General features: G+C 43.4%; 1 protein-coding gene across 1 annotated transcript; it reads right to left on the reverse strand.

Moving 5' to 3' along the window:
• Positions 1-31,480: 31,480 nt before the first annotated feature.
• Positions 31,481-57,127, reverse strand: CCNA1 (cyclin A1). Its single transcript, XM_060273999.1, has 9 exons — positions 57,052-57,127; positions 44,601-44,779; positions 39,716-39,950; positions 39,276-39,400; positions 38,761-38,984; positions 36,609-36,813; positions 35,167-35,280; positions 33,092-33,225; positions 31,481-31,532 (listed from the first exon to the last, which is right to left on the reverse strand). The coding sequence occupies exons 1-9, from the start codon at positions 57,125-57,127 to the stop codon at positions 31,481-31,483; spliced, it is 1,344 nt and encodes a 447-aa protein (XP_060129982.1).
• Positions 57,128-72,089: the final 14,962 nt, after the last annotated feature.

Below are 72,089 nucleotides of genomic sequence, written 5' to 3' on the forward strand. Positions count from 1 at the left end.
TATTTTGGAAATGTACATCCAGTTTTCCCCCTTTAAATTATTTTGGGGCCCCCAAGAGAGTGGGGGCCCTAAACCAAAGCTTGTTTAGCTTATACGTAAATCCGGCACTGGCTCGGATCCTGCCTTCAGGTTTCCCACAAGCGTCTGGTTGGCCACTGGGAGAACGGGATGGCCTGGTCAGATGCTTGCTTTATGTTCTTATTTTTGGTTGACATCCTTGAGCTTACCCGCTGGTGGGAGGCATCATCAGAGCACAGAGTGGGAGCTGCTATTTTAATTCCTCACAATGCTCTGGAACAATGTTACACTGGGGACCCTGAGGGAAAGTTAAATAGCGGCTGGCAGGCCCTGGGGACCCAGGGCAGACACCAGACATCAGCCTGCTCCAGGCTTCCAGGTTCTCCTTTGTTTTTATATGTGTATATATAAAATCCTGAGATCCATCAACAGGAGCCAGGCGCAAAAGCATGCTGAGCCCAGGTGTTTCCAAGTGGTGTTGCTGGCAGCCACTAAAGAATCAGGCAGTGTTTCTGTGTAAACCGAAGTCTTTTACTTAACATGCCAGCTTCAAACTCTATACACGCCGTGTCCCTCCTGCTTGGTCCCTCCACTGTTTGCCAAGTCACTTCCTACTTTCCCTTTGTGCCACTGGGTTACTCATCCTGTGCGCAGGCTCAGTTCCTTCACTTGGGCACAGAGCCATAATGGGGGGGGGGGGGCTAGCCAGGTTTTTTGCCCCGGATGAAGCCTCCAGAGGCTCCCAGCCTCTCTCTCTCTCTCTCTCTCTCTCTCTCTCTCTCTCTCTCTCTCTCTCTCTCTCTCTCTCTCTCTGTGTGTGTGTGTGTGTGTCTGTGTGTGTGTGTGTGTGTGTACGCAAATGTGGAAATTATTATTATTATTATTATTATTATTATTATTATTATTATTATTACTGGCAGCTCCCAACAAAATATCAAAAATGCAATAAAACATCAAGCGTGAAAAACTTCCCTAAACAGGGTTCCCTTCAGATGTCTATTAAATGTCAGGTAGTTGTTTATTTCCTTGACATCTGATGGGAGGGCATTCCACAGGGCGGGCACCACTACCGAGAAGGCCCTTTGCCTGGGTGTGTGCCAAACTGGGTCTTTGACCCAGGTGAAATAAAGCCTCATTTCACCCCTGCCAAGTGTCCCTATTTTCCAGAGACAGTCCCAGAATTACAGAAGCAATCATTTTTTTCTGATTTGATCCCAGAACAATTCTATGTTTTAAAGGTGAACAACAACAACAGAGAGAGGGAGGGAGGGAGGGAGGGAGGGAGGGAGGGAGGGAGGGAGAGAAATACAGAAGCTGGCCCAAGGAAAGGACAATTTCCTCAAGCACTGAGCTTTTGAATCATGCTCAGATCCTGAGGTGACAATACGTGAATAAAACCTTAAGTCACCAGACAGAATAGATTCACTTTTTAAATAATAGCTTTCTCTGCAGAACCTTCTGATAACCATTGGATAAAAAGTCCATGTCTCGAAATCTAAATGCCTAACCTGTTGAATATTTATTATGTGAGTTTTCACCACATTGTTGCACTCATAGAACTCCAAGCAGTAAGAATTTCCAAAGGCAATTATAATTGTTTAGGGAAGCTTTTAATGCTTAATAGATTATTGTATTTTAATATTCTGCTGGAAGCCGCCCAAAGTGGCAGGGGAAACCCAGCCAGATGGGCGGGGTATAAATAATAAATTATTATTATTATATTAGTATTATATTTGCATATATGTTATTTGCAAAAAATAGGTTGAGCAGAGGCACTATTTAAGCACTCCAACAGGCAGTCAAGGCCCATTGTTCCTATATCTGATCTCTAGGAGACAGCTTGCACCCTAAGGTGCTTAGAGAGCCCAAAACACAGAACTCTTTTTCCGCCTCCATTTCTCTTGACATTCAGACACCTAGATCACTTCACACTAAGCCATGGAGGCAGAGCATAGCCATTGCAGCTAGTAGCCGTTCCATGAATTTGTCCAATGCTTAAATAAATAAAAACGCCACCCAAGTTTGTGGCCATCTATGTCTCTGGTGGGAGTGAGTTCCACAGTCAACTCAAGTCTATTATTTCATTTATTTTTATTCATTAGCTTTATATACCACCCTTCATCAAAAGATCTCAGAGTGGTTCACAAGATAAAAAACGCAAGTGTCCACAGAGTTCACACCATTCATTTCCTTATTTGTGATCTTGGTCAAATCATGATGGTGTAACCCAGTTCTTCCTCCTTTGGAAGGAATCTGAATTTCGCTCTTTGATGACTGCCGAATGCCCCCTACTCAATCACACTTTGCAATGAGCAAGGAGGGCAACGAAGGACTCATTAAAATTATCAGTCTGCAGAGACAATGGCAAGCTGGAACCCCCCCCCCCAATCTATCTCAACAATCAGTCTGTGTAATGAATCATGACACCTTGTGCCTATTGTAATCCTTACTCAGCCCACTGAACCCCACTGTGAATTTGCATTGCAGCTGTTAGAGAGACCAACATCGCTTGAAGACAGCAGGTTGTTTGGAAACCGTGGGATACTGACAGAATAAACAGTCATTAATTAAACAGTTTAGGATTCTTTTGTCAGCATAGGATTCTCGGGCTCCTTTCTAAACAGATCCAAGCGGATGCACCATGATTCTTTCCCTGTGGATATTGATGTTTTTGTGAAATTGTAATTTTGAAATGGTTTGAAAGCTGCATCCCTGGGTGGTGCTTTTGCTCCAGAAGGGCAGAATATGAATGTTTGCATAGATAACATTTATTCAAATCCTTCCATACTGCTTTTCAGCCCCAAAAGGGCCTCCAGGGTAGTTCACAAGAATTCAAATCTCAACGCAACTGGGGAGCATTAAAAAGGCAGAATAAAAAAAATTTTTTTAAAGAAAAAGGTCCAAACAGGCAAGATTAAACCATCTGCCTAAAAATACATCAGAGTCTACCCTTTCACAGCCAGTCTATCTGCTCTTAAGAGGGAGTTCCAAAACTGGGGCACCCCCCAAAAAAAGTCTTGTCTCATGTACCTGCCAGCTATAGTCCTCCACTAATGCTATAGACACACTATGCCTTTAAAACACATTCATTTAAAAAATAATAATCATATAATTTATATGCAAAAGCTGGAACAAAGCAATCCATTGAGTAAGTGTTCATACAAGTAAAAAAACAAAACACTAAAAGATAACCCCTCCTCCCCATGGCTACAAAATCTTGTGATGCAGCAAAGCCTGTCAAGAATTTATTTATTTTTTATAATAATTTTTATTAGTTTTCAATTACAATAATCCAATAATAGCTTCATTATAACAATGCTAAATTATAACACAATTACTAATACCTACAATTCAGATACCAAATTATATAATTTAGGTGCCCCCCCGTGTGCTAGAATTGACACTTTGATGATTTACTTTATTTCTGCATTCCAAAACTTTATTTATTTCAATTACACTTCAGTCAAAATAACAATCCCTTATACAACAACTGCAATATTAACAACCTCCATTCGTATCGACACATTTAATGATCTATAAAACTACAGGTGAGGCACTCAGACTATATCCTTGTTTGTCCTGTGTGTGGCAATAATTCTGTCTGTGATGTTTCTTTCCTTTCCTTGTAAAATATTATGTCTATCTTTTCCCGGTTGTTGCTGTTCTCCGTCATGCCTTGGACAGAGCTAATATCCCAATTGTTGTTTCAGAAATTCAGCCCGTCGTGAATTTAAGTCCATGCATTGGCTTCACCAAGGAAACAATCAGATCGGGGGATGTTTTGCCACTTGAGGCAAAATGCACCTCTAACTCTGTGCACCATGTGTGCCCCCACTCCTGCTGGCACACCCCACCTCTTCGGCTGCTCCCCCCAACCACTGCAAAGTGGGGCATGCTCACCCACAGTAGCTGCGGCAAAGGAAGTTTGGGCAGGAGTGTGGGAGGAGTGGCAAGGCAGAGGGAGGTTGATGGTGTTGTGGCAGGGCATGGAAGAGGAGGCAGGGGCAGTGGAGGCATTCCTCAGGCCTGGATCTGCTGCCTGAGGTCACTGCAGAGGAGTGGTTCGAGGCACCAGCTGGTGAACCCCCAGGGGAAGAACGCTCAGAGCCAGGGGATTGGTTGGGGGGGGCAGTGAGTGGCCAGAGGGAGGAGAAGTAGCAGGAGGGGAGAAGGAGGTGTCAGAAGCTGGAGAGGTAACAGGGTTTAGCGAGCAGGAAGAGGCTGTGGCAGAGGGCAGCCCAGAGGCAGTGGGGGGTGGGCAGGAGACAGAGAGGAGACAGGTTGGTGAAGAAAGCCAGGGGGGTAACCCTCTCTTGCTGCGACCAGCTCCCCTCCTCCCTGGTCTTCCAGAACAAGCAGAGAAATAAAAAGGGGGGATCAATGAGAGGAAAGATGACCAAGTCTTAAGCTGCTGGGGAAGGAACCAGGGGAAGGTGCAGACAGTGGCGTAGCAAGGGGGGCAATGGGGGCAGGTCGCCCCAGGTGCCACCCTGGAGGGGCTGACACTCGGCACCCCCCACTGGGGAACATTTTTTTTTAATTTTCTGTTGCATGAGATTTTTCAACTGTTCTTATATGTTCTTTCAATGCTGATTTCATATCTGAAGTCGGTTTTGTTCTGTAAGCTCTAGGTTTTTTTTTTTGCTATTCATGTTTTTCACTTTTCACCAGAGCCAGAGCCGCGTGGGGGGGGGGGTGACAAAAAAAATTCTGCACCAGGTACCACCTGGGCTTGCTACGCCTCTGGGTGCAGGGCTTTAGTTCTCACAACTGCCTCATTGGCACAAGACCTATTGGGAAGAGTTTCTGTGCTCACATGGCCTGTGCTGTTTTAGTTTGCTTGCATAAAGTGTTAATTGGACTGCTACCAGTATTTTTTTTTATGACTGACCTACCCCTGACTCTGGCTCCTAACACTGCCTCACCTCACTTTATGGGCAGGCTGGCCCTGGAGACAATATACGAAGTATTTCTCTACCACTTGTCCAGCCTATTTGAAGCAATTTTGTTCCCTCAAAGAATTCTGGCCACTGTAGTTTGCTGAGGGTTGCTGGGAACTGTAATTTTGTGAGGGGTAAACTGCAGAGCCTGGAATTCTTTAGGGAAAAGAGTGTGCTTCAAATGTACTTGAAGGGTATTGTGTGTGTGTATACGCAGCAGTCACTTCCCTGAAGCTGCTATTAGCACTACAGAGGAAAAATAAGGATTTTTCTTGTTGCTTAAAACCTCCTCCCCATAGAGACCGTTTCCTGTATATTTAGAAGCTGAAAAGAAAACAAGGAAAGACTTCTGAGAACAGGTTATGAAGCTATGCTCATTCTGAAGTACCAAGAGGTCAGCCAGTCAGTCAATGATGAAATATGAGATAAATGGACCGAGATCGTTATTGCACCCAAACCTCTCCAGTCTCCTCAAAGTAAAGCAAATAAATGATTTCATCAGTGTGACCTTCTCCTATCCATTCATTAAGAAGTAATAGCTGCGTCTGAACAGCACACTTAAGCTGGGGAGCTTTCACTATTCCACAGAGAAGGCGTCCAATAAAGCAGTCATTCCTTGACACTTCAGAGAGTTAACGATCAGATTTATGATCATCACCGACTGCTGTGTGCCCATGCAGTGATAAAGTGAGTGAGTGCTTGGTATATGCAGGCAAGTGAGATGAAGGAGGCCACCAGGAGGTCCACAAGGGGTGAAGACCCTGCAATCAAAGGACCAGAGATAAGACAAAAGGATGACAACTAATCTCCTTGTTATACATTGGCCTGAACAAATATCCCACCACTTTCTAAATCCTTCCAATATACAAACAGACACACATGCAATGATAGGGCCAAACTGGGCCAGCCCTACCATTCGACAAATTGAGGCAGCTGTCTCGGGCAGCAGACACTGTGGTGGCAGTTGGGGCAGAGGTGGCAGCTCCCCATGCCATTCTTCCTGAGTACAAAACAGTGTGTGCAGCTCAGCCTGCCCTGGATTCCTGCAGCTAGTCTGCTGCCCTCAAGTGTGGTGAAAAGGACGCAGTCCAATCCCTTTTATGTGGGCTACTGGGGCTTCTGTGAATCCTTTTCATAGGGCCTACACACCACTGACAAAATATCATTCAAACAAAACAAAAATGAGAACGGACAGTCCATTATAGCATTGCCAGATCATTTATAGGATCAGCCATTCACTCACAGCGGGAAGCTGAAGATTTAATTAGATATATCTATTCATGACAGAAGTATAACCTTGTTTTTCCTGGACATGATGCTTTGACCCAGCAAAAATGATTGCAGGCTAGCTATGACACATTTCTCTGGGTCAGCAGAAACGTTTAGTGGGCCTTTAGCTTTATTGGTACAACTGCTGCAGCTATTACTACTCTCTCTCTCTCTCTCTCTCTCTCTCTGTGTGTGTGTGTGTGTGTGTGTGTGTGTGTGTGTGTGTGTGTGTGTGTGTGTGTTTGAAAGAGCAAGAGAGGGGTGCCCATAATATCTTCATTTTTATGGGTGCTACTTGTAATCCACCAAAGATTCACAGAAAGCAATCCTTTGTTGAATACAACCCCATCAAACTGAGCTATGACTTCATAGTGAGAGAACATGGCTTCTGTCTGACACTGCAGGTAGCCTTGAGGAAGGCCTTCATAAGTTATAAGCTACCAAAAGATGCTCAATTTGCATTGCAGTGGCCCAGTTTCCTTGGCCAAACATTTTCGGATTGCTTGATCCATTTGCTTTGGGTTAAAAAGTTATAAAATCACCAACTGGGTCAATGTGTTGTCTAGGGCCGTACCACATCATCATATATTCTATATGTTGTTTAGTCGTTTAGTCGTGTCCGACTCTTCGTGACCCCATGGACCATAGCACGCCAGGCACTCCTGTCTTCCACTGCCTCCCGCAGTTTGGTCAAACTCATGTTCGTAGCTTCGAGAACACTGTCCATCCATCTCGTCCTCTGTCGTCCCCTTCTCCTAGTGCCCTCAATCTTTCCCAACACCAGGGTCTTTTCCAAGGATTCTTCTCTTCTCATGAGGTGGCCAAAGTACTGGAGCCTCAGCTTCAGGATCTGTCCTTCCAGTGAGCACTCAGGGCTGATTTCCTTAAGAATGGATAGGTTTGATCTTCTTGCAGTCCATGGGACTCTCAAGAGTCTCCTCCAGCACCATAATTCAAAAGCATCAATTCTTCGGCGATCAGCCTTCTTTATGGTCCAGCTCTCACTTCCATACATCACTACTGGAAAAACCATAGCTTTAACTATACGGACCTTTGTAGGCAAGGTGATGTCTCTGCTTTTTAAGATGCTATCTAGGTTTGTCATTGCTTTTCTCCCAAGAAGCAGGCTTCTTTTAATTTCGTGACTGCTGTCACCATCTGCAGTGATCAAGGATCCTATATACTAATGGTAAACTCATACCATCAATGCACATGAGTGCATCAGTAGGCTTACTGGAGCCCCATGATTTCCGTAAGTCAAAGAAAGTACACAACTCCAAAAAACATACAAAGGAAGAAAGAAATATAAAGGGGACAGAACAGCCCAATGAGGACAGAGTCAGAATACCGCCTGCCTGTTGTGAGGTGGAAAATTGGAGGGAGAAGGAAAGAAATGGAGTATTTTGTGAAGGGCAAGGCTGGCAGCTTGGAATCTTGAACAGTATCTCACAATGCAACAGTGTGTTGCAGATACCCATTGCATTCTCCAGTTTTGATATTAGTTTCAGAGCAGCACACACAATTCAGCTAAAAAAAAAAACCTGAAAGAAGCTTCTTACCAAGTGGCATACATATTCATGCAACTGAGATCTAAAAGTCTGCCCTCAAAAGTCAGGAATCAGGCAGATGCACCAAAGCATTAACAGAAGAGTAACCTTCAATCAAATTCCAGCACAGTCTAGATTACAGTGGGTAACCTAAGGCCAGACTCTTGCATTATTCATCCTCATGTGTTTCATTTTAAATGTGTGCTCCAACTGGCCACTTTATTTTGAAGGAAAAGCCACTGCAGAGCCTCAGTCTGGGATTTTGCTCTGCTGGATTGGGGCCCAGCACCAGTTCCCTGGAGAAGATTACTCTTCCCTCCTGGCCAAAGAGCTGCTAAGGAGGGTGTGGCTTTCAGCAGGAAACTGGGACAGGGGTCCTGGTCTGGATTTGGAGCACAAGCTGGACTAAGGCTGCACTGCTGCCAACCCCCCACCCCCAATGAAAAGCAGCCAGTTTAAACAGGCTTCTTTAAAAACCTCAAGTCATGCAACACATTGTTTGATCCTGAAAGAGTGAAACAGAGCAGGAGAGATTTACACCCAGTGAGACGGAGGATACATAGGGAGTTGGCTTCATGCACACATATATCATCACACTCTTGACGCAAAGTTCATATTTAATATGGGGTGAGCTGAGGTGTTTGTGAGCCAGAAGCTAGACACAGGCAGCTAGGGTTGCCAGACTCAATAGAGGACAGGACTTCTGTGCCTTTAATTGCCCTGCACCCTTTTGAGTCTGGAAACCTTAAAGAGAAACCAGCAGACCCTTTGCTTGGAAATTTAAACAAAGGGTCTGCTGGTTTCTTTTTAAGGTTTCCAGACTCAAAAGAGAGCAGGGCAATTAAAGGCACAGAAGTCCTGGCCCCCATTGAGTCTGGCAACCCTACAGGCAGCAGACTGAAGCCTCTGAGGGAGAGACATGCCTGATTTCTTCTTGAATCCAAGGCTGTGGCTATGGGAGAAGCAAAAGGTGTTATTGCTGTGAGCCCTTCCACCCATAGCTGCCAAGTTTTCCCTTTTCTCGCGAGGAAGCCTATTCAGCATGAGGGAAAATCCCTTTAAAAAAGGGATAACTTGGCAGCTATGCTTCCACCATACTCTCAGGTTGTATACAGATATCACAGTCTCTGCTGTCACTCATTCTCAGGAAGGCAAACCTGGATAAGCACCTGGGACCCTTGGGATCTTGCTTGGGATGGTGTGCAACTCAGAAATTAAAAACACAGGGCCTCAATCCATTAAAAAAGGGGGAGGAAGCCTGGTGAGTAGTTATGAAGCATATGCATGCCCATCTTGTTTTAAGTAATATTATAACACATTCGCACAGGTCATAGTTAAGCTATGGCGCTCGCTCCCACAGGAGGCAGTGATGACCCCAACCTAGATGACCATAAACTGGACAAATTCATGGCAGATAAGGCTATCAATGGCTTCTAGACTTTATGACTATGCTCTACCTTCATGGCCAGAAGCAGTGATGCTTCTGAATCCCAGTTGCTGTAAGCCAGGTGGGGTGGAGAGTGCTCTTGTGCTTGGACTCTGCTTGTAGGTATCCTACAGCATCCAGTTGGCCACTATGTGAATAGGATGCTGAGCTCAATGGGCCATTAGCCTGGTGCAGCAGACTCTTCTAACATTCTTATTCAGATGATTTCTAAATTGTAAACTGTTATCCACAATAAATCTCCAAAGGGGGGGGGACCCTCATGCATTTATTCTAATCAAATAACAAATCCAATTAGATAGCTAAGCAGAAGACAGTTAATCAACTAAAGCCCTACAGTCAGACAGGCCCATGATCCAGCTATCAAAATGTAACTTAGCAATGGATGATAAAACGTAATATTGTGGTTACAAATATTGCTGAGATGGGAGAGGAACGAGGGGATAAAAACCATTTCTAATGAGAAAACTTAACACCTCCGTTCCCACTCTCAAGAGAGAGCAATATTGTTCAACTGTAAAGCATACCACAATACTATATTTTACTATTTCCATGCATATTAAAATTAATAATACATTAGCTAGGTCCAGTATTTGGCTTTGCTGTTGTAACTTCTCAGGTTTCCCCCATTTCTCCCCACTGCATTTTCTTCTTTCTGCAATATTGAAATAGCATTTGTTCACTGCACATCTCCCTCCCTTGAACCAATTGTTCCTCACTGTACCTTTAATTTACCACATGACATCGCTGCTGTTCTAACTTATGCAAGCATACCTGTCTCTACTGAGGCCTTCTTCCCATTGTTTATCTGCGGATGCACCTTTTTATGAACTCTGCAAATCCTGCTCTCCGAATTCTCCAAGGCGGTGCTTGTTTTAGTATTATCCGCTTATACAATGTGTCTGTCATAATGCAGCTCTCTCTGGGATCTGTAAGCCTTCCCATTACAGAAAGAAAAATTGTGTCCATTTCTGGTGCAATCCTTTGTGTGATTGGTCAGGGTTATTTTTTCCTCAGTTCAGTGGGACTTACTCCCAGCTAAGTGTCCTTAATACGAAGCCTTCCAGAGTTTTCTTCAGTGCTTTGTCTTATCTTGTGTCATATTCTGTACTTTCTGAATTCTTTCTCACACTTTTTCTGTCTAATACCCTGTGCTGTAAAATACCCTGTGCTGAGAATTTGTACCTGAGGAGAAATAAAGAGCTTCTGACAAAATAAAATTAAAAATGAACTCCTGTGTAGACAGCATTCCTACTGAGCATTCTGTCCCGTATTTAACCTGTATGAATTGTACCTGCAAGGTAGGAAACAAATGATGAGATAAAACATTAAGGCAGTTTGATTCATTTATATTAATAGCAGAACTATCTCAGACACAATGTCTCTGGAGATGGGGTCTTCAAGACACAGTGAGTTCTGCTTCATTAAAGCCAGGGATAATGTCAGCTTCACTAACTCATTCTCAACAGTAGACATTTAGGGCACCCCAAGGCATTTCCTAATGCTTAATAATATATGTATAAGGTTGGAGAGACTCCACTTGAGAGCTTACTCATGCTTGGCAGGTTTTTCAAGTCATCAGTCAGTGATGAGTGTGGATGTGCCTTTTGAACGAAAGGAGACCTTCATCCAGAACATGAGTCATCTACTGAACTTTAAACTGACAATAAGCTCAGAGGTAATTCTCAACTGAATATGTGTTTATTATGGAGACAGCAGCACATTTAGAACATGACTATAGAAAGCATCATTAGCAAAGCTGAAACAAATAGCTTTTCATTCAAGCTTTCTGCAAATTATCCCATCCATTCTGAACTTTTGTGGCATTTTAAAATACCATTGTGGTGTTGTTCCCCCCCCCCCCAAGAATACCAGGCCAAAATAAGATTGTATCTAGTTTATGAAAGAAAGGAGTAGCATGTTTTTACTAATGCCAATCACGAAAAACAAGAGGGTGAAAGTCCCACTGGTGAAATTTTTGTGCCTGCAGAATATAGTTGCATAATATAATGCATAAGAAACTTCTTATGCCAATAAAAGCCAATAACAATAGCATAATAAACTTGCTGGCGATTTGTTGCAAAATGGATTGTGCAATTTGTTGTGCAATGAGTTCCTACTGTCACAACTGTTACATTGGATTCCTCTGGTGTGCAGAATTAAAACTCACCCATTCACTAGCGCAAGAGCACTGACACTAGTGGGGGAAAACCCCACTGGATGCAGCTCACGACTTTGTATTACTTGTTGAGGTTCTAAATATTTTTTTAAAAAATAAGTGGGACAAATATTTAATGATACATTACACTTCTAATGTATGTTTTATAACCCACATTTAAAAACAATATCTCTGGTCTAGAACAGAGTGTTACTTTTACATTTACATGTATAATGTAAAATTTATGATGGTACAGTATGAGAGGTAGAATTTTAAAGACTTTATCTCTGCAATGTAGGGTTGAGATATTTCAAACTGAAAATCAGGGTTTTCCTGGACATTTTAGCAATTCCTGCTTGGACACTGCTTCTGACCATGGTATTCTGGATATGTCTGGGAAATTCTGGATGTATGGCAACCCTACCATAATGTCCAATGTGGCAAAGGGAAAGTTTGCCTTCAGTAGAGTCAGGCCAAGCAATTGAGATGTTGGTATATCAATTAGCTGATTACAATCTTCTACAATACGGAAACTTCCGGTCTGGCGGCCATTGGGATCGGTGGGGGATTCTCGATCTCCGAGATCCCCGGGCGTTACAGAGAGGGGGGAATGCCACCCGAGCGAGGTGGCCCCCCGGAGAACCCCTGGACTGGGCTGTCCAGGGATGTGGCACCTGGCAGAGCTCCCCAAAGTCTTGGTCACTGCGAGTAACCCCCCTTTTTTAGGGGGTGAAGTCCGCAGGCGACGCGCGACGGAGCCTCGGGAAGATACACTCACTCTGTGGCGCAAAGCTCCGAGCCGACACCAAATGAGCACCAGATGCCTCCAAAATCAAAATTGGATCTACAAGTAAGATTCTATTTTTTAATTTGGGAAAATTTGGACTTGGGGGTGGAATTTAAAGAAGACGGAGGTCGTTCCCCCCCTTCACTGAGACTTTCTAGACACAATTACCGAGCCTGCAGCTACTAAGCTGGAACGGGACTTGGAATCGACCTAAAAATAGCAAGTAGGAGTTCTCCCCTGTGGTTAGCAGAGCCAAGGGGAGATGATTTCATTTCATAAGACTGGATTTCTGCAAAATTGGTTTTGTTTTCTTTGATTGGCGACCCCTTCGGAAACCGGGTGGCGGGAATCTGGAGCCCCGGCTATTGAATTTAAGATACGTCTCCGACACTTCTGCCCGAACGCCATATTGAAATTTGAGAGGACAAAGGAAATCCCCAGACTAAACAACATCACAAGATGGGAGAGAATGGACTACAAAGAGTCTGGGGAAAAAATCTACGAAATTTTTGAAGGAGTAAAAGAATATAAAAGGATTACAAAGTCATGCCTTAAGACACAGCAACAACTTCTCTCCATTGACAATGAGGAAAAACAAGAGGACAAATTAGAGGATGACAAAAACACTGATACAAAGGTGACAGGACAAGAGGAGAAGAAGTTTTGGATCGAAGCGCAAGTGGTGAGAGAGGTTGCGCAGGACCTAGATTGCTACCAAGGAGCCCCAATGTGCAAAGAAATCCAGGAGCTGTCTCTCCTAGTGAGAGGAGGAGAGCTGGTTCCAGGGAAAAACAACCAAGTGATGGCCTGGAGTCGAACCTCCTCAGTGAGAGAGGGTAGGGTAGGTCCGGGCGATGGACATGAACAATGGGGGCGACAGAAGGGTTGCTGGGAAGAAGAGATGGGGTTGGAGTGGGCGAGAGATGGAATAGGCTGAGTGCCAGAGGACATTATAATTAAGAGACGGATAACACGGTTTTGAATTGGACTGTTTAAAGATGCTGTTCGGGTCGTCCGGAGAAGGGCACCCGGGTGAAGGAGGGTGATCTTCTGTATTGATTTAAAATAACAAATGTTTTTTTTTCTGTTAGAAATTATTAGAAATAGAGATTTGAGGAGATTTTTAGGGAAAACAAGAAGCTAAAGGGGATTATTATAGAATTAAAGTGTGGGGAATATAATTGATGGGATTTAATGTAATTTGATATCATAAGAATTTATTTAAGATAATTGAATTAATGCAAAGAATTAGGAAAATTGCCAAAATGGGACATAATATGACTTGGGAAGGACGGAACGGGGAAGTCAAAGTTTAATACAATGGTTTATATTAGATGTTTAATTTTTATAAAAATTCCTTTTTCTTTTTTCTCTGACATTTTTTCTTTTTTCTTTTTTGTATGCTTCTTTTTCTTTTCTTTTTTCTCTTTTTCTCTCTTTTTTGCTAAAGATATAAAGTGGATATGAAGATATACCGATTTGATTTGTAATGTTGGAAAACTCAATAAATATTATTGTAAAAAAAAAATACAATCTTCTACAATACTTCCTTAAGTCCTCATCTTTCCTCCTCTGTTGTCGGGAAGTATATATATTGTCACTGCACATTCATGACAAAGATGTTTATTTGAAACCTGTGGGGAAAAGAATTACAAGAAGTTGGTGTGGAAGGAATGTCAGCAAATTCAATGACCCCTACTATTTATTTTATTTATTTATTTGTTATTACATTTTTATACTACCTTTATCTTCCAGGGATCTCAAGGTGATGTACATGGTTCTCCTCCTCCTTTTTTCATCCTCACAACAACCCTGTGAGGTAGGTTAAGCGAAGAGATGGTGACTGGCCCAAGGTCACCCATTGAGCTTCATGGCTGAGTGAGGATTTGAACCCTGCTCTCCCAGTTCCTAGTCCAACACTCTAACCATTATGCAGCACTGCCTCTATTAAAGTTGCTAGGGCCTGCCAAATCCCTTTGGGTTCATCCAAAACTCTTGAAAGAGTCTAGAGTTCACTTCCCTTAAAAAGCTTGTTATGATGATGATCCTTGACAACCACCACTGTACATAGGTTATCTTAAATCATACTTCCCCCATCCCTTTATGGGTGTGTTAATGAAATCTTAATCTATGAAAAACCAGACTTTAAAACTTGATGAAATTTCTTCATCCCATCCTTTGTCTGCTACCTCTTAGGATCAAAAAAGCAGAGGAGGGAGATCTAGGGGGAAACAAGGACGATAACCATTTGCCCAACATCTGACTTGTGGCACTGCAGTGTGAATTAACGTTAAGCCGCATGAGAAATAAAGAACAGCTCTCTATTGTCATCCTTCCGCTCACTTTTCTACTTACAATCAAGTGTCAAGAGGCAACCTGAAGCCCATGAAAGGTGATGCTATCCATGTACTTTAGCTGCTCTAATTTATTCCCACTCTACCCTGCATAACATTTAAAAAAACCATTTGCCCATCGGCTTTCTGTGCTGTCTACACAGCACCATCAACATTCATTTGGAGAGTCTGTGTTTCACAGTGTAATAGTAAAGCCACATATTACAAACCCTTGACAGTTAAGTAATTTCAACCAGGGCTGGTATTAAGAGTTTCTGAATTGAATGTACTGCTCCTGGAAATGTCCTTTGAAATCTGCATTTCAAGGTTACTGCACAGATGTGTAAGTGGTACAATGATGAGGACACAGAATGCAGCTTCTGTAGGCTGCGGTCCCATCCATCTTGCTTGCAAATTGCACAGAGATGGATGAATGGGCCACCCTGCATTGAACTAGTATATGTGTTAATGACATATTGCTGACTGGATGCCTTTAATTTCCCATTCTTCATCCTTTCCCCCTTGTCAGTATTTGATTTCAGCACACAGAAGAATCACTCCTTTTCCCCATTAAAGCTTCAGCAATATTTTATAAAAACCAAATATTGACACTTCTGAAGACCACATTTGTTTCCCTGAGAGCTGCGTTTTTATACAAATCTGCTAAACATAGCCCTTTAGCCTCCACCTTCTTGCAGTTTACAAAAGCACCCGTTTCTCTCATCTGTATTCCTGTGGGGGTTTTATTAGCAAAAAGTGAAGGGCAATTTTTGAGTTGTGCCTGAAATCAGATTAAATGAGCTTTTGCCTAGAAAAATTGCATGCTAAAATAAATCGGTTAGTTGTTAAGGTGTCACAATGTCTTATTCTTGCCCTAATGCATTGGCATCCATTGGTTCAAGCCCACCTAGCTCTATACTATATTGCGGAATTTATGTGTAAACAAAATAAGGTGTACACATGAGAAATTTATATTTTCAACAACATGTGCATGTGTTGGGGAATTGGGAGATGCCCTTGCATGCATCCTGTTCAGGGCTGGAACCTTAGAATGGTGCTGGTGAGACTCACAAGAAAACAGTCCAGCCACCTGGGATCAGAACCCTGGACAGCTCCTTGTGGAACATTCATTATGGGCCAGATGCAAGGCAACTCCTAAGGATGTTTCTGTGCCCCCCATAGGTGTAGCCAGGGGGGTGGGGACATCTGCCCCCGAATAAATAAAAGTCAATACAAATCAGAGGTTCTGCCCGCTCCAACAAAAGCCTGCCCCCCCTAACAAAAGTCCTAGCTATGCCCATGACCCCTGTCCTACCAGTAAAAGGTAGCTATTTAAATGTTTTGTTTGTAAATAGAGCATGTTTTACTTATATTTTTAAAAAAATTATACAAAATACAATTACATAAAATGATAGGAACATAATGAAATACTGCTGGAGCAAAAAAAAACCCCTCTAGAATCATGGATCTGGAAGGGACCCCCAATGGTCGTCTTTCTAGTGCAACCTCCTGCAATGTAGGAAACTGAGCTAAAGCATCCATGACAGATGACCATCCAACCTCTGCTTAGAAATCTCCAAGGAAGGAGACTCCAGAACCTCCCAAGGGAGATCCATCTTCCATGTATTATAAAACGTAAACAACACAAAGAATTATCTTTCAAAGTTCCATAATACCACATAGCTGGTTTGTGGTTTCTCAGTAGATAGGCACAGCTTAGGAGAAATGTGTCCAATCTCAATTAATGCAATGCAATGGAATGTAAACATGACTAAGCCTTTGATTTCAGTGGAACTGAGTCATGCTGTTTTGGCTGGCAACCACACCAATCTGGCAATGGAAACAAGTCACAAAATAGTAACTGCACGGTAGGTAATGTTCAAACATAGGCAATGGTGCTGCACACCTGCCTTATTTTCATGGATTTCAGCTGTAATGGGCTGGCATTGTAATTGGGTTGTTCTTGAGATCAGAGTCCTGAGTCACTCCATTTCATGAATGGAACTCTCATGCACTTCAATGGAGCAGTCAACTCTATTGAAATGAATGAATTTGTTAAGTCATTTTGGGAGTCTGGATTTTAACTTACCAGCATTTAATATTTCTTATTCTTCTAATCACCAGACCATACATTTTAATTGAATCCACAAAATTAGCATTGCATCTAGTTTAGCCACAGCACACAGTGTAGTTTTTAAAATGTTCAGAGCTTCCCACTTATGAAGATTTTGATTTAAAAGTTCTTGATTTGAAAATAAAATATTATCTTCATACTTATTAAGACCAATTCCTTAGGGGAGAAAAGATAATAAGAAGAACCCACGCTAATAATCTTTGTTTGAAAACCAAAAAAGCTTTAGTCACAGTTAACAAAAAAGGAGTGCATTAATTAGCTTAGAAGATAAACGAAATGCTTCTCTGTACCATTTTGTTATACTTGCCAGCCAGCTTGCTGTTTTTGTACTCTCGTGAAGGAAAGACAATTCACCTCTGAGGTTTTCAGCGATGTATGAAATATATCAAGGCAGAGTGGTACAGAGTGGTTAATCAAGAAGATCAGGGAGAACTAGGTTCAAATCCATCATGAAGTTCCCTGCATGACCTTGGACCACTCACAATCTCTTAGTCTAACCCACTACACAAGTCTGTTGTGAGATAAAGAATATTGAAGGGTGGGGGCGTGAAACTTAGGAGAAACAGCAGTTTGTTTTTTTCTTCATGGAGTAACTATCTTGGAGCTGAGTTAAGTTTCAGCCTTGCACAGATATACAGTTTCTGAAAATAGAATTACAATCATACCTCGGTTTAAGTACGCTTCAGTTTGAGTACTTTCAGTTTAAGTACTCTGTGGACCCATCTGGAACAAATTAATCCACTTTCCATTACTTTCAATGGGAAAGTTCGCTTCAGGTTAAGTACAGACTTCTAGAACCAATTGTGTACTTAAACCGAGGTACCACTGTTACCACTGTATGTTGTTCTTATAGCTCTGATTCTTTTACATATTATTGCTTTAAATCTGGGCATAGTATATGAACAATTCACTATGATATGCAATATCCATTTCTTGAAAGGGGGCTCTTACAGCAGATGTTCCCAGCGGAACTGTATAAATAGAAAGGGCACCAAATATCTATATTTGCTAACAGCTTGCATCTGCTAGCTCATGGTGCATGAATGCCCACAGCAGACTTTAAATGAAGTTCTCTGCTTGCAATTAGCCGCGGGAATAACCTGTGTGCGTGCTTTGTGCAAATGTTACATTACACTGAATGTGTGGGCTATTTGAATGCAAACTGATATTTAACTAATTAGAGATTTACATCGAATCACAAACCTTCAAGCCTACACAACAGATGATTACTGAGCTCACAGTATTGAAGCAGAACAGAAGGATGGGATACAGAACAACATCCAGATTGCATTTTAAGCACCATGGACAGCACTCTTTATACTTTGCCCTTTTCTGCCTTAAGGAAAGCTGAATTCTGTGATCTGCATAAGTAAATCAAGTTTATTTGGGATAATTTATTCTGCTTGTGCTAGTCAAGGGGAAGGACAGAGAACTCTGCAAAGTCCTTTGCTAACTACTGGAAACTTTATTTATTCTAGCCTCAATTTTACCTACAGGTGTTGGTCTGCCGTAGTCGAAACAAAATAAAAAAATTCCTTCCAGTAGCACCTTAAAGGTAAAGGGACCCATGACCATTAGGTCCAGTCATGACCGACTCTGGGGTTGCGGCGCTCACCTCGCATTATTGGCCGAGGGAGCCGGCGTACAGCTTCCAGGTCATGTGGCCAGCATGACAAAGCCGCTTCTGGTGAACCAGAGCAGTGCACGGAAATGCAGTTTACCTTCCTGCCAGAGTGGTACCTATTTATCTACTTGCACTTTGACGTGCTTTCAAACTGCTAGGTTGGCAGGAGCAGGGACCGAGACCAACTAAGTTTGTTATTGGTATGAGCTTTCGTGTGCATATCTGAAGAAGTGTGCATGCTAGGGTGAAGACTTTTTCATTTTTTTTCTCAAAATTTATTTCCTATAGCACAAATGGATGAACCTTTGCCTATTAATGACTAAAATGAGGCATATTCCATTGAAATATTAAAAAAGGTTACGCACAAACCATTTAAAAAAAATTTTGTATGCCGTTTACCATTTCATAAAATTGTATTAACAATTCTATATATATTTCGTATCAAATTTGGACACAACACCACATTCCACAATGGGGAGTGTTCTTAGCAACATAGGGTATACAAATGTCATACCTGCGCAAGGTAAAAGCCCCTTTTTGGGACCTCAAAATAGCCAGCAGACCCTGCCGGGCATGCTGGGAAAAGAACCTACAGGAGAGGTAGCAAAACATCGTCCTCTAGCAGCATCTATACTGTTACTGCAGCTAAAAAAAGCTTCCTTGTGTGTTTGATGACCCTATATAATGTTGTATATATGTGACTTTAAAGCTTGGGTTCAATTTTATATCTGCTTACAGTGACTTCAAAAATGGTCAAAAAACTGATAAATAGAATTTTTAAAATCATTTTGTGCGTGAGGGTTTTTTTCAAATCTCTTTGAAAATAAGATTTTATCTAATCTTTAATGAAAGATCATCCAATTATGATACAGGGAAATGAGGTTGCAAAAAAGTCATCACCCTATTGAATGCACATGAAAGCTCATACCAATAACAAACTTAGTTGGTCTCTAAGGTGCTACTTGAAGGAATTTTTTTTATTTTGTTTCAATTTTACCTGATCCCCATCACCCATCACTCATCATCCATGGGGCAAGTATAATGTGAATATTATTTATAGTTCTTTCTTCTTGTTGTTAACTTTGCTGAGAACATTCTGGACAATTGCACCTTTTGCCTCCAGTTTCAGTTCCTAACTGTAATATAAGAGTGATCTATGAGTGATCTATAATATAAGAGTGATCTATAACTGTAATATAAGAGTGATATTCAGTCATGGCATATTAACTATCCATTTTCTTGCTTTGAACATTTGTGCTTGAAGAAGGGTCCTTATGTGTTCCAGTGTTTTGTATCAGTTGTTTCAGTCAAGGTGTGCCACCTAACATGATCTGTGATTTTTGCTGCACTTTACAGTTGTTGGAACATATGCAACAAAGTCTACAAAGTCCTTTTAAAAAGCTTTACTTTTTAAATTATATTTAAATTATATTTAAATTAAATTATATTTAATTTAATTTAAATTATATTTAAATTAAATTATATTAGCAAAGACTGGGAAGAAGTAGAAGATGCCAAACTGCAGACATTCTCTGGACAAAGGGAGAAGCAGATATTGCCACATGCTAGGCACATCTGGTGCAGACAAGAATTAAAGAGAACCTGGATCAGAGCACAGCACAACAACTGGAAAGATGAGGAAAGGCAGCAAAATGACTCCCTTATGAACACTTGCAGTCTGTTCCTTCCCATTACTGGACTTATCTCTGGGAATTGTTCAAACACTCAGCTGTAGCTAAAGGAATCATTGAAGCCAACTATGGTTCCCATGGAACCTTCTAGTTCATTAGACTGGGTAACTTCGATCCATTCCCTGTGCTTTTTTATTACCTCTCAGAGAACCACCATTTGTCACAGATGACTCATCTCCCTTGCGCTGACAAAACTCCAAACTTCCCAGCTGTTGACTGTTAGTGGGAATGAACCTGCGATCTCCGGTGAGCAGCCAATACAGCAAATTAGTCCCACTGCAAAAGGATTGTGTGTTCTGCCAATGGCAGCTTTGCTTTTGTGAATAATAATTTTTATAAAAAAAAACCAACACACGGTAAAAGGGTTAAAGTGAGAAATAAGGAAATCAGATAAATAGCCCATCACCTTGCTGCAATTAACAGACAATGAAATCTACCAGTCCTGTTTGCCCCCCAAAAAGCGAATTGGCAGATAAGAATTGAATGAAAAGTTGAGGTGGTTACTAAAATTCAATGTAGAGGTTATGAGGTGAGCTTTGCTGCTGTGCTTTTCCTGGGAGTGCAGATAAGAAAATACTCCTTGCCATTGGCTAGGATTAGCATTCAAAACATGCTTGACAAGTACAGCTAAAGAAAACAGGTTCAGCATGCATTGGGTCAATCGCTCAATTCAGTACACAGATTTTAAAATAGCGTTGCCCTAAGCCAGCAAGAGATGTAGGCATTTTCCCCATGTGTAAATCTTTTCCTCCATCATAGGAACAAGGAGTTGTCGCCCCTAAGTCCTGAGTGCTGCTTGAGCCAGGTGTCATCATCTCTTTCCCCTGCTAGAAATCTTTCTGGAAAGGGAAGTGGAGAGGCCTGTGAGTTTTAATGCTCTCACAGGACTCAGAGCTGGTACATGTACATAGCTGAGGCAAGAGGGCGGAGATGATTGCAAGCCAAATTATTCCCCCCCCCATGTTTAGTAAAACCAGAAAAAAACAAAAAGTGTTGCATTATAAAAGCACATTGGGGTGGGGGAGAGATGAGACGTAAGGCTTCCTATAGGCGGATGCTTGAAACGTGCGTCATAGTGCCATAAATCGTTGCAGCAAAAGGGATGCTGATGTTCAACAAGCCGCCTAGTGGGGTTTCAGATGACAAGGATCTACTTTGATAAAGAAATCTACCTGACACCTTTTCAAGTGTTCATTTGGTGTGTAAATTGTATTAAGCCAGTGCATTGCTGTCACCTGCTGTTCTCTACCAGGTTAATTCTAACTCAGAGAAGCATATTGCAATGGAAATGACAGCCTTCCTTCACCTTGCTCAGAGGTTGTGGTGGATCTTCCCCCACCTTTGCTTGCTTTGATTTGTCTCCTCGTTGATGACATGGCTTTGTTTATTAATTTGTTTAAAATGTTTACCGTGTTTCTCATATTTTAAGGCATCCCTACAAAATAAGGCATGGCAGGATTTTCCTGAGGTGGAAAAATATAAGGCATACCTCGAAAATAAGCCGTACCGGGTGGTGGGAGCAGGTCTGTGGCAAAGAAGGGTTGCTGCTGCCGCGTTAACCCCCGGGACCTGGCTGCAGCCTCAGCGCGCAGCGCGTGCAGCCCCAGAACCCGGCTGCAGCCTTTGCACACCGCGCGCGGACACCCGGGACCCGGCTGTAGCCTCAGCGCGCGCAGCCCCAAGACCCGGCTGCAGCCTTTGCACACCGCGCGCGGACACCCGGGGCCCAGCTGTAGCCGCAGCGCGCGCAGCCCCAAGACCCGGCTGCAGCCTTTGCGCACCACGCGCGGACACCCGGGACCCGGCTGTAGCCTCAGCGCGCAGCCCCAGGACCCGGCTGCAGCCTTTGCGCGCGGACACCCGGGACCCGGCTGCAGCCTCAGTGCGCAGCGCGCGCAGCCCCAGGACCCGGCTGCAGCCTCAGCGCGCAGCATGCGCAGCCCCAGGACCCGGCTGCAGCCTTCGCCTGTCGCGTGCGAAGACCCGGTGGGAGCAGGTCTGTGGTCTGTACAGATACCGGTACCGGTACTTAATTAAAAAATAAGACATCCCTTGAAAATAAGCCATGCTGTGTTTTTTTCAGGAAAAAATAAATATAAGACGTGTCTTATAATATGAGAAACACGGTACTAGCTGCCTTCCATTGTAACAATGTCAATGTCAGTATATAAATATTTCCATACCCAAATAAGATTGGAAGCAATCCCAAACGTTTTTAAAGCCACCTAATCACTGCCAAGGAGTGGCTGCTGTTATGCCTCAGGGGAGGGAATGACAGAGCTGTGGGGCCCCAGCAGAAAAGGCTCTGTTCCTTGTAGACACCAGCCGGACTTCCCTTCCAGGTAGGGACATGAGCAAGGGCTCAGGCATCCATCTCCAATCCTTGGTGGGCTCCTATGGGCATAAATCCAAAATGTATCACCTGCCTTTCTAAGCAAAAACCAATCAAAGGTGCCTTACAGATGTGTTCAATGAACAATGTCACAGAACACAATGACCCCGTGAGAAGACCAAATGAATGGTGATCAGCTGTTCCTGATTCTAAACTGTGGCAAAGTTCCAGCAAAAGAGTTGGATTTTGTGCCTTCCAAAAGACTGATCCTAAGTCTGAAATTAAGGGTCAGCCTTCTGTGGAGAGTCTTCATATTTTAGCATTAAATCCAGAGCCATTCCGACAGAGCTCAGATGAAGTTTGAGATCATTTTCACAAGACACTGCACCCCACTAAAAAGGACTTAAAGGTACTGTTTTCCATTCTTGGAAAGCTGACATTGTACCATTCTTTGGGAGAAAGAGACACATCTGCCTAAAGGCAATAAAATACCTTAAGCCATCTGTGCTTGGGGGCTTCAATACAGTCATACCTCAGTTTAAGTACGCCTCGGTTTGAGTATTTTCAGTTTAAGTACTCCGCGGACCTGTCTGGAACGGATTAATCCACTTTCCATTACTTTCAATGGGAAAGTGCGCTTCAGGTTAAGTACGCTTCAGGTTAAGTACAGACTTCCAGAACCAATTACACTCATACTTCGGGTTAAGTACGCTTCAGGTTGAGTACTCCGCAGACCCATCTGGAACAGATTGATCCACTTTCCATTACTTTCAATGGGAAAGTTCGCTTCAGGTTAAGTACGCTTCAGTTTAAGTACTCCACAGACCGTCTGGAACTGTTTAATCCACTTTCCATTACTTTCAATGGGAAAGTTCGCTTCAGGTTAAGTACGCTTCAGGTTAAGTACAGACTTCCGGAACCAATTGTGTTTGTAAACCGAGGTACCACTGTATGTGTGAGCATAAAACAGGGAAGCACAGTCTTAAGCCTTTCTGGCACCGTGGTGCAGGGATCCCTCGGGCGCCCCCCTCCCTCCCTCCCGTCTCTTCCCTCTGGCCCCAAATACGGGCTCGTGCACCCGCTTTGAGGAGCCCCCGCACACTCATTGGAGAGGTTACCTGGCCCGGAGCACAAACGGGGCCACTGTGCCGCTCCTCCTCCCGTGGCTCCTCCGCCCCCCGGGCAGACGAAGATCGCTGAGCCAGAGGCGGCAATGGCAGCGGCGGCAGTGGCAGAAAGGGAGGCAGGGACACTGCCAGCTGTGCTCCGCCTCCACCTGCTTGGCCGAAGTGGCTGCGCAGCCCAGGGAGCCCTGGCTACCACACCATTGGGAGGCTCGTTCCCCGCAACAGTGCCTGCAGCCCAAGAAGAGGCAGGCGAGAGCGGCACTGCTGGCAGGGCTTGAGGGCGGCTCCTCCCGCAGGGAGGAGGCTCTGGGCACGGCACGGCATGGCGGAGGCGCCCTCCAAATCGCCTTCCAGAACGTGGCGCCGTGGTGCCTTGCGCCAGTAGCCTCTATGGCTAAGACGCCCCTGGTCTGAGCTTAAAAAGTGAATTGGCAGGTGTGTAAAAAAGGAAAATTCCCCTTAACTAATACAAGGCAATCAAGATTGCATATTCCGCTATCTGTCAGGGATGCTTTAGTTGGGATTCCTGCATTACAGGGGGTTGGACTAGATGACCTCCGGGGTCCCTTCCAACTCTACAATTCTATGATTCTATGCAGTGATGTGTATCACCTGCTGCCGTTTCCCACCTTCCAGCTCAACGACAACTGGATGAGGAGCAGGGATGACACAGAAACTGACCTGGCCACTGCTTAAGCCTGTACAGGGCTCACCTTACAACTATGCTGCCCACCCCCCAAGCTTCTATTCTTACTTATCTTCTGTGCTAGACACACACCCCTGTCAGCCTCTTGAGCATGGCATCCTTTGCTTTCTTCAAGTGCAGAGTCCACTGTGTCATCTTCAAAAGGAATGTCTGAGAAGTTTACAGTAGCAGGTTGTAAGAGAGGATATCAAATGGAGATGTTGGTACACCTAGTTCATCAAGAGCCAGAATCAGAGGTTTGCTGGTTTGTTTAAAAAAAAAAGAAATAAGAAATACAGTTACATGATGAAAATGTATTTCATAAAATGCATTTCAATAAAAGTGAGATTTACTTATGAAAATCGTAAAATCGGACACCTGAAAGAAGTTTTAGATAGTATTTTATATTATTGCTGTAGAGCGGGGATCAGGAACCTATGTCTCTTCAGATGTTTAAAGCTCTGCTGTCCTGCAACATCAATTATATTAGAAGGCCAGTATCCTGTCCGTAAAGATAAATGAAACAGCCTAAGGCTCGATGCACTGGGAAGTTTTCCAACATTTCTTCTTGCAGAAGGGAATACTTGTCCCCATGGTACCTGATATATTTAATCAGGGAGATATGCAGCTGCTGATTAAGATAGCACCTTGGTGAGCAAAGTACTTTCCCCAGGGTCTGGACATGAGTCATCCCCCAGCTCAGCTCATGCCTTAGTTGTGTGCACATTTGTGATGCAGGCACCATTCCTCTGCAAGCTCTCTGTCCTGGACTGACTCATACCAGGGTGAATCAATTAATCTTGATGTCATTGCTCTTACACCGGATTGCAGGGTAAGAAGTTAACCATCTGAAGAATGTGGTAAAGCTACATTGGACCGTACTGCCACCAAGCCCAGTACTAACTACTTGGTCTGGTGGTGCCTCTCCAGGCAGAAATCTTTCCCTGCTCTGCCTGCATGAAGCCTTTTCACCAGATGATCCCAGGGCCTGAAGCAGAGACCTTTTAGATGAACAGCATGTGCTCAGCTCTGCCATTAAGCCAAGGGCTGCTGGTGTAGGGCTTAATGGATCCTTGGGCCAGCAGAGACCCAAGACACTTAGCTTTATTTTTATTTTATTTTTCAAAAAAGTAAGTCAATCTGACATTTCTGAAGAAAGTTAAAGCAGAAAATGCAGAGGCAGCTCTAATGCTTCTGCACTCGGCAGGCAGCACCATTGCTAAGGACACGTAATTGCTGTTACGGGACCAAAGGAAGGAATGTGGACCTCCCTTCCAACTGGAGGGGGACAGAATATAGGTATTGTAGCTAGCAGCACTCTGATTATCCTGCATGAATTTATCCAAACCTCTTTAAAAGCCATCCAGGTTGGTAGTTGTCACTGTCTGCCATAGGAGTGTATTTCATAACTTAACTACGCACTGTGGGGCACATATTTGCATCCTGCTTTTCCACCCAGGAGCCCAAGGTTCTATACATTTCCCACCCCTCTCCCATTTTATAGCAACAGTCTTGTGAGGGGGGCTAGGTTAATAGATGCACATAAGCAGCAGCTCTTGTCAATAGATTGAGGAGGTGGGATAGAGGGGTCCCAATCCACATACAGTGTACCAGGTCCAGGAATTCCTGTTGGCATCCCTATATCAAGCTACGCCCCCCCTTTCATGTCCCTGAAATTCCTACTATCGTCACATTTCTCTTTTCCATTTATAGAAATGCCAATTGAGCACATATACCACTGCGAAAGGGAAATGGTTTGTAAATAGCTTCACTGCAGTAATGCTTTCCATTATAATGAAAGCATGCTTCTCTGAATATGATAACACAAGCGCGATCTACAAGAAAATGTTGCAGCGCAGTGTTTTTCACCAGGGCTCCCGACATTCCATCCCATTTCCCCTTCCAGCAGTTTTCCACCTCCCTCTCCTTCAACAGTCAGTCAGCATTCTGTGCCCACTGAGCATGCTCAGTCCTCCTTAGGTGGCTTTTACGTAAGTATCTCCTCACCCTGCTTTCATGTGTGTGTTTTGTAGTTGTGCAGACCTTTGGGTTTTCCAAAGCATACGGAAACTTTCCTATTCTACGTGGGTGAGGTCATTTTCATGATATAAAAATCAGCACTCAGAAAATGGGGGTCACTGTCACTACATATGATTATATCAATCCCACTTTTTTGGGGGGGGGACACCCTTGCGTCTTATTACAGCAGGTATCGCAAACAATCTCCAATTGAAGTGCAATGTCTCTGTCTTAGATTTGCTTCTTTTCCAGCTCCAGTTGTTGATGGTGCATTCTAGGAGAAAGAATTTGCCAGCAAGAGGATCTGTCCACATCACTTGCTGTCTGTCATTTAAAAGCAGTGGATTTCTTTCTTTCTTTCTTTTTTTTGCCAGCTCATTTGAAAGACCTTGGGACTTTGAGACATCATGTATTACAGAAACCTGGAGTTAAAAGGTATAATCAGTGCCTGCCATGAATACAACCGATTCTCTCTTGCTCCTTTCTGCTCTTGTATAAGGTAAAGGGTAAAAGGACCCCTGACCATTAGGTTGAGTTGTGACCGACTCTGGGGTTGCGCGCTCATCTCGCATTATTGGCCGAGGGAGCCGGCGTACAGCTTCCAGGTCATGTGACCAGCATGACAAAGCCGCTTCTGGCGAACCAGAGCAGCACATGGAAACGCCGTTTACTTTCCCGCTGTAGCGGTCCCTATTTATCTACTTGCACTTTGACGTGCTTTCGAACTACTAGGTTGGCAGGAGCTGGAACCGAGCAATGGGAGCTCACCCCATCACGGGGATTCGAACCACCGACCTTCTGATCAGCAAGCCCTAGGCTCTGTAGTTTAACCCACAGCACCACCTGCGTCCCCTCTGCTCTGGTATAGGTGCCTGAATAGGAAACATGCATCTTGCATTAATGCTAAATGATGCCGGTTGAAGGTTGAATTTAATAGATAAGAATAAAAATAACAGCAGAAGAAAGCAAACTAGTCCGCATTTGTATACAATACTTATGGAAACACTTCCAGGATGCACTCCCAAGCGAGTCCAGACCCTCCAAGTGTCCCTATTTTCCAAGGACATCCCTGATTTAGAGAAGCTCTCCCGGTTTCTGATTTGATCCCAGAATGTCCCACTTTTCCTTAGGATGTCCCTATTTTCATTAGAGAAATGTTGGAGGGGGTGGAGTCATCTGTCCCCCGAGCTGTCTGAAAGCTATGTTTAATGTTTTATTATGTTTTCATATGTGTTGGAAGCTGCCCAGAGTGGCTGGGGCAACCCAGTATGATGTGTGGGGTACAAATAGTAAAATTATCATTATGGAATGGGACGTCCCTATTTTCATTGGAGAAATGCTGGAGGGTAGGTGAGTCAAGTGATTCAAGCCTCACTCTCACCCTGAACAATGTGCTTTTTGGGGAGTGAGGGCGCAGCACGAGAATGAGGCACCCAAAATGACTGCCGAGATCTTGCGAGAAAAAACAGGATGTTCCTCTTTTTTTCCAAGGCACTTGGAAGTATGGCTTCTATTCTTATCTTCAGTTTTTAAAAAAGATCAGGGTTCAGGTGATGTGAGAGACTTCTGCCTTAGACAGCAGCTGCCAATCAGAATAGATGATACTGGACGGAACGGACCAAATGACCTGATCTGATATGAGGAAGCTTCCAATGTGAGCAGCTGCTTCAGCTTTCCTCAATGCCAACATAAGCACCTGCCCACCACACAGTTGAGATTTTACTGCGCCTTTCCTGCTCATAACATCAGACTTGCTATTGCAGCCAGATTCATTATGGTGAGCCAACCTCTTGTTAGTGATTGTCTGAAAGGTTACTGCTTTCCCTCCTGCCAGGACCGAAGCCTGAACTTTTCATAAAAGCGCCTTTAAAAAATCTTGGATTGGAAAAACAACAACTAAGTTTAAAAATGCATAATGCTCTGCTGCGTAGTTATGAAACAAGCATTTCCTCAAACATCACAGGAAAAGGGTGCGCAGCTTATGCATATTAGAAGCTGCTACAGGCCTGTATTTAATTTAGTTGCCTGTGGTATTATGGCTGACATTATTGGGTACTGAAATAATGTTGTCTGAGGAGACACAAAGACAAAGCTGGCAGCTGAGATTGTTGCAGGGTCTGGCCCCTGTGTTTGGGACTTGTTTATGTGACCCTCTGTTGTTGGTGAGTAGCTGGTTTTTTGGGGTGGGGTGGGTGTTTGTAAGCAAGGGCACAGCTATCAGTGGCATAGTGTTGGGTGAGGGGGGGACAGACGGGCGGTGGCGCCAGGCATAAGCGTCCCAGTGTCCCAGGTGCAAGAGGGGGCAGGGGGAGAAGAGTGGCAAGTGCACATACAGAACCGACTCCATGGTGTTTGCTCTGTGGTGCAGCCTCTTGGCATCCGTGCTAATGGTCAGGGGATGCAATACTTGCCCCGGGCGCTGTCAACCTATGCTATGCCACTGAGGCCTACCACCTGGGATAGGCTGTAAGACAGTAGATCTGAGTGGTTTTAGCTCAGAGATGTGGGTGAAAGCCAGTGCTGTTCTGCCGTTTAGACAATTATAGCATGCAATTTGAGGCCATCTTCTTAAACTGCTTTTGTTTCCCAGTGTTGAGACTAGACTCCTTTCAAAATATGATATATGCAAATAGATGAGACTATGAACATACGGCACGTGAAGCGTCTTCCCCACACACCTGAATAACCAACTGTCTCAGTGGTTCAGATTAAGGAAAGCCAGGGCCAAGAAAGTAACATATTTAATGCCTGCAAGTTCTGGTTGTTCTTACAAAGGGACACTGCCTGCCTTTGCAGCTGTTACGTATGAACCTCTTCCTGAAACCTGTGGTTTTTAACGATGGCAACATTTTGTTCTCAAGCACCATTTCAGTCAAAACCGTTTGCTTGGGAGAGCTACAGCAGAGCATGCATACTAATGATGCTGAACTCGGCTCACAGCTGACGCAAGGCAAGTCAGAAATCACCAGCTCAAATCAGATTGGTCACAAACCCCTTGAAGCAGGTATGCAGGGGCCTCAATAGGATATCCTGGGCCCAGTCTATGATATGTGAATTGGGCCCCTACATCCTGCCCCATCCCTGCAATCTATTAAGAGCTGGGTGGACCAGTGGTCCAACTTGTTATAAAGCAGTTTTTTTTTCTATGTTCCTTAAGCCGCTCACAGCTTACAGTGTTACTGCAAACATTCTATTGAAGCACATTTTCTCCCCTCTCAAAGAATCCTAGGAACTGTAGTTTGATATGGGTACTGGTAATTGCTACTCTGTAAGGGGTAAATTACAGCTCCCGGGCATCTTTGTCGGTTCCTTAAATGTGGCAAGCTCCCTAAATAGGAGCATTTCTCTTAGGGAGCAAGAATCTCTTGCAACAGTTTTTCCCCAATTCCCACTTGCATAGTGCTGATTAAATTTTTAAGTTGCAAGATTACATATAACTGTATATAAATATCCAGTATGTGGTAGAGAAATGCTAGGTATTCTTAGCAAACTGCTAGCATTCCAGTACACCAGTAAATTCCCTTTGCATGCTCTCTGTAACTTTTACTGACGGAAACCTTTTCCTTGAATAATACTAGGCTTCCCCCTCATTTTCATTCCAGTTGTGTTTTGCTGGGGACCCTTCATCACTGATGCATTACGAACTCCTAACTTTGCCAGTTCATTTCACATGCACTAAGAAAGGAAATAATAGATTTCAAGCGGGCGAGGAACTTGCACCCAAATTCAGTAAAACTTAAATTACCACCGTGGATACTAAGAAACAGATCAAGTAATGTGACTGGAACGCTGAAATTAAATTCATGCCAAAGAAACTGGTGAATAATTATGTGATACACCATTGCGCAGCGGGCGTGTGTCTCAAAGAAAGTCTTATCGGCAGTTTCTTTATTAAGAAAACAGAAATGTTCAGTCTTTGGGATCATTCTAATTTGCCGTTGCTGCTCCAAAAGAAGTGAAGTTTTATAGCAAGAATTTGCTACCCTGTCTAGGACAAAAACATGGCCTCTTTCCTCCTGGACAGCAATGTAAAAAAGAAAAGGAAAAGGTAAAGTCCAGTCAAAGGTGACTCTGGGGTTGCAGTGCTCATCTTGCTTTCAGGCCGAGGGAACCGGTGTTTGTCCATAGACAGCTTTATGGGTCATGTGGCCAGTATGACTAAACCAGTATACCTGAAGGAGTGTCTCCTCCCCCATCGTTCTGCCCGGACACTGAGGTCCAGCGCCGAGGGCCTTCTGGCGGTTCCCTCGCTACGAGAAGCCAAGTTACAGGGAACCAGGCAGAGGGCCTTCTCGGTAGTGGCACCCACCCTGTGGAATGCCCTCCCACCAGAGGTCAAAGAGAATAACAATTAGCAGACCATTAGAAGGCATCTCAAGGCAGCCCTGTTTAGGGAAGCTTTTAATGTTTGATGGATTTCTGTATTTTAATATTTTGTTGGAAGCCGCCCAGAGTGGCTGGAGGAACCCGGTCAGATGGGCGGGGTATAAATAATAAATTATTATTATTATTATTATTAACCGCTTCTGGTACAAAAAGTGCAAGTAGATAAATAGGTACCGCTGCGGCGGGAAGGTAAACGGCATTTCCAAGCGCTGTTCTGGTTCGCCAGAAGCGGCTTGGTCATGCTGGCCACATGACCCGGAAAAACTGTCTGCAGACAAACGTCGGCTCCCTCGGCCAGTAAAGCGAGATGAGCGCCGCAACCCCAGAGTCATTCGCAACTGGACTTAACTGTCAGGGGTCCTTTATCTTTACCTTTTAGTCCTTCTGACAGGAGATGGAGTCACTTATGCTAGATTAAAGATACCAATTTCACATCACTGTCTTAGAGTCTCTCTGCATCATCTCTCCTGGGTCTTGGGAAGGGCATCCCACACAGCAGGTTTAACCCCCGGCTTCTCAAGGTAGAGATGGGAAAGACCCATTGAAATCCTGGGGTGGCAATCCTGCAGTGGTGGCAATCCTGAGCTAGATAGACCAACAGTCTGTCTCCGTATATGGCAGCTTCTTCAATTCCTATTCCTGCTTTTCATTTTGTTGAGAAGTTTAGTGTTCATTCTCCAGGCTGCAGCCATGCAGACATGGCAATTCAAAACAATCCACACATGCAGAAACACCAAGAGTTCTTTTAAATGAAAAGATGTTTATTAAAAGTGCTCTTAGTTTGTGGTAAAACTACAGTCCCGAGTCCTTGTACGTAATACAGTACAGCTATATACTAAAGGTCCTCTAAAAATAGTTTAAGCAACAAGATTAGACACATGACCTGCAGTGCCCTATTAAAAACGTAATAATTTGGCCAGATCAACTCTATTGATCAGGAGTCAAGTGCTTCAGTTTCTGTGCAGTTTACTGGCGTCTGTTGCAGTTCATAGCAGAGGTAGAACGGCTGGGGGCTCCAGGAGGGATACTTGCATGTACCTGCGAAGGAAGAAACCACTCAGTACAAAGAGTTAGTAAACTCCCCATTGATAATTCTGCAGCACTTCACGTACTCGAGATTAGCAGATTGCGTAATCTTGCTTGGGAAATCTGCACTGGATTTAAGTTAAAAAAGAGAAAAGATTCGCATCCATGACTGTGGGGGTTATTTTGCTATTTGCAAGTGCCTAGGAATCTCTACTTCTGTAAAAGAAAACATCCCTATGTCTCTGGCCCTTCTGACGGCAGCTGTGTTCTTATTGGTTATCGCTTGGAGCATCCTCAGGGGAGAAGCAATTTCCATTTATTTTATTTTTTTTAATTGCTTGGAGAAAATAAGCCTGAAAGCATATAGGCAACACCAAGCGAGATATCAGAGAGGAGATCTTAACAGATTTCCTGTGGTCATGGGGGAAGTTTAACAGTTTCGAAAGCTTCATGCATCTAACAAAAATCAATTGTTCTTGGTCCCAAGTTTAAATTGCAGGTGTGTGGCACTCAGTATATACCATACATCCTGCCCATGCTTTTGAGCCGGGCTGCACGTCGTGCTAAGACAGAATGTTATGAGGATGAGATGCAGCAAGCCTTAGGTTCACCCATCGCCTAATCTTCCCTCTGGTGGCTGCTTCAGAGTGAGTTTGGAAGCTCCCCCTCCTGTTTTTGGATTAACTTCGAACTTCATGGATTGTTTGGATCCTAACAACTGTGGCTAATCCAAACTGTTGTCTTTGTTTCAACAAGCCATTTCAAGCCAAGGGTTAAGCAGCTGGTTTGTCCAAACGAGCCATTGTTCACGTTTAACCACAGTTTAGGGCAGGCATCCTCAAACTGCGGCCCTCCAGATGTTTTGGCCTACAACTCCCATGATCCCTAGCTAATAGGATCAGTGGTCAGGGATTATGGGAATTGTAGTCCAAAACATCTGGAGGGCCGAAGTTTGGGGATGCCCGTTTTAGGGGTTTCAGAGGCAGGCAATGCTGGAGTCAATATAAAATGGAAACGGAAGTGTCCAAATTCCTCTTCTGTAAGTGGCAGAGAGGGGAGCACATGAGCCCAAAGCTATCAGCAGCTCATCCTCCTCAGTGAGTCATGGGCAACCTCTTTTTCATTGAAGGGATGCACTCATTTCAGGCCAAATCTGCCAGGGGCTGCCTAGGGCCAAAGTCAGTGGTAGGCAGGGCAACCTCTTTTCTCTCATTAAACGACCCCTATTCTCTCCCTCCTGCCCTTCCTCTTCCCCACTAACCAGTAGGCTACTGGGCAAGAGAGATGATTCAACCGCCTGGAAAAAACAACAGGGCTAACAGAGGACTTTTGAAATTAAGCCAAGGGCCAGATGCAATCCTAGTTTCCCAGCCTTGCAATACTGCTAAATGACGGTTTGGCATTATTTGCAAGCTCTCTATTATATCGGTGTGAGGCATTTCCATGCCAACAGGCAGCTTCCCACATGCTGCCCAGCTTTCTACCTCCTCTAACAGCCGTTATTTCCACTGGTCACAATTTTACAGAGCTGCTGAGGTGTTCAGAAAGCAGTTGTTGGCCCAAGAACTTACTTAGCCAGCTTGTATTTCTCCCTTATGGCTTGCTGTGGTCGATGTGGAGCGTCAAGGCAGGCTTTGTGCAGGTCGCTTAGGCAAGGCACTATCTCCCCTAGTGAGTAGCCAGTGAAGGCCGCAAGGGTTTCTGGCTGATCAGAAGAAGAGAGATTAGAGTTTTATTATTCCATTCAGGTAAGAACGTGTCACAATCACATACGCTTGGAGAGAGACTCTCCTGTGTTGATCCAGCATCAAGTTAGGAGAGGCCTCATCTCAACCTCACTCAATAGCTTTGTTTCAACTTTTCACCAATTGCTGCTGGATACAAGGGAAAGAGGCTGCTTGAATAGGCAAGCACAGAGCAAAATCCAGCAGAGAAGCTCCACTCACATCAGGTAGACCCCCTACCCCAATTCTTCCAGGGCAGTGTTTCCCAAACTTGGGCCTCCAGCTGTTTTCTCTGAACACTGGTTCTGCTAGCTAGGGATGATGGGAGTTGTAGTCCAAAAACAGCTGGAGACCTAAGTTTGGGAAACTTTTTTTTTTAGGTGAAAGGGCCGTGGCAAAACACATGCTTTGAGTGCAGAAGGTCCCAAGTAGGGTGGGAAGAGAGACTCCGGTATGGAATTCTGGAGCCATTGTTGGCAATATTGTGCTATTCAGATCAATTTTCTGACTTTGTATAAGGCAGATTCCTTATGCTCCACTTGTACGCAATCATGCTCTTTATTCGGCTTGTAGTAGCAATAGAAGAAGAGGAGAAGAATCACTCTTTCCCCAAAACATCTGCTTATATGTTGTTGTTGTTTAGTTGTTTAGCCGTGTCCGACTCTTCGTGACCCCATGGACCATAGCACGCCAGGCACTCCTGTCTTCCACTGCCTCCCGCAGTTTGGTCAAACTCATGTTGGTAGCTTCGAGAACACTGTCCAACCATCTCGTCCTCTGTCGTCCCCTTCTCCTAGTGCCCTCAATCTTTCCCAACATCAGGGTCTTTTCCAAGGATTCTTCTCTTCTCATGAGGTGGCCAAAGTATTGGAGCCTCAGCTTCACGATCTTCGCGATCTTCACGATCTGATAGCCATGTTCAAATATATAAAAGGATGTCATATAGAGGAGGGTGAAAGGTTGTTTTCTGCTGCTCCAGAGAAGCGGACACGGAGCAATGGATTCAAACTACAAGAAAGAAGATTCCACCTAAACATTAGGAAGAACTTCCTGACAGTAAGAGCTGTTCTGCAGTGGAATTTGCTACCAAGGAGTGTGGTGGAGTCTCCTTCTTTGGAGGTCTTTAAGCAGAGGCTTGACAGGCATATGTCAAGAATGCTTTGATGGTGTTTCCTGCTCGGCAGTGGGTTGGACTGAATGGCCCTTGTGGTCTCTTCCAACTCTATGATTCTATGATTTACACAATGGGCCTTGCGTGATTGGCTACTTCAGGGCTGCACCTGTGGGCCAATCAGGTTGTGGGTTGACTTCCACCTGGAGCTGGATTGGGTGGCTCCTGCGGACCAATCAGCAGTGCATAACAGCAACCTTGGTTTTTCACCGCCCTACACAGGTGGTGGTTGCTCCTTTCATGAGAAGCAGCCCATACTCAAGTGCACTGCCCAGGAAGGGACACTGCAGAGTTGTGCTTTCATGAGCGCTTGGGAAACATTTATTTTTGATACCAGCCATATCCTTTACCTCGCAACATTCCCAAAGCAGATGTTGGAATAATTATCAGAGAAGGTGCCAGTGAAAAAATCTCATTTATGCCCATGAAGTTAATAAAATAGCAGATGTAGAACAGCAGCAGCAACAAAGATGCATTAAGTTGTTTTTAACCCAGAAAGCTCCGGAGTTCATCTCTCTGCAGAGTTAATAGCCTCCCGAGTGACAAAAATATAGTTGTGTCGAACTGAAGGATTTCTACTGCGTCAGCCATTTTTTAAAGTTTGTTGCTAAAAAAGGGGGGGGGGAGCCAGCTAAACATGTGGTCAAGGCACCTTCCCGTTTTGTATCCAGTTTCATTCTTTGAAGGGTTTGCACACACTGGGAGCTGGCAAGCTATAAGCACTTGGTTGATATTCAAAAGTCAGGCTTACCCAAAAATGCCTGTTCACAGTGTAATTTGCAAGACAGTAAGCAGCTGCTGCCGTTTGTGAGGGAAGGTACTTCAAGAATGGATCAGCTTCAAGGAGACTCAGCTCTGCTACATACTAAAGAGAATTGGACACCGTTTTAATCACAGGGAAATCAAGAGAGATTCAAGTCTATCCCACAGTATCTCTACCAGCCTTCCAGATGTTGGACTGCAACTCCCATAGTCCCTAACCATTGGCCATAGTTATTTTATATCTGGTGTTTTTATATTTTGGTGTTTTTAGTTCAATGGGAATAATAATAATAATAATAATAATAATAATAATAATAATAATGTCACTGTTTGTGGAAAACTGACGAGCCACAGCAAAAACAGACATTTAAAGTGCTTTTATACCTCTTTAAGAAGACGAGGAGGAGGGGTTTGGATTTGATATCCTGCTTTATCACTACCCTAAGGAGTCTCAAAGCGGCTAACATTCTCAGTGGGGCTGAGAGACTTCAGAGAAGTGTGACTAGCCCAAGGTCACCCAGCAGCTGCATGTGGAGAAGCGGAGACACAAACCCGGTTCCCCAGATTATGGGTCTACCGCTCTTAACCACTACACCACACTGGCTCTTTAAGAGCATGACTTCCCCCAAAGAACACTGGGAACTGTAGTTTGTAAAGGGTGTGGAGAAGTATAGCTCTGAGGGGTCTAACAACTCTCAGCACCTTTAACCAGCTATAGTTCCCATGATGGGTTGTTGTTGTTTTTTTTTTTGGGGGGGGAGCCATGACTGTTTGAAGTGGCATGATAGTGTTTTAAATTATGGTGTAGTTGTGACCATGGTGAACACTGCAAAACATGTCACCCATAGTCCAATATGGAGCTAAGTGTGCCCAGACCCAATATTTAGTTTAGCAGATTTATATCATTTTTATAAATCTAAACTAGAGGTGCAAATTGTTTGTGAATTTTAGCAAATAACTTGGTTTTGCCCCTGCAGCACAGGAAGGGGAGATGTTTCCTCTTAACTTACACCCCCCCCCCAATTTGTGTGAGAGAGCTCTCTCATAGATTTCCACAGCCCATGACTACTTCAGTCTGAGTTTTGGTCAAGACTGCTGGTCACCACTGAAATGCAGACAGACAGATGCAAGACTGGACACAGGGGCACAACAGAGACTGAAACTGAACCAGCTCAGTCGGTAGAGCATGAGACTCTTAATCTTAGGGTCGTGGGTTTGAGTCCCACATTAGGCAAAAGATTCCTGCATTGCATCGGGTTGGAATAGATTATCCTCATGGTCCCTTCAAACTCTACAATTCTATTATTCTAAGACACATAGAGAAGATGCAGCTGGGAGGGGCACTGGCATCAGGGAAGTTAGGCTAATGATTTTGATTTTTTTTGGTCTGGGTGTCCTTTGAAGTGTTTGCTACACAGGTCATATTCTTACCCTTGCAAAGTTCTCTGTCTTGACGCTGACACCATGAAGTTGCAAATACTGGAGGAGAAACTGGTTGATGGTTGGAACAGTCAAGTCAAAAGCAAGGACTTTGAGGAGCAGGTGTTCCATTTTGAGCAGCTGTTTTTTAGTGTAGGTGTCATCGGTTATATACACAAATTCTTTGACTTCTGGGGGATAGATTTCTTCATATTTCCTGGGGATCGGGAGAAATAACAAGCTACTACAAAGCCTTACTGAATATTTTAAATTCTGTTCCATTAAGATAATCCCTTGGCATCACCATCCTGAGACTGCCAGGCACAAGATAAACAGGACCTTCTCAGTGGTGGTCCCACACTTTCAGAACCACTCCAAGTGATTTGTATACTGCACCACCAGCACATGCATTGTGTTATCATTATGGCCTAGAGCAGGCATCCCCAAACTGCGGCCCTCCAGATATTTTGGCCTACAACCCCCATGATCCCTAGCTAACAGGACCAGTGGTTGGGGAAGATGGGAATTGTAGTCCAAAACATCTGGAGGGCTGAAGTTTGGGGATGCCTGGCCTAGACAAAAGAATTTGTTTTTACTTTTCTTAATACAGTATGCTTCATACAGACCAAGATAACATTATGCCAGGCTCCTGGAAAATGTCTTGGTCCCTATACAAACCTGTTACTAAACCATTTGGATGCCAACCATAAAACCATCCCAATTCTAAAGTATGTATACACCCTTAAGAATTTGAACAAAGCTTTCATTCACCAGCTGAAAGAGGAGACCCATTGAATGTCAGAACAATGTACCAATATTACAGATGCAAGTTTTACCTGTAGTCACAAAACCGATAATAAAATTTGATTACGTAAGATAAATGCACCCTTAGTAAGTTATATTATATTTATTCTGCACTTCCTTCAAGAAACACAAGTTGACATATATGACCATCTATTCTTCTCTTTATTCCAATAACCACCCTGTGGTTAGACCAGGCTTCCCCAAACTCGGCCCTCCAGATGTTTTGGGACTACAACTCCCATCATTCCTAGCTAACAGGACCAGTGGTTAGGGATGATGGGAACTGTGGTCCCAAAACACCTGGAGGGCTGAATTTGGGGGTGCCTGGGTTGCACCAAAAGGTAAGCAATTTGATACAAGGTCATCCAGTAAGTTTTGTGGCTGAGCAGGGATATGATTCTGGGTCTTCCGGGCTAATCCCCACACAAATTACTAAAGCATACCAACTCATTTGATTTCCTCACTCTCTGAACTTCGGATCCACAAACTATTATTATTATTATTATTTATTTATACCCCACCCATCTGGCTGGGTTTCCCCCACCACTCTGGGCGGCTTCCAGCAAATACCAAAATACATTAACTATTCAGGTGGATTAAGGTTGTAGATGCAAGTGAAACATTTGTTTGGGGAAAAAAAGTGTACCTACAGTGATTTCAGCAGAAGAAGGTCATTGGGACCTACTCACAGGAGCCAACACCAATGAAAAAGCAAGCAAAACCCCATTTTGTCCTGCAAACAAGTGATGGGTCCAAACTCAACATGTGAAGACTGTTAGCCCACTCTCCAAGTATCTCTATGAGGAAACAGGATTGTAGTCCATTGGCAGAGCACAATGGAGAAGGCACCAGGCTTCAATTCTGGGCATCTCCAAATTTGTCCTGGGCAATAGCACTGTTTTTAACTCTGGAGAGCCAGAGTGTAGGCAGCAATGACCTAGAAGAGGACAGGGAACCTGCAGCTATCTAGATGGATTCCAGCTCCCATCAGCCTCAGCCAGTATTTCCTGTGGCAAAGAATGATGGGAGTTGGAGTCCAGCTGGAGAGCTGCAGGTTCCCCACCCATCAGCTAGATCAGGCACCCCCAAATTTGGCCCTCCAGATGTTTTGGGACTACAACTCCCATCATCCCTAGCTAACAGGACCGGTGGTCAGGGATTATAGGAACTGTGGTCCCAAAACATCTGGAGGGCCGAGTTTGGGGATGCCTGAGCTAGATAGACTAACTTGGAATAAAGTGGCTTCCTGCCTTCCTACTTTTTGCTAGGACATGTCAACACTTGAGAGACAGATCCGGACAAGTAGCCCTAAACAGTTGTCACCTGCCAAAGGTTTGCTCGCCCCTGCAAGCCTACTTACGCAGCTACGAGAACTGCCGCCGTTCCCACAAGCTGAAGTTTTCCTCTGAGGACAGACATGCAAGAGAGAAAGCGGTCCAAGTAGTTCACAGCAAGGTACACCGTTTCAGTACGAAGCTTATATTCTTCACCGACTTCTACCAGCCAGTCCACCAAGATTGCACGCATACTCGAGGTGATATCAGGTTGCTTCCTCAAGTAGCATGCTCTGGGCCTGTATTTCACCTGCATGGAAAGAGTTCGGCCTCAGAATAAGGAGGTGTAAGGGTGTGGGTGGGTGTGGATGAAGCCCCTCTGTGAGTTAATTTACAAGAAGTTTGAATTCAAGGTGTCCATAATACTAAACTGAGATTGTTCTTCCAAAGGACAGGACTAAACTTGCATGTTAGTGCAATTTAGGCTCCATAAGCTAAAGTATGTACATACTCACAGTGTGAATATCAGGAATAAGGGAGGATTACACTGGTGGTATCCCTGAGCCAAGGCTACAGTGAGCTCCTTAAAAGCGCCACTCACTTCAGCTTCTCTCAAGTAGTGATGAATATCTTCTGCATATTCCACAGCACACATGACGTCCTCTTTATAACACTGAAGATCCTCATCTTGGGACTGCAATGACTTATCCACCAGCATCGGAGAGCCTGGATTCACCGACACATTACCGGGAAGAATTTAAAGAATTTAAAAAGAAAAAAGAAAAGTTAAGCTGGCCATCAGTTTCAGTGTATGCTTCCATCAGCAGAAGTCATAAACCCTTAGATTTCTTGGATGTTATAGGCAACATACACTGTAATTTAAAAATAAGGCTTAGTAGGCTATGGTTCTCCAGATATTGTTGGAGCCCAGCTCACATCAGCCCCAGCCAGAATGGCTACTGGCTAAGGGCCAACAACCTCTGGGGGGGTCACAGGTTTCTACCATCACCAACACTGCCCCTGCTAGGCCATTGGACATACCTGTACTCAAACTCAGCAGCAAGTGAATGTTGGATCTTTGGGTGCAGCTATCAACTTCACACATGCTGGATTCTTCCACAGCCATACAGCTGTACCTGTTTTTCCCTTCCACTTCATCTCTGTAAACAGCAAAACTTTGCTTGGATGCCACGCAGAGTGGCATCATGTTCTTGCCAGTAGTTAAAGCAGGACAGACATTTTCGGATCCAGAGAAGCCTCTTGGCCTGTTTGCTCCCTGAAAATAAGAATGGGAATCTTCTTGGTAGGGACAGCCTGTATTCCTGCTTCAAGGAGTGCAGGGAAAGACGCATTTCAGTTCAGTTCGCTTACAATATTTCTGTTTGCTGCTTTTTGCTCGCATGAATCACAAAGCAGCTCGCAAATGTACAACGTAATACCGGTAGTTCATCACAAATACAACGCGAATCGCATAGAGTAATTAACAGATCGTCAGCAAAACAATGGCAAATAATCAGTAAAATAGACACATTCTATAAAGCCCTATTAACTTTTTTTTAAAAAAAAAAAAAAGTGAAGCAGCACAAACCCAACAAAAGTCATCCTATAAGATTCACAAAGCACTCCAGCACTCATAATTCACAAAGCAATATTAACAAAAGGAAAGCTCTGTTGCACATGCAGAAGTCCTCTCACAGGATTTCTGTTGGTTGGGATCCCTTAATATTTTACTGGCCAATTAAAATAGATGGGCAATATATTCTGGGTTTCTGATATCAGATAGCTCAGTCAGTAGAGCATAAGCCTCTTAATCTCAGGGTTGTGGGTTCAAGCCCCACGTTGGGTGAAAGATTTCTGCATTGCACTGCAGGGGGTTGGATGAGATGACCACCATGGCCCCTTCCAACTCTACAATTTTATGATTAACAACAGGGGTAGGCAACCTAAGGCCTGTGGGCCGGATGTGGCCCAATCGCCTTCTCAGTCCGGCCCGTGGACGGTCCAGGAATCAGCATGTTTTTACATGAGTAGAATGTGTCCTTTATTTAAAATGCATCTCTGGGTTATTTGTGGGACATCGGAATTTGTTCAACCCAAAAAATATATATAGTCCAGCCCACCGCATGGTCTGAGGGACAAAGGTTGCTGACTCCAGATTAACAACCTAGCAACCAAAAACAAACTCAGCACTGTTGAACTCTCTCTCTCTGTCTCTCTCTCTCTCTTTCCCCACCCCCATGACTCATAATCTTCCACTCAGTTCATCAAAAGACACATACACATAATGCCCCTGGTAGCAACTCCCTTCATAAGGCCCCTAGGGCTGGAGGGGGGGGGGGACAAGGCAGGTAGAAAAAGCCCTTGCCTGATGGCCAGCACAAAGTTTCATTCCTCTCACAGCGCTTCTGGAAACAGCTCCCTTATGAAGGCTGGAGGGTAGGGCAAGGCATATGGACTGTGGCCTCTGAAAGCCTTCAGTTCTCCAAAACTGAAGTTGGGGAGCCCATGGTGCTCTTGCTGAGGGCCAGCAGGACAAGGGAAATGTGAAATGCCTTTCCCAGATCAAGCCGAGAAATACTCCTCCTACATTCCCATGCAGCTGTATAGAACTTGCAAGAATGCAAGTAGGAGTGGGCAGAATGTAGGTGCAAGTCTGTGACACTGATCTGTCAGTGAATACACCGCTGACAATAGTGCAGAAGTTTTAATATTATGCCGCTTGCTTCCTACTTGGTTGCTCACTAGCAAGAAAACATAGCTATTTTGCAAAAAGCTACGGAAGGAGTCTTGGCTTGTTCACACCGAAGGGCGTGCGACTTGTTTAAACTGCATCCTAGTACACCGAAACACAAGTTAATGCATTGCGAAAGAAGGTGGGCAGGGAAGAGTCTGAAGCAGAAGGCAACCTGCAGATGAGCTGGAAAACTCCAACGAGAAACAGACACTAAAGTTAACGGTAAATCAGTATTCCGAGAGAGCCCTGGCAATCCAGCACCAGAAGACATTTGGGTTTTGAAGCAACCATCATTAGTACTCCATATCAGTACAGAACACTGCATGGTGTGGCTATTTACCATTCAGCATGTAGAGACACTGTGTCCCTAATTTCCATGACTGAATACCAGGGGTTTCAAGCTACACAGAGATAGGGTGGGAGGGTAGGGAGCTCAGCCAAAGTGGTTCAGCCAGGCTAGTCTTGAAGCATCTTAAAAAGACGTGTATTTAACTGCAGCACAAACCTTTGGAAACGGAAGTCCACAATTCGGATGCAGAAGCATCGCCCTCAGTTGGTATACATAGTTATAGGTAAAAGGTAAAGGACCCCTGGACGGTTAAGTCCACTCAAAGGAGACTATGGGGTTGCAGCGCTCATCTCGCTTCAGGCCGAGGGAGCCGGTGTTTGTCCACAGACAGCTTTCCGGGTCATGTGGCCAGCATGACTAAACCACTTCTGGTGCCACAGAACACCTTATCTTTCACACATAGTTATAACACACACAGTACAGGGAGAAAGAAATAAGGCCAAAAGGCCACACAAGGCCAAGGGGGCCAGTGGCATTTCTAAACAAACCTCACATGGCTGTGGATGGCCGCTCTGCTTTCCTTTTTTTAAAAAAAAAAAAGTATAAACATACAACAAAAACCAATTCAGAATCCAAATATTCAGATTACTCTGAATCTCCCGACTTCCTCTCCATTCCTTCCATGGGTCCTATTGATAATATTTCTGCATATCAATACTTCTCCAATTTTTTGTCTTTCTAAATTATCCATACATTCTGTTACATTACAAGTGTGGTTAAAATTCTGCCAGTGTTTTAACCTGCTTACAATGATCTCATATATAAATTGTAAACTTTCCCCATTCTTTTTTAAAGTTCTTGTCTTCTTGATTTCTGAGCTTCCCGATTCATTTTGTCATTTCAGCATAGTCCATCACGCTCTGCTTACTTTGCCTACATGTGACCTCTGTATAAACCTTTCACAGTCTCTTGCATTTCATGATCTTTTGACACACACCCCCGCCCAGTTTACAATTCTCTCCACCCATGTGTGTGTAATATATATTATCTCTCACACTTAAAATGTCTCTGAAGACAACACTCTATGCTTCTGATAAAGTCCTCTGAAAGTCATGGTTATGATCAATTGCCAAACTTTTGAAAGGCAGGATAACAGCCTAGACTGAACAGTGTCTCCCAAACTTGGGTCTCTGGCTGTTTTTGGACTACATTTCCCATCATCCCTGACCACTGGTCCTGCTAGCTAGGGATGATGGGAGTTGTAGTCCAAAAGCAGATGGAGACCCAAGTCTGGGAAGCACTGGCCTAGAGCAGGCATCCCCAAACTGCAGCCCTCCAGATGTTTTGGCCTACAACTCCCATGATCCCTAGCTAACAGAACCAGTGGTTGGGGAAGATGGGAATTGTAGTCCAAAACATCTGGAGGGCCGAAGTTTGGGGATGCCTGGCCTAGAGCATGTATAGGGAGGCAATGCCCAGGGGCCAAATGCAGTCTCTCCAAGTCTCTCTACCAAGCCTTCAGTATTATCTCTCCAGGCGACACCACCCGTCCAGCCACACCCCCTACCAGCCCTGCTTTGCACCCTCCTTGAGTGTTTTTGATTGGCGGGGATATGTCCTTGAGCTCTGAGATTGCCTCTCAGATTGCCTCTTGCTTGGACGAAAGGCAGAGAGGTGTATGGTTGATAACATGATACATAACATGCTAAAGGCAGTAGCCCATAAAGAAATGTTTGGTGGCTCAACACTCCTCCTTGGCACAACAGCAAAACCCTATATCTCTAAAACAGGGCAGATGCTGAAGTCTTAAGTCCCACTGAAAACCGCAGAGAGAGACACTTCTAGTCCCTCTCAATCCCTCACTTCAAGTTTCCAAGAAACTGAAACTTGAAGATGGAACCTTTCAGTAGTACTTGACCCACCGGCAGTTAAAAAGAGTGCATGCATTTTCCAGTGGACCCTACATTCCATAGCTCATGGCATGCGCAACCAACCCCCTTTAACAGTCGCCCAGTTCGCCGAGTGCCGTTGAGCCCAAGGAACATACATCAGTAGTACTGGAGCAAAAGAACAGTCAACATCTCATAGTGCTACTCTGTACCTCCTACAGAGGATGCCATTTGCCAGCAAATAAAGCATCCCCCAAAGGGAAGGGCAACCTTTTTGAAACTGGTTTAAGTGTACAGTGCAGCTGGGACCTCAAGTCACAATTATTCTCTGACCTGCCATTCCTACAGCATTTTAACATACAAATTCCAAAAGAGTTGCTGCGCTAGCAATAAGAACTCCACAACCCTAGCCACGTCTACTCATGAGTAAGTCCGAATAAACTCAAGTGGGCTTACTCTCAATAAAATGGGATTAGAATTTGAGGGTTGGGTGCTCAAAGCAGTCCCAATGGAATGACCAACATAGGTTGGTTATGTCCCTTGATTACAACACTCCAGGTGTGACTTGGTTAGATTTAACCCCAATAAACTGTAGGGTTGCCCAGAGTCCATGAAAGCTCACGCCCTTAGAAAATACTGTTTAGTATTTAAAGTGCCATAACACTTTGTTGTTTTTAACACAGAAAGTGTGTTATAGTTCTCATTTACATTCGGAAAAAAAGCTAACCTTTTAAAATAGGAGCTGTTAGCAGAGGAGGTGCATCAGAGATGCACGGGTGCAGATAAACATGACACAGCAGGGTTGTTGCCCCTTCCTAGTTGGTTAGTGAGCCTCAAAACAAGTAGCAAACAGCCAAGGCTACTGAACCTAGGAAGCTGCCTTACATGGAGACAAACCATCGGTCCATTTATTCCCACCTTTACCACTCTCTGATTTCCTAAGCCCAGCCATCAGAGGTGCTAAAAGAACCTTCTGTATGAGTTACCCAGGAATCCCAGTCCTCCATGATTTACCTGGACATAGGGTCTCAAACACTGCCCATTTTCTGTCAGCTCCCCCAGAATAGCTCTCTGGTGGAGATTTTGATTGGTTCGAGGCTGTGCAACAACCGGCAGGGCATCCCAAAGCTCATCTTGTGCCTTCTCATCACCATTGTTGCTGCAATGCATTTCTTCAGGGTCAGCAGCTGATGCTGGAAAGACAAAGAAACACACATTGAGGCTGCTTCCACACGGCAGTCCTTTCCCGTTTCCCTAACTATTAATTCCTGCATTATATTTGAGCTTCTGAAACCCAATATGACAGCCACTTCCAGAAGCCTTGCAGAATGCAGTGGAAGTTTAGTGCTCTTTTCTGTATTAATTGCTTCCGGGGGGGGGGACCATTTGCAGCCCAATTAACCTAGAAAATCACGAGAGCAGTGACAAGATTTGGGATGGCATACAGTTCCTTCCTGCCGTTTTCAGAGGAGAATCATGAGGAAACCAGAGTGTGCATGTGCAGAAAGTGTGGGGAGTAGTAACGTTGTCTAATGACATTTGTTGTTTTGTCACACCACCCCCACTGGTGTAAATGAAGTTTAGGGAAGTTTTTAATGTTTAATGCTGTATTCTGTTTTTAATATTCAGTTGGCAGCCGCCCAAACTAAATAAATTATTATTATTATTATTATTATTATTATTATTATTACTGAGGCATGCCCGTATCTCAGTCAAAAAGCCACAGTAACTACATTGTGAAAGGTATGTTAGGAAACAGCACAGAGGCGGGAGCATTAAAATCAGAAAAACTAATGCAATACTGAATGCACCCAATTTCAGACAATATCCTTAGACAGACTCTCTTCAATCTGAGCAACCCATCCCTGAAGTTGATTCTGACTTGACTCTTAGATAATGGAAATCTCCCCGTGGCTTTGTTTGTACAAGCCTGACTTTTCTTATCTTTGCTCGCTCACTAGTGTTTTGATGACCCTCCAAAAACCAACTTATGTACACAGAGAAATGTGTGCGAGACGCAAGACTCAGTGCAGTAAGCCCAAAGCACAGGGTGAGCAACTTGTTTAAAAATAACGAAACCCTGGCAGTATTAGAGATGGGCCACAACCATCATGCAAGATTCAAATGCTCACTCGGCCATGGTGTTCACTGGGTGACCTTGAGCCAGTTGCAGCCTCACCTACCTCACAGGGTTGTTGTGAGGATAAACTGGGGAGCGGGAAAACCACATATGGCACTTTGAGCTCCTCGAAGGAAAAGGTGGGATATAAATGTAACAAATGAAATACTGCAGTATCCTTAGCCCCCAGAAAGCCAATCACATTAAAGAGTTTATGAGATGAGAGCAACCTTGGAAACATGGAACGATGTTTCTTTAAAACTGGCATCCTTCCACCAAATAGCTTTACCTTGCTGAAACCAATGGGATTAAATCAGCAAAAGTGGCTCACATTTGAAGGTCCCCAAAAAGGCTTAGAACCAAGTACCACTGGATTTACCTCCAAGTAAACATGTCGAGGAATAAGGGATGCATCACCTTTGCCAGAAGCATGCCTTGCTGAACTCGGTGAAACTTACTGCCAAATAAAACATAGGACTGTGGTACCAGACTTAACCATCCAGGGTTCCATTACCCCTTTTTACCTTTACTAAGTTTACACAAGCCTGTTCTGGGATTTGATAACTCTATTAAGAGATATTACAGAGCAAGTTTTTTATTATTATTCAAAACACAAACCCCCTTCCACTCTGCAGCACCATTTCCTTAAAAAAACAGAGCTCCTTTTCTGCTGGTCCTGTGGCAGCTGAAAGATGACCATGTGCTCCCATAGAGAGCTATAATAGCATCGTGGTCACACAACACTGGAGCAAGTGACCTTGGCCCATCTCAGCCAACTGCAGACAGCGCCAATTACAAATTACAGAGGCTGCTGGAGGCAGTAACTGCAGAGGGGTCTACTTGGGAGTCAATCAGTGAGGCAAGGGCTGTGGCTCAGGGGTAGAGCATCTGCTTTGAGACCGCTGGTTCCATCCCCAGCACCTCCAGGTAGGACTGGGAAGGAACACTCCCTTATTTGAAATGCTGGAAAGCCACTGCCAGTCCAATGTGGACTATATTCCGCTACATGGACTAAAGGCAACGTCCCAAGCTTCTAGTCCTCTGTTTCCAGCGATTGCCCCAAGGCACCTGTGCGGTGAGCACTCCAACCCTCCCCGAAACGAAGCCCGGTCTTCAAAGACACCCGCAGGAAAGCTACCAACCCAGCCAGCCACCCTGGCAGCGTCGTCTCCCTAAACTCTGCTCGGGGGACCCCCGCGGACCCTCGCGGCGCCTTTGCCCACCTGCCTTTCCCCACCCGCAGCGGAGGCTGACGCGGGCGGTTCTTCTTTGGTGCCTGAAGGGGGCGCCCTGCTCCTTCCCGGCGCAGCGCAGGTGGGGACTACGTAGTGGGCAAGGACTCGAAGTGGCTCCCCGGCGCCGCCTGCCGAGCCTATATAGGCGGCGGCCAATCAGTGGGGGCCGCCGTCGCGCCGCCCCTCCGGGCGCGCCTCGGGGTGCGTGCGTGCGCGCTGCTTACTTTCAAGCCCCCTGCGACTGTTGGGAGCAGCAGCCAGTTGGCGTTGGTACCGCGGTCGCCTGCAGGCGGGAGGCTGCTCCCGTGGCAACCGGAGATCTTGCGGGCGAGACGAGGAAGCCGGATCTCTCTCTCCCCGTCCGTTTTCTTGCCTTCCCCTTGGTGCGCTGCGGGGGTCAATGCCGGATTTATGTATAAGCTGAACAAGCTGTAGGGCCCCACTCTCTTGGGGGCCCCCAAAAAAATTTAAAGGGCAAAAAACGTGGATGTACATTTCCAAAAAAATACATGTTTTGTTATGTGCAAATGGCTTTAGATACCTATTAGGTCCATAGATTAGCATATATTCAACACAAAAAACAGCGACAATTTGTTGTTGACAAACTGGAAAGGTGGGTAACCCCGGGGGTTTGCAAAACCACCAAAAAATAAATAAAAATGCACACACAGACTGCAAAAGAACAAAAACAACAGTCAGAATGTTTGTAAATATTAACTTGCTCATTCTTCTACTTTCTTTATTCCTATCACTCTCATAAGAAAATAAAACTGCTAAAGATCCTCAGGAGGCTTTGTAGCAAATATTTCAAACTGTGACTTGATGCTAGATGCAAATCTGAGAGCAGTACTGCTTTGCCATTCATCTGTTAGTTAAAGGGGAAAATGAATGAAGCCAAGTCTTGAGGATCTAATTATTCTCCTTCCTTGGTTTCCCTCTGTGTGTTTGAGAGGATGTTCAAGACTCCCTGCTTGAGATCATCAGGGCTGCTCTTTGTAATTAATGTTTTGTGCCAGTCTTTCGCGGTTTGAAGGATGGAGAGCTGCAATAACAGCAGATGTGTAGTGCCAAACTCAGTCTATGAGATTCCTTCAAAAAACGGGGAGGGATGAATACTCTTTAGAGTAAAAAATAATAATCCAGGTATCTCATCTGAGCTACAGATACTTATGAATGAATGATGTTTCTCTTCCTGTTCAGGATTTTTCTGAATTGTTTCCATTTTAGGGGAGCACATAATGCAACTTCAGGAGTGCTTGGAGAAAGATGCTTTGTACCACTGGCACTCCAGAGACCTTGGTATAGGCACCTGTGTTTGTTTGCTTCTGCAGTAATAATACTGCTAAGCTTTCATTTTATTCTATTTTTAAAATGATTTCTACTTTGCCTTTTGGCTGCCAAGAAGGACTTGCAAGTGCTTTATGTGTTCAAAACACTTTGCAGTCATTATCTCAGAAATTGCTACAACAAGCCTGAAAGGTAGGACTGTTGTATTATCCCTATGCTATTTGTACCGGTATCACCGTCCGGGGGGGGGGGGATGACAATGCACTGTGACTTACAGCACAACCTTGTGCATGCCTACTCAGAAGTAAGTCCCACTGAATTCAATCGGACTTGCTCCCAAGTAAGTGTGTAGTGGAAATGCAACCCCAGAGAGGGGAGTTTCTGAGTGAGGCAGGATCTTAGCTGGGATTTCTTCACTCATCTGCAAAATAGATTTCACACAAGCTTCAGCAAGATTGTTATTTGTATCATACAGAGTTCTACTGTCCTTAATGAGGCTTACTCCCATGTAAGTATGCATAAGATTTCAGCCATACTGCCCAATTCTATAGGTTTACTTAGGTGTCAGTCTTATTTATATTCAGTGGGATGTGTTCTCAGGCAGATTCAGTTGTGCTTCTTCACGTAGGATTTCGGCTTTGGTATGATCCTGGCTTTCTGCCATTTCCCATTGCTGGTGGCTGTTTGGGAGTACAGTACATGTGGATGTGGAAGCAGAATAGAGGAAGAAATGGGGGCACATCTTGCAACTCCCAGTAGATGAAAAGAGAGTGAAAGTGCTCCTTCAAGCACAACTTGTCTTGAGCCATTTCTCCAAAGACGCAGTTGGGTGGAATCTACACACATTTTTTTTAAAAAAAAAGTTCTGAAAATGCTTTAAAAAAAAAATACATTGAATTTTCCATAAGGCTCACCATCGCCATCTAGTGTCACATTGTACGTTGCACTTAAAAAGTTAAAAAGTGCAGCTGAATCCTTGGTGTTCTCTGGGAAAAAAAACCTGAACAGCGTGGCACCGAACAGTTCATCCTGTTTTTGATGCATTTCCTGTGGAAGCAAAGCCTTGGAAAAGCTGAGAAATTGCTAGCAAGAGGCAGCACTTAAATCGAGCAGGGGATGAAGATTTTACAAATTCTCTGTTTACTTCCTCCAAGGAATTCAGGAGGGCATGGCTCTCACCCATCCCCAATTTATCCTTGCAACTATCCCGTGGACATGGGCGTAGCCAAGATTTGGGGGCGATTCACCTACAGTGATTTGAAATTCACATCCACACCGTACATTTAAAGCATATGCTTCCCCCAAAGAATCCTGGGAACTGTAGTTTGCTACAAGTTCTGGAAACTGAAGTCCTCTGACAAGTAACCTACCCTTTAGGTATGGTCCAACACACCAGCCACTATCCCACACTCACCTTCCTCTGAGGAAGGGGCATAGCGCAGCCATAGAACACCTGCATTGCATTCAGAAGGTCCCTGGCTCAGTCTCCAGCATCTTCAGCTGGGCTGGGAAAGGCTTTCCTGAAATCCTGGACAATACCTGCGATCTGGTTTAGTATAAGAGAGTTTCCTATGACACTCGCAAGAGGGTGTTACTACTGAGCCTCTAGGGCTTGCTGATTGGAAGGTTGGTGGTTCAAATCCGTTATTCTGTCCCAGCTCCTGCCAACCTAGCATTTCAAAAGCATGCCAGTGCAAGTAGATAAACAGGTACCACTGCGGTGGGAAGGTAAACGGCGTTTCCATGCACTCCGGCTTCCATCACAGTGCCCCATTGCGCCAGAAGCGGTTTTAGCCATGCTGGCCACATGACCCGGGAAGCTGTCTGTGGACAAATTGCGGCTCCCTCGGCCTAAAGCGAGAGGAGCGCCGCAACCCCATAGTAGCCTTTGACTGGATTTAACCGTCCAGGGGTCCTTTGCCTTTATCTTTTTATCCTGTATTTATGTAATATTAGCATTCTTGGTTCTAGCACACCTTAATCTATAACTTGTTTCTTAGCCTTCAAGCATAGAATAAGTCATGGCTATTAAGGAAAACTGGAGTTTGGGTTTCTTTCTTTCTTTACTTAAGTAAAGGTAAAGCTATCCCTGACCATTAGGTCCAATCGCGGATGACTCTGGGGTTGCACGCTCATCTCGCTCTATAGGCCGAGGGAGCCGGCGTTTGCCTGCAGACAGCTTCCGGTTTATGTGGCCAGCATGACTAAGCCGCTTCTGGCGAACCAGAGCAGCACACGGAAACGCCATTTACCTTCCCGCTGGAGCGGTACCTATTTATCTACTTGCACTTTGATGTGCTTTTGAACTGCTAGGTTACTTAAATGTGCATGTAAATAAACATCAGATAATCAATTCTGAGAGTGTAAAAATCTGTTTACTTGATGCCACCTCTAGGTTTCTGCCAGGGTGATAGCTTCAGATTTGCACTCTTTCCAGCCTCAGCAAAAATAATGATGTTTTATTTCTAAGGAACTTTTTGATAGTCTGTTTCGGCTGTAGACTTTCACAATCAACAGAAAACACACAGGGGACAGGTCACCATCTATCCGAGGTTAAGCACTTCTGCAACTTTAGAATAGTTCAGCACTTACTGAAATCTCTTCCATTACTCTCTCAATGAGACAGAAGTGCTTTGGCGGGGCTGGATCATACCTCACAGTATATATATATATATATATATAATCCAGGCATATCTGAAACTTTTTAATTCTTCAGGTCACACACCACACCTCCACTGCCACCTACCATATGCTCCTAAATAAAATTATGTCTTATTTTAGAGGAAGCCACACTGTACCTTTCATATATGCTCAGACGCCTTAAATAGAACTTCGGGGCATTACATCCAACGCTGGACAAACGTTTTACAGCCACACACACACAGGTTTATAGTTCTGGCAGCAAATTACCTTCATCTAAGCCTTAAGGGGAACATTACCTCAAAGGGAAATTCATCTTTGTGATCATTTTACGTCTGTTACACAGAACAGACACCATAGTTTCCTTTAACTGCAAGAGTACTAAGAAAGCATTTCGTATCTTCCGTTGGAAGTTAATTATTAGGCATGATGGACAAGGTTGACCTCCTAGCCCCAAGGTCAACTGTAGCTTGGTATCATGCCTTTCATGAGTCAGGATGTATTAGCTCAACACTCTTCAAAGCAGGGAAGAAGAAGTTCAGTACCAGTTCAGTTCTGGCACAACAAATTCCTGGGCTCAAAATCCTGTTATTCTAACAGTGCAATCCTATTGCTAACTCCTCAGAAGCAAGACCTGTTTACTTACTTTTTAAAAAAATTAACAAGTTTTTTTTTAATTATCAAGTGTGTAAAGCTGAATGCATGCAAGTTAAATGTGCATAAATTGTGGGCTTACTGTATATCCATACTAGAAGATGCTCAGCCTGTTGGATTTCTGCCTGCCACACTACTGTTAAAGGCCCAGGAACTATGCTTTGCCCCAATGCCAAACCTAAACGAAATCCTAGGCTGTCATCCTGCACTCTCTTACCTGGGAGTCAGCAAGCCATGCTAAACACAAAATAACTCCTAAGGAATCCCTTATCTCAGACAAATCCACCACAGAAAAGATACACCTTGGTTGTTAGAGGGGGAAAGAAGGGCAAAATACAGAAATGCCACAGACTGCAAAACAAGCCAGAAAGGGGTGGGGGTTTGCACTAAAGGGCATGGCAAAACAGCAGCTCTTTAGGAGCCCACAGAATTCATCTGTCAATCACAGCTCTACCTTCACTCATTGGCTAGATGGGAGCAGCCAGGCTGACTAACTGACACAATTTGTTTAGAAGAGTACCTGCACATTTAGCTTCATAACTTTTTTTTCCTGGGGAGGCTAGAGATTTGCATTTAAAAAAAGAAAGAAACCTGAAAGTCTAAGGGTCCCAGTTGGCACATCTGTTGGTGGTCTTGTACACCTAGGTAAGCATGTATAGATTGCAATCTTGGTGTGTGTTTTTTACACTGGTTCTGGTTGGTGGATCCCAGAGATCTAGTAAAAATCAAAGCAGACCCTACAAGCTTAAGGTATGGACACTCCTGATATAAAGCTTAACTTAGCTTTTTCAGTTGTGAGAATGCACATTTAGTTCTGTAAATTACTTTTTGGAGAGGCCTCTTTTAACTGCAGCTGTATTTTTTTTAAAAAAAATACCTGATGTTATTTGATGCTGGCTTTAATATCATTGTTTTTAAAACCATGATTTGTGGCATTTTCTTAATTGTTGTTGGTTAGCCACTTGGAGAAATTGGGGGGGAGGGTTTGAACTAAAAGATACAAATGAACTGAACAAACAATGGTTAAATGACAATAGCCCAATTATTGGATGTCTTTCTATTGTCCTTTCAACACGATGTCATTTTACAATTGTTTTACATATATAATTGTTTTATATATTAAAATGCTTCACATTTTTTTTGTGTATATGCAGTTGTTCTGTGTATGCTTTCTATTGTATCGTAAATCTCGTATTTTCACTATGGGAAGAAAATCACTTGGATTTTGTTCTTGCACAGTGGGAAGCCAAAGCACATTCGCAGGGATTGGGGCCCTCATTTATGGCATATTTTTGACAGCTGGTATTAATCTCCATTCAATGGAATTCATGTCCCAACTTGAGAGCCTTGTGATTGGAAAGTGACACTCTGGCTTCAGGTTACAAGTCACTATCAAGCACTTCTCTCTTTGCTAGCTGCATCTCAGATCTTGAAAGCAGGAAGAAGTGTGAAATAAAATAACTAAAAAGAAGGGGGGAAAACCCCCGCAGGGTTCACAGTCACTACCTCATAAAATAAAGAACATTCTCAAGAGACCACAGAGTGAATTAGATGTTACAACAAAAACCTACCGGATACAGAAAAGAATATTAAGTCCATATTCGACTCAACAAAAAATAATAAGAGACATGACTTGAGGTTACTTTCCTTACTGGGTTGTTTTTAATATAACTGCATAATAAAGTTTTGAAAATTAAAAACATTTTAAGCAGTGTGTGTGTGTGTGTGTGTGTGTGTACACATGCAGCATGTATACACACACTCACACACATATATACCTAAGCTTAGAAAGGCAATTTTGACAGGAGACCTGACCATTTTAAAGAAACGAAAGTTATGTTGACCTGAAAGTAATGGCAAAGGATCAAAAACAACAAGAAGAAGAACTTTACAATAACCGCTAATTAAGATCCCGATCCAAATTTGCACTTATATGTATATGTAATTATAAGCATGTAATGAGTCCTATTAAGCTGCCTGAGAAAAATCAAATCCTAATAATATTTCCAAGATTGTCTGGATAAGTGCAAAGCACATTAAACTTTGAGCATCAGTGCTTTCTCCATAAAATGTAACACTTGGTATTTATTTATTTGTTCATTTATTTATTTATTTATTTGACACAGTAACAAACACTTTGTTGTTGTTTAGTCATTTCTGACTCTTCGTGACCCCATGGACCAGAGCACGCCAGGCACTCCTATCTTCCACTGCCTTCCGCAGTTTGGTCAGACTCATGTTGGTAGCTTCAAGAACACTGTCCAACCATCTCATACTCTGTCGTCCCCTTCTCCTAGTGCCCTCAATCTTTCCCAACATCAGGATCTTTTCCAGGGAGTCTTCTCTTCTCATGAGGTGACCAAAGTATTGGTCAGGATCTGTCCTTCCAGTGAGCACTCAGGGCTGATTTCCTTCAGAATGGATAGGTTTGATCTTCTTGCAGTCCATGGGACTCTCAAGAGTCTCCTCCAGCACCATAATTCAAATGCATCAATTCTTCAGCGATCAGCCTTCTTTCTGGTCCGGCTGTCCCTTCCATACATCACTACTGGGAAAACCATAGCTTTGTCGGCATGCCTTTGAAAAGTGCTCAGAAACTTCAGCTGGCTCAAAGAAGCCAGATTGCTGACTGGGGATGGTTATAGAGAGCATACGACTCTCTTGTTACAGCAGTTCCACTCACTATTGGTCTGTTTCTTGGCACAATTCAAAGTACTGGTTATGAAGCCCTATACGGCTTAGGTCCAAGCTATTGGAAAGACTGTACTCCCTCATACAAATCTGTCTGGGTTTTGAGATCTACAGGGGAGGCCCTTCTCTCAGTCCAAACTGTTAAGATTCCTGCTCTGTGATTGCAGTCATAAGATTGTTGTCTATCACATGACTGTGTATGTTTTATTCCACAGTGTGGGAATTGACGGAGACAGGATGTTTGTGTTACTGTGTTCTGTCCTTTGTTCTTTCTCTTTGCTGTCTGATGAGAATGAGGCAGGAGCTAAGTCAGAATGCTTCGAGTGTATTATATGTAAATAAAGTAGATTAGCCAAAATGCTGTGCTATTGGTTCTGTTATGCAAACCGTGAATACTCTGTGGATCCCTAAGTGTGCTAATGCCTTTTGGCATTAGTCGCTGTGATGTTCGGGCAGAAGAAAGCTTTTGAAGTTCCCGAACGATGGACCAGGAGGGAGAGAACATGCCAGCCGACCATGTGTCTCTGTCAGGGTCCTACACGAGAGTAGGACGCTCCTAACAATCTGGGTTTGTTATGACCTTTAAAGCCCTATACGGCTTAGGTCCAAGCTATCAGAAAGACTGTATTCCCTCATATGAACCTGTCTGGGTTTTGAGATCTTTAGGAGAGGCCCTTCTCTCAGTCCAAACACCCTCACAGGCATGCTTGGTAGCTGCTTCCAGACCCTGGAATTCCTCCCTGGAGAAGCTAGACTGGCTCCCTCCTTTTTGTCCTTCTGTTGGAAGGGGAAATAAATTCCACCAGTTTTGCTTTATAGTAATAAATCATTTGGTCTGCCTTAAATACAAAGTAGAAGTTTTTTGGGGGGGTGGGTGGGTTGGGGGTTGGGGAGGTATAAGGCCAGGTGGTGAAACCCAGATATATCCAAGTCACTGGTAAAAATTGTGGGAAATTGTAGTCAATATAAAAGCAAGCTTAGGGCTAGTTAATGCACGAAGGGGTTAAAACCACAGAATTGTATTCCTAGACTCAGCTACGTTACGCCCCTCTCCTCTTTTGTTTGCCCTTTTTTGTTTCCTCTTTTGTTCGCCCTTTTTCCTCACCATGTGAACTCACCAAGATAGGACATACTCAAGCTTGCTTGCTATAAGCTCAGGCCACGTGCTCAGAGATATTTCACTATATTTTGTATCCCAAGATATCAATCTGTGTTTACTTGCTGCTGCATGGATAAATGCATGAATCTGACGTTTTTGTAAGTTCTGTAAGTAAAGCGTTTAAACTTACTAGCGTTGTGCTCTGTTCATTGCAAGAGGGTTAAAAACAGGGAAGCGCTGGTAGAGACTCAGGACGGAATATTTAAAAAGTTTAACAGCCTATATTCCCATGCTGCTTGCTTTTGAGACTTTAAAACTCTGCTGCTGGGGCTCTCTCTTACTGGAGTTTGCTTGCCCTGCATTTCTGGATGGTAGGCATCCAGCACACTCTTTTATTAATTACCCCCACATGGGTGATCTATATCTATTTTTCTTCCCACAAAAATAAACACCAGAGTTGCCAGTCAGTCTAGCCAGAGGGAAAAAATTCTTCCCTACTATAAATTTAAGTGATGGTTGGGCATGAATGCAACCATTCATCAAGTCTGAAAGAGAAGTAGCTGTTGTGGTCCTTTAGCATCCATCCACCTGATTGATTGACCCATCATTATTTACTTGGGACCATCTCTGATGTCGCAGAGGAAGACAGTCGCTTATCAGAGCTCAGAATGAATGGGATCTAATCTCTGAAGGAGCTCATCATTTATTGGCCTATATATAAAATCTTTTTTAAATAAAACAATCAAACTTATAACAAGTAATAATTTATCGACTGTGCCTTCCTGATTCACGAAAGCCTGATAATTAGTGTTATTTTTAGAACACTTGCAAGTATGTGCCTTACATACAAATACTCAGCAAGGCAAATAGTGTTGTTCTGAATGGGATAAATTGCTTGCTGGGATTTTGGTAAATGATTAGGGTGGGTTAAGACAAAACTATACAGAGTTCCAGATTTGAATACTGCAATGCACTGAAGGTGTATCTGCCTTTGAAGGTTTTCCAGGAACAACAGATGGTGCAAAACTCAGCTGCTGGGTTATTAATTTGGACCAGCTCTATGGATCGCATCTCACAAGTTCCTTCAGCTACACTGCTTGCCTCTTTGTTTCTGAGTCTTGGTCTCTTACTTTGGATCTCCTTTCAAAATAATTAGGGCTGGCCTACGCCGGGAATTTCCTGGACATTATTTGGGATTTCAAAGGTGGAAATGATGTCCGGGGGGGGGGGGGGAGGGTGGATTTCTAAAAGGCAGCGCTTTGTCCTGGATCTTAGGCAAGAAAAATCACTCTTTTGGGGCGTTTTTGTAAAACCACTTTGCAGTTTGTCTAAAAAAAAAATGCTCCACAACATTCAGTGTGTCCTGATTTTTACTTTTTGAAATATGGCAACCCTAAAAATAATTCAAGTTCATGCATTCCCCAAGTTGATTTTTGTTAGTTTGGGAGGTTTTAGAGGGGGAACACAAGATGAAAAATATTAAACATAGGAAGTTGATAACACCATAAAAGGTACCAAGACTAAAGATTTTGGAATAATACTGATTGCAAGGGCATTCAATCCTCCTCCCCCTTGTTATAACAGACAATATGTATTGATTGATTAATTTGGTTCTTTCTGCTCTCTTTTTTAATAATCAACTCCAATTTTGATTTATTTTAATATTCAAGCCAAATTTCAATATAAAAAACTGAAAACGCTTAGCAGCAAAATCCCAGATCAACAGTCATCTCTGCCTACCTCTTGCAGTTTTGGAGACAGATAACTTTGGAGTACATCCCTTTGTTGTGCAGCTACCATTCTTCAGTTCAGCCATCTCCCCTCATTTATATTCAAAAGCAGAAAAGGTTTCCCTCTACACCAGAAACAAGCTGTGTTTTGGATACTTAACTCAAGAGTAAGCCAGGAACCGTCACAGCTTCTGACGAGTTGAGCAAGCCAAGCCTTGTAGTATCCATGTGAACTAGACAATCGGCACTGTTTGCCCTTGGTATTCTGTGAGGTCTCATGTCATTTATGAGATAATAAAAAACAAATACAAATGCCTTTTCTATGATCAGATTACAATTCACTTATTGTTCTGAGATTTTCTTCTTATTTCCTGAAGAGATGGCATGTCACAATTAGGTTAGTGTTAAAACATGGTCTTGGCAAGGTGATTATGGTTCACTGTGGCCAGAAATCTTGTTTTGTAGATAGCAACATAAATAGGTTATAAGATACAAAAATTCCCCAGGATTACATCACTGATTAAAGTCTCTTTTTAAAACTTTACTAATGTGTTGGGCTATCATGATGCTAATATGTCCCTGAATGAGGCAAAGTGAAGGTTGACACCTTATGTTTGTGAGATGAATGGATTTCATAAATGCCTTTAGTGGATATTATTACTCCACCTCAATCACTGAAGTTCTCTGATGGAGCACTTCTGGTGGTGCCTCAGAATGGCTCCCCAAAGCAGCAACACCAAAGGGAATAAGAAATCCCCTTTCCTGCATTACCCTAACAAAAGTAACCCAGCCAATCACTGTTGGAGGCTTTTGCTACACTGATGCCATCTGCTAGTGCATCACAAATGTTGTGTGTGGCTTCTCTATAATTTCTATTTAATTAGATCAGTATCTTTCAAACTGTACCTGCGGTTTGCTTTATTTTGTTTGCTTTTGTTGATGACTAAGAACAAGAAGCAATTTGGCAGAAGTCAGTTGTTCTGTTCTTTTTCTTTTAAAGTCCCCTTTGGGTTTTAAAGCTCATTAGAAGCTGTTTGGGACCTTTGAAAACCCCTATGAAGATTTGTGGTTATGCTTTTCTTCCCCTAGTACTTGTCTGTTTGTTTCCGTGGCTGTAGCTGAGTTCATCAAACAAACACCGAAACAAGAGGAATTCTTTCTTTCTTTCTTTCTTTCTTTCTTTCTTTCTTTCTTTCTTTCTTTCTTTCTTTCCCTCTCTCTAGATGCAATTTGTCGAGTAGATGAAAGCAACACATCAGAAACTTTCCTAGACAGCTGTCCCAGAACACATATGGTCAGTGACGGGCACTTTTGGTCTATATAACAAACATTTACCAGAGACATTAAAATGGTACCTTTACCTGTGCTGCCTAGTATTTTTGTACTAGAGGCAGGTGATCATGATACTCCTTGTTGATTTCTTTGAAAAAGAATAGCACAAAGACTTGTGAAACCAGGATGTCCATGCCTCTACTACACATTTTTCAGAGATACAGGGAAATCAAGTTTCTAATCCACATTTTCCATTATGGGAAAAGTAATAAACCCAGACTGAGTGGGTGCTTGAATCCAGGTTTCCTTCGTCCAACACTTTAATCACTTGGGCATTGCAGCATATTTGTGATCCACATTCCTTATATATTTCCTGAAGTTACGGTGACAACATATCTAATCAGGATTCACCTATCATAGTGGGATGAATGTTTCTCTAGCCACAAAAATTATCAAGGTTGTACTCTGCATTGTGAAAGCCTATAACCCTTAACACAAAAGAGGTGACAGCAATGTATTCCACATTATTTTTATACTGTACCTTTAAAAAATATCTGTTTTTCCTCTTTAAGTAGTTGTGCAATTTCTAAAACATTGGCCATGAAGTTGGCCCTCTTCATGAAGTTGCCTTATTTGTTACTTAACCTCGCTGGAAATAGAACTAAGCATTTTAGGTGTTGTAGTCAATTTTACAAAGCAAGTATTCCAAAGTTTATTAGGCATGCAAATATATGCTTTTGCATATTCTGTAAAGCCCTGATATGTATTACTGTCAGAGAAATACAATTTCTTAACTAAATGCACGTCCTGTTAATGAAGTTAAGTCACTTCCGACATGCAGAATATTGAGTGCATCTCAATATTAATGTGTTTGGCCAACCAGTGACATTGCATAATGACAAAATGTTTGAAGTATGCTGGGAATACAGTTAAGGGCTCTTATTGATATTGCCATTAAAAATGTGGCACACAGTTGTATGTTCATGGGGAGAAATCATTTGCAAATGCAAATTGCAGTGCTGGAGCATCAAAGTCAATGGAGTCTCTGAGGAAGATCATGGCTATTGTTTTCCAGTTCAGTTTACCTTTCTAATACAGTTTAACGTTGCTTTTTTGCTTCTTGTAAAAAATTAAAATAAGCACTTGTGCAAAGCTTATTTTAAAGAGAAACAGAACTTGGGGGGGGGGGTCAATAGGGACCTGAGGAACTGGAGTGTATGGTGGGCCGAAGGAATCCAAGAACAGGACAAGAATTTCAGAAGCAACTGCCTAGTTTTATAATCCCAGGATCAGAGATATGTCCCTCTCAAAATATGTCCTCAGTGATTCTAGCAGAGCATAACAACAAAGGCGACAGGTGTCACTCGTATCTTCTAAAGTGGAGGCAATCTACTCCAACAAATAAGGAATTCTGGTGAAAATAGAGCAAAGCAAAATGCATAATTCATCATTCATCACTCACAATACAGGACAGTTGAAAGAAAGCCACAGGAACATCTATATGAAGTGAGGTGGATTGCTTGCCCAGTCACTAAAAAGAAAACAGTCTAAACAACTAAGGACATAAGGAAAACATAAACTTGATGAGCATGGTCTGAGAGCAGGACTATTGTCAAGGTCAGCATCATAGGTGTGTGTAAATAGGTGTGTGTATAGGGTGTGCCGACTGTGTCCAGGCTGTTAGGATATTCCGTTCCACCTTAAGGGCAGACGTGGGACTGTTGCGTGTCACATGTCTGTAACACACACCAGCATTGCATGCTGGGAACTTCCGTTTGTGTATAGCTTTCTGTTTTGCTTTGGACACGAAAGAGATCAGACATGTTGTCTCTTTGTCCTGACCTACGCTTAATAAACTGCTTGTAAATATGCTTTACACAAGCCTCTTGTGCCAGTTCTGTTGTGCAGCGTGCCCAGACTTCTGAAGCCTGGGTCACTGATTTATGTTGCTGCACCAAGGATCGGAGATCGCCCTGCACTTCAGCCGGCAGGGCTGGAGCCAGCTGGGGACCTGCCAGTTGCTCCCGTGTCCTTGGTCACATGCCAACACAGGCACACCCTAATGTCAAACACACAAATGTGGCTTTGTGAGTCGCTGAACTTACACAGCTATAGACCAGTAGCCCCACAATGACAACCAGGCTACTTTCCCCTGTCTCCCAAGGACCTGCCCCTCATGTCCTGCCCCAGCAGTGTCACCATAGCTGCTAGCGCATTGTGAAAATTTTGTCCCGGGCTTTTTAGACTCGTCTACCCATGTACTATCTGAAACCATTGGTTGCCAGGTGTGAAATATGCTGGCATTATTTTCAGCTCTCCCACCCCAATATTTCACTTTCTTTGAGGCCGCTGATCACATGCTACCTGGAAGATACTGAACAGCCCCCCACCAAGTGAGTTTAATCTAGTGTCAGTTTCTTTCACAATACCCTTTACGACTGAGTAGAAGTATGTCTTCAATAAATGTTTGTCTTCAAAAACAACAACACCTTGGTGCAGACTAATGAAATGTGCTGCTCACATCTATATGAACAGTATGTGAAGCCTTGCAACGGACAGATACTCTATACTGCTTGTTGCTGTGTGAGCTTGCTCATCCTTCCCCTGACAGCAGCGGCACCTTGACTGATATGACCAGATTGAATTGCACATGGTGTGTGTTCTTGATGGGCCCCTGAACTTTGATCTCTTTCCTGTGAAATAATAGAAAAGCTCGACACAGACACTTGTTTCCGTGGACTGCGAAGATCAAAAAAGACCTTGCACAGCCCAGGATCTTCACAACTATTGATTTTAATCAACATTCCAGTGCACTAGACTTTGAAGCGAGCTTCCCTCTTATGGATTTTGTCATCAACTCAAGAATGCCTAGGCTTGGTTTTATATGCATTGAAGGCAGCAGGAGTTGTTGCCACCAGGTTCAGGCAATGCTGGGTCAGGTCTTGCAGAGTGAATGAGTGAACAGTTTTCATCTCTAGATTTAAATGAGCTGTCTGTGAATCCATGCCACTAAAAAAGGAGGTTTGGATTTGTATGGTAAGCACAGTATCAGAAGTACCCTACCCCCTACGTGTAGCATGTACAGTGAGGGGGGGGAGTATTTGATCCCCTGCTAAATTTGCCCGTTTGCCCTCTGACAAAGAAATGACCAGTCCATAATTTTAATGGTAGGTTTATTGTAGCTGTGAGAGACAGAATAACAACAGGAAAACCCCCAGAAACCCAGAAGACAAAAGTCAGGGCCAAGGCCAAGGGTGGGAAGTATATACAAAAGCTTGGGAGATTTTGGACTCTACTGTTCTTCCAGACTTCTGCTCATGGGAACGAGAATCACGGGACTTAGAAATCAACCCGGCGGGCTTACGGCTGACTACCACCAGGGCTTTGGAGTGGCTCAACGGGCTGCCAGATTGGGAAGGCTCTGGGAACTTTACCTTCCTCTCCCCGACTGAAACTATCCAGCTTAGCCAGATAAGATACAGCCAGGCTTGTTGGGATTTGTTGCTTTCAGCCATCCTTATCAATGATCATAATAAATTTTGGGAGGTTATTGCAGACCCCCACAGACCCAAGGTCATCGATTGACATTGATTACATCTATGTTATGGGTAGAGCATTTTAAGGCAATCTTCTAAGACGAAGACAGCCAAGATCTTGCCCCCTCTTCGACCCTGGTTGAGTGGCCCCCTGTCTCCATTACTGAAGTTGAAAATATAATTTCTCAGATGAAAATAGGCAAAACCGCAGGCCCCGATGCTGTCCCGTCTGAACTAGTGAAAGCCAAGCCAGACTGGTGGGCCCTGATTCTAGCGGAACTATTCACTGTAGTGGATAGTACTGGAATTATGCCTGTACTGGATAGTACAGGAATTATTTTAAAAAGAGGAAGGTCTTGCAATAGACCTGAGAAGCATGTTAAATGTTATTACATTTCAGATGGAGTAATTAGAAACCACAGAGCCTAGGGCTTGCCGATCAGAAGGTCGGCGGTTCGAATCCCCATGACGGGGTGAGCTCCCGTTGCTTGGTCCCAGCTCCTGCCAACCTAGCAGTTCGAAAGCATGTCAAAGTGCAAGTAGATAAATAGGTACTACTCCGGTGGGAAGGTAAACGGTGTTTCCGTGTGCTGCTCTGGTTCGCCAGAAGCGACTTTGTCATGCTGGCCACATGACCTGGAAGCTGTACACCGGCTCCCTCGGCCAATAGAGCAAGATGAGCGCCGCAACCCCAGAGCCGGTCACGACTGGACCTAATGGTCAGGGGTCCCCTTTACCTTTACCTAGAACAAAAGTTTCCATTTCCTCAGATTGCAAAAGCAAGGTATTCCATCAACACTGCTGAGAGACCAGCACCTTTTGACCTCTTCTTTCATTCTAGTTTATGGTTATAGCAAATTTAAGAACTAGTGCCTGAATTTGCTTTTTCCCTTTGCCCTTTTCATTCCCCTTTCCCTTTGTGATATGTGTTTAAGATTGTAAGCCTGAGGGCAGGAACTTGCTTGTTCTGAAAGCCAATGGGAGCCTTTTCAGTTGATGAGCAGGGGGGAAATATAAGGATGAAGATGATTCATAATCTGTATATAATATGTCTGGAGGGTTCCTCTTCTCTCATTTCTTGAGCAGTTTAATAGTGGAAAAGAGGAGTAACAAATGGGAGGGTTGTGTATGATTTGCTTCTAAACAGGCTGTGCCCTGGGCAATTAAACTCTGCAGCTACTATGACGAACAGCTCCCTACCCGTCTCTACAAATCCTGAAGTAACTTTGGGACTGACAGCTAAGGGAGAGATGAGACATCAGACCTTGATCATTAACTTCCCAAAGGCTTAACATTTCACACATTGCTTGTTCAATACACTGCTCGGTGCATTTGAAATCTTACATAAAATGGGTGCCAATTTATTGCAAATCCTGGATTGGCAGCACTCTCTTTAATTTTGTTTCACTTTGAGACATTGTGTTAGAGAATCTAGTAAATACTTCTTTAAGCCTCTTTATTTCAGCTAAAGGAACATCACGGCATTAGACAATGAAAGCGGTTAAAGTTTAATAATACTGTCAGGCGCAATAAAATGTTTTCTTCATAGAATTCTGTGCTTGCCAGGTGCCTGGATTGGAGCAGGCAGAGAATTCTTTCAGCCATTCGTTTAAATGCATTATGTTCTGCCTGACTAATCATGCTTTGGTTTTTGCACCATTTTTATTTTATTTTTATACAGAGGTATTATCAAAAGGAACAGAGGAAAATATGCAGGGATTTCATCATAATAAGTGAAGCAGCTTAGAAAAACCATTAGCATCCTTTTTAGTTATTGGCATATTATTCATTTTGTAGTTAAACAAGATTCTTTTTGGCTTCCGGTTTACGTCATGGACATACAAAGTTGCACCAAGCCAGATCATTTGCCCAACTACCACAGTATTATTTACTCTGGCTGCCAGTGGCTCTTCAGTATCTGGAGAGGTACATTGCAACCTAATTATAGAACCAAAAAAAAACATTTAGCTTTATTATTATTATTATTATTATTATTATTATTATTATTATTATTATTATATGCCTCCCCTCTGACTGGGCTGCCCCAGCTACTCTGGACGGCTCACAACAAAATACTTAAAAAAAACAATGAAACATCAACCATTAAAAACTTTCCTGAACAGGGTTGCCTTCAGATGTCTTCTAAAAGTCTCATAGTTGTTTATGTTTTTACACCTGATGGGAGGGCATTCTACAGGGTGGGCGCCACTACTGAGAAGGCCTTCTGTCTGGTTCTCTGGGTGATGTGGAAAGCTGTTGCACCCATGACTTAAAGGAGACATTCGCAAAGCTTGAAATGGATCAAGGATCATTCAGATGAGCTTGCAAGAGTGGCTAATATATATAGGCACCTATCTAAAGCAAACAGACTATCACTGACTTACAATGTTTGCAGCTATAAAGGGCATTCACGAGAAACTGTTTACTCAAAGGATTTTTCTATTTTCATTTGTTGATCTTTGTCAGCTAGATAAGAATATTTGCACGAGGCTGTCCACGGGAAAAATGTCCCAGTCCAAAGTAGCACACAGATAAATATCCTTATTACTAATCCCTTCGGAGCACAATCTATTGTATTCATCCAAATGCAGCAGTGAAAAGCAGAGATCCTAGAGATTTTCAGAACCAACTTCAAAAATAAGCAACACAAGGAGCTGGTGGTTTCAGGTGCTCCCTTGCTGCTAAAACAGGATTCTGCTGTGCAAAAGCTATTCTGTGCGATTGTGCTGAAAGCAGTTCTATTCTCTCCTCTACTCGCCAAAGTAATTCCAATTTAAATTGATTTGTTCCCATTTACTTCAATGAGACCAAATCAGCAGACGAGCCAGGTACCTTGGGCTTAATTAAGATGCCAGTATCTCTTTCCATCAGTTTTCCTCTTGGCGCAATGGGGATCGTAATGTTCCCCTGGTTAATTCAGCACAACCCTGTGAAACACAGGTGCAAAAATGCTACAATAAAGCAACAGAAGTGGCGGAGGCTATTATCCACTAAAGGGGAGGAAGGCCGCTGCCAGTTGGCCTGCATTTTTTGAACAAAACAAAGTGTGGAGGCCACAAGACTGACTAGTCGCAGGATCTCCACACACGATGAAAGTCATGAGAGATTTAGGGCACCTCCATAAAACCCACACGACATTCAGCATTCATCCTGATTTGCTTGTGGGTGTATATATGTCTTGCTGTTAACCATTTCCCTGTCCAACTCTTTTTAAGTGCATTTCCCTAGTGTTGGACTCGGGCCTGGGAGACAAGTGGGTGACCTTAGACCAGTCACTGCCTCTCAGCTAGGGCCGCCCCCCCCCATGAGGCAGCCTGAAGAAGCCACCTTGGGTGGCGGAGGATTCCGTGGGCACCCCACCTGCCCATCCACCGCCAAGGTTGGGTGAGTGTGGCAGCAGAACCCTGGAAATTCTCACAAGATCTTGCAGAACGCTCGCAAAATGTCACTGGAAGCTGCCCCCGGCGCATAACCCCAGTAAGGGTGGGGGGAGGGACAGCACTTTTCCTGTTTGGCTGCAGGCGGCAAAACAGAATATGATGCCCCTGCTCTCAGCCTAACCTATCTCAAAGGGTTGTGGGTTTTTAATGAGATGGGGGAGAACCATATACACCTTGAGCTCCTTGGAGAAAAAAATGGTATATAAACTCTGAATTTCCTATATTTCACATTACTTATTGGTGGGTGGGGTGGGTGTGCCCTTATATTTTTTTCATGTGCCCCAAAGCAAAATATGAAAATATGAAGTGTCTGTGACAAGCTGGGGTCTCTCCACAAACTCAGGCGAGGAAACCTACAACTATTTGGTGCCTTACAATTAATAATTAACAACAAGCATGCATTATTGTTATTTTCAGACACAATATTTGAAAAACATAGAATTCTATTTCACAAGTCAACACAACCTCATAAATTTAGGTAAGGAACCAAATGCTATATAATGCTATGTGATACTATAAAACTTAAGCCATGCCAATTGAGAATGTTCATGTAATCTATGTATTCTTTGTTATCCTTTGATATTTTTGATATTACCAGCTGACAAAGACATCCATATCGAAACAGGGCCCTGTCCCGGGTTCTTTTACTGAATCGACTCGGCATTCCGGCTCTATATAAAACGACCCTTTTGAACACTTTTGGAATCGGACTGACATCTACGGATATTATTAGTTGATAGCTTTTGTGTCTTCTTTACACTGTAATGTACTATTATTTTCTAAGTTGTAACACTTTAAACTATATATACTCTAGTGAACTTGAAGCTCATTTCTTGTTTATATTCATTTGTTCTGTTCAAGACTGTTAGTCTTTCCAGAATACATACCTTATTTGATTGTAACTTGTGAGTAGGATTTATTCCTAACATTGAAATTTCTGGCCAGATTTCTTGGTGCAACCCCCCCCCCTTCTTTCCGGGGGTCCTCTTGACGGCAGCTGGCTGAATCTATCTTGAATTCACAAAAAGGAGGCTCTTGGAGTCTCCCCCCTCTGAATCAGATTGACAGGTGACAAGAGAGAACCTCAGAGGCAAAGGAAGCTGCAAAACAGTGGACAGGTGGCTTACACGACAGGAAAAACCTCCTGCAAAGCTAAGCTTGAAAACAAGGCTTCAGCAACAGGAAAGTTTATGCCAGAAGCAAGTCACACGCAAAATGTTTCACAGGGTGATCTTGTAAGCAGGATCCTTCAAATGAAGCTTCCAGGCTGGCTGTTAATGGGACATTTGCACTGAGAACTTGGCACGAAACCTTCTCTCTCTTTTTTGAGCGTTGTTCTGATAGCTTCACACAGTGGTTCCACAGCAGTGATTGATATCACTGGTGCAATTTCTGTCACTTATTCTTTTCGCAGCTAGAAAAAGAGATGGTATAATTGCACTAGAAAGCATGACCTAACCACCAAACCTTATGTGAATAAACAGCCTGTCTGGAACCACCTCAGATTCCTGCCATATCCCAGTTACAGGAGTAGCTCTTAGGACACAACCATTTCCCACCCTGGACTGTCCTAGAATCATTTTGGAGATCAAAATATGTAGAACTTTCTTCCTCTTCTTCTTCTTTGATCACTTGTAGCTGAGTAAGATTTTCTTCCCATGAACAAAGTCTTAATAGTGAGTCTGTAGGTGACTGTGGAGGCCAATTCTGGATCCACAACCAACTTAAGAACGGAAAGCAAAATACTGGTAGACAGCAAAAGAGGTTTAAAGATGCTCTCAAGGCAAATCTTAAAAAAAAATGTAGTAGAACTTACTATACCAGAATCAGCTGTGAATGATTTGTGCAAGCTATGTTCATAAGAGCTGCCAGTCGACTGAATTACTGTAAGTTTCTCCCCTTAATTTCCTCCTTTAGATGCAATTCACATGGGCAGGTCTCATCCTTGGTTGGACAACCCTAATATGTATGGTAGATTGCAGCTACAGGAGACTATTAGCATAGCTGCCAAGTTTTCCCTTTTCTCGCGAGGAAGCCTATTCAGCATAAGGAAAAATCCCTTAAAATAAGGGATAACTTGGCAGCTATGTATTAGGGTGCAATTAGTCATCTGGTCATTCTATCATGTGGCCAGATTGTTTTTTAACTTGCAAGGAAACATGTAGAAAAACTTACTGCGTGTGAACTGAAAATGACAGGAGTCTCTGACACCATTTAATGCAACAATAATAATGTTGAGAATTGGGGGGGGGGTCAGTCTGGATGATGCCCTGAGTCCCTTCCAATTCTTAGGATCCTGTATCTGTTGGCGGTAGAATGTATGTCAGTAAGCTTGCCCAACCAGTTCCTTTGTCTATCAGTGATGGCCAAACTTGGCACTCCAGCTGTTTTGGGACTACAACTCCCATCATCCCTAGCTAACAGGACCAGTGGTCAGGGATGATGGGAATTGTAGTCCCAAAACAGCTGGAGGGCCAAGTTTGGCCATCACTGGTCTAGATAATGGTTTCGGCTGACTAGTTAAACACCACAATCTGTGACATAGAACAACGAGGTGGGCCTTTCCACCCCACCCCCCTTATAACTGCTAGGTAGGAGAACAACAGCCCGAGATCATGTGTGTGAACTGAGCTGGAAGCAGGATACACAGAAACATGCTTGCTCTGTGCTGGGTCCACAACTGTGACTAATGGAGAAGCAAGATCTTTGGGGTTTTTGGTGCTGTGAGCCCCTCTGCCTTATGCTCAGGTTGTATATAAGTGTAAATAAAACCATATGCCCAGAAGATGCCACAGGTTCCTCTGACTTTCCTTCCAAGGACACCAAACCCTGGATAAGCGATAGAAGACCTGGAATCTCTTGGCTGCTTGGCGACTGGAGTGATGTGCAACAATAATTATGCCAAAGTACAGTACATGCAATTACAGGGGAATATTCACAGGCATAGATATAAACAGGATGTTTTCTTAAAGCTACTTGATGCCAAAACAAATAAATCATATTACAGTTAAGCTGGTGCCAAAACAAACAAACCATATTACAGCATGGGCACAGCCAGGGTTTTTGTTGGGGGGGGGCAGGCTTTTTCCGGGGAAGGGGCAGAACCTGAGTTAGCTATGGTTTTTTTTATTGATTTTTATTGAATGGGGGGGGGCAACTGCTCTTCCCTGCCCCCTGGCTACGCCCATGTATTGCATTTAATACATAGTCAAGCTGTCATTGTTTGCCATGTGAACAATGCTAAATCAAATGCTTTATGAAAAAATGAGTCAAAATGAGAGTTGCTTTCCTCCGCAAATTGCTACCCTTTATATCTTAACTGCATGGGGAAAGTGATTGGTATTTTAGGCACAATTTCTTGATTTTCTGTTCTGTCCCAGATGCTGCAGGGAATAAGTATTCCGTGTTTTATAACCTACACACCTTGACACAAAATCATTTAAGGAACTTGCAATAAACGGCTTTGATGTTCCATGTATTGCTGTTTTGCATGCATAGCCATCTGCTAAATGCTGGTGTAATTTATTTCATAAAGGTAGCTATTGATTCCCCACAATAGTTGCATAAATTCTGGGCATTTGAATTCTTCCTTGAGCCCCAACCTAGGGAATCATAAACTATCTCTTAGCTGTCATTTAAGCATCTAGCAAATGCCTCGAGCTGCAGTTTAAATTGGAAGATTAATCTTCCGTCTTTTATGTGCCTCTGCAAAAGAAAAATAGAGCCACTTAGGCATTATTTATGCCTGTCATAAAAAAAGAAAAGAACAAATGACCCAAACTATAGGAAAAGGAAATTGACTGCAATTTTAAATAATACGCAATTGGGGCATGCTAACACCTTCAAAACACCACCGATAAAAGAAAGTCACCAGCTGGGACTTCCGAATTTCAACCCAGACATTTTGTGTATACCTTTGAAAATTATTGAAGCAACAGGAGAGGATGCAAACTCTCAGCATGATGACCACTTACAAATGCTTATTATTATTATTGAGTTTTTAGTTGCTTTATCTTGCACTGGGCAACCCAAGCAACTTACAACCAACCAACCAACCAACCAATGATGCCCTCCACATTGATACAATAAAACCAAGGGGTGAAAGAAATACACATTAAAAACATCCCACCCACTTCTAAAAGGCCACAGATAGTTTAAAGGCCAAAGGAAAATAGAGGGAAGTTTTTGCCTGGCGCCTAAAGATATATAATGATGGCACCAGGCGAGCCTCCCTGCAGAGAGCATTCCACAAACAGGGAGCCAACACAGAAAAGGTCCACTCTCTTGTTGCCACCCTCTAGACTTCTCGTGGAGGAGGCACACAAACAAGGGCTCAGGTGATCACAGGGTCTGGGATGGTGCAAATGGGGAGAGGTGGGTCTTGAGATGCTTTGAACCGGGAGGGCATTGCTTGAATTGGGGGAGCCATTTGGACAGCCTACTCCGAGTGCTGATACGGTAGTAAGTGCTCCATTTCTTAGTTCAGACAACCGCAAGGGATATCATGGGCCGATGCTTAATAACTATAACATCAAATGATTACAACATCAGCAGTCACTGGCAACAGTTCAGGACAGATGGGAGCTGAACAAGATGGAAATTAATCTAGATAGTTACCCAGGAATTCTGGCATCTGGGAGAGGTTACTCAGCTCGTTCTAAATGGGGTTGTGGTCCCCTTGAAAGATAAGATCCATGACCCGAAGATTGTCTTTGACATTCAAGTCTTTGATATCAGAAAGTCCATTCCGTCTGATACAGGAATCACCTGCATCTGTATTGGAGCTATTTTAAACTGTTTTTATACATGGAATTGTTTTTAAATGATTGTGTTGTTTTTTTAATAGATGAAATTGATTTAATTGCATTATACATTAAACTGTTAATAATTGTTTTTAGACTTTTCTTGGGTGTGACTGTAATGTATCAGTTTTATTATTTGACATTAGAGTGTCCTCCTGCAATCCAGGGAGATGATTTTCGCTTCAGCCAAGTCATACTGCCTCATGTTGACTCAGGGATTCATTATTTTTGTTTACATCCTGTACTTTTGCTTGAGTTAACTTGTTCCAGTATACCTGAAAAACAATAAAAAGTATTTAAAAAGAACTTTCATTGGCACATCTGCGTTCAGCAGGGACACAGTTTCTCCCCCAGGCCAGAAAGTGTGCAGCTGCAGCAAAGCCAACTCCAGATGAATTGAATTATGTCTTCTTCATAGGCAGAACAATGACCCAGGCTAACTTTACTTTCAGTTCTCTGATCATTTGTGCCTCTGAGGCTGCTTTCCCCAAGTTTTGCAATGCATAGCACTCAACCGTGACACAGAAGGAAAGAGATTGTAATCCTCATACTGGCACTTCATTTTCTATGTTTAGCTTCTGGGTTCAAATGAGTGCTGAAACCTCCGTTTCTGGGATTGACTGAATATGGGAACCATAGACCCTCCTTGGCTCTGATACACTTCACTGATGAACTTGTTATAATAGTATGGCCTCAAAAGAGCAACAAGTAAATTGTGAACTGTTATGGGCATCTCCTTGTGCAACTTGTTTCTTTTAGCCCAATTATATAGATAGTCTGATGCAGAGTAGACCCATTGAAATATATATATATATATATATGGTTAACTTGGGCTTTTAATTTCAACCCGGTCTACTCTGGGTAGGACTTGCATTGGCTACAATCTAATTTGTTTAAATAAAATGTGGGAAACTGCATCCACGAATAAGCTGGCTCCTTTGTAATGTGTTCAAGCAGAGAAAGGATGGTTTTATGCTTCTTCTTTTCTCTTTAAAAACGAGCTAGGAACAATTTATCCACTTGTGGAATCACACCACGAAAGATATGTTGCTTTAAAACATGTGTTGATGTTTGTTTTAATTGCTATGTCAGGGTAATTTTCAACTAAGGTTTCATTACAAGTTCATTACAAATTCAAGCCACAAGAGTCTGATGTAAGAAAAAAACACACCTCTCAATAGACTTTCATAGAGTGCTTTGGTTCCTTTAGGAATAAGGAATGCATCTCCCTCTTTGCTTTCCAGGTCCAAAAACCACACCACCACCTGACATTTAAACAACATTATATTTGTTGGTCTCCTTTAAGGTGCCACTGAACTTTTCATTGTTTTATTAGAGAAATCCTTTAAAAAATGTTTATGTACATATTTTAAAAAACTGAATTATTTGCACAACAGACCAGAATATGTTGTGGATGTATTAATTTATTGGATAAATATTTATTTGATCCAAACATTTGCACACAAGAGAATACCTAGGAAAGAGCTCAGCTGTGATTCCTGGGAATCCAGCCATTGAACATGATATATGATACCGTGTTTCTCATATTTTAAGACATGTCTTATATATTTTTTTACTCAAGAAAATAAGCCTATGGCTTTTTTCGGGGGTGTCTTATTTTTTGCCGAGCCCCGACTGAGCAGGAACCAGCAAAGGCAGCAGCCCGCCGCCGGCTTGGAGCTTGGCAAAGCGCTCCAGTGTCTAGTCTATAAAATTGATTGGGTAAACACGGGTGGGCTAGAGGTCTGTTTCGACTTTCTTAAGCGGCCACCCCAGCCCGAAAATCGGCTGAGAATTGCGTTCGTACCCCTGCCTTGCAGCCTCCGACCCTTAACCCAGGGCGTTCACATGTGCATCCCCACCCTGACCCCTGACCCGCGTCCTCGTCTACCGGTACCTGCAAGCTGTGTGCACGGCATTCCAGCACAAAGCCGCCAGCCAGCGTCGGAAGAGGAGGAGGAGGTGGCACCGAGAAACCCAGAAAGGGGAGGCGCAGCG

This window comes from Zootoca vivipara, chromosome 4 (assembly GCF_963506605.1).
Source record: "Zootoca vivipara chromosome 4, rZooViv1.1, whole genome shotgun sequence".
NCBI lineage: Eukaryota > Metazoa > Chordata > Lepidosauria > Squamata > Lacertidae > Zootoca > Zootoca vivipara.

Coding starts and splice junctions, on each gene's coding strand:
- CCNA1 (XM_060273999.1), bottom strand. CDS start 57,127: ATGGCTGAACTGAAGAATGGTAGCTGCACAACAAAGGGATGTACTCCA. Junction 44,780..57,051: donor TGTCTCCAAAACTGCAAGAG/GTAGGCAGAGAT, acceptor TTGTCTTTCCAG/CATCAGCTGCTGACCCTGAA. Junction 35,281..36,608: donor AGACAGAGAACTTTGCAAGG/GTAAGAATATGA, acceptor AATTCTCTTTAG/TATGTAGCAGAGCTGAGTCT.